Below are 68,459 nucleotides of genomic sequence, written 5' to 3'. Positions count from 1 at the left end.
GTGGTTTTATGGATTTGCCAGCCGTGATTCCATTTCTATGAGCCGTGATTCTATTTCACCGAGCCGTGAATTCCATATCTCGGCCATGAAAAGCCATTTACGAGGTGCGAATGCGAATTTATTTACAAAGTTTATGCACGTGTTACCCCAAATCTCTAATTTTACCCTTAAACAGTCAAACGGCAACAATAAAATTTGTCTCTACGTCTACTGTAAGTTCAGCATGTGTTAATATACAGTCTGACCGCTTTGACATGACCGCAACCATAGTGGCAAAGCAGAGAGTTTTTTAGACTCTTCCTCAAGTTCATTTTTGAGTCCTATAAGTAGACCAGTAAAGTATCTTGGATACCAGAATTATCATACATAAGAAATCTGTTAAAATCTTGAGTAAATGAGGAAATTAAAAATGAACTGATTCTAAAAAGTCACTGGTTTGCCACTATGACCGCAACTATGCGCGATCTTCAACAAACGTTTTGTTTATTTGTTTACATTACGATGTTTATGTTTTTTCTGCAAGATATTTTTGGCGGAAACGGTAAAGCAATGCGGATTGCGGAAGTTGAAAATTTTATGAAATGACATGTTTGCGAAGTGCAAACCGCGATTTTTTAATCAAACAAAACTTTATGACATTCGAGCCGCGAGATTTCATACCTACTGAAATTATATGTTATTAGAGCCGCGATATTTCAGACAAAAATAGGACTTTTCCAGACTAGCATGCTGAGACCTGAGTGGACTTGAAACTTTGAAAGTTAAAGCCACAGGTCTGCCTCAAGGCTGATCATCTGATGCCTGATGGGCGATGGCAGATGGTTGACCACTGGGCCTCAGCCGCCTCACTGCCGCCTGAGAGCTTGTTGGCCAGTTGCAAGTGGAGACTGTGGAGTGCTTTGCCTCTTGGTTTTGGGCAGCTTGCATAAGACTGATCAGCTCTCATATGGCTCAAAACAGGTTTTTGGGAATCTGAAGAAAACATATATGGCCTAGAATAGTACGTATGCTGTGGACTGTGGTTGCGAACGACTGATCCCCGAAACTGTGGCGGAACACAGCGCGCAGAAGCAGATGAAGCACGCGAAGTTGATTATTTGCTGAGTTCGGCAGCGTTCCTTTTGATCGGTGTCTAAATTCGACGCTGTGGTAAATTAACCATTGCACTTTGTCACACCGAAGCACAATTGTTTTCAAAGTGGTATCGGTGAATTACAGAGTTTGTTCCAAGATAGAAAGAAGACAACTTATTAACTTAACGACAATCCTTACTTGGTTACTTGGTTAAGATGAGGCGCGTCACCGACTGAAGTATTGGCGCCCCCATTCAGCATCTTCGTGGATTACTAAATGTTGTCAAGCATGTTGGTGTCTTGGAGGTACTTGATAATTATATCAGCAGGAAATTCAGGGGCTATGAGCGAGGGCAGGCTGAAGGAGACTCCGAGGCGGATGCAAGCAGCTTTCAGTTGGTTGCGATGAGGAGACAGTGCAGGGCNGATTCACCCTGTAGTTCAGGAGCAAAGATTTTTCCATATGAAAAGTGGGACGACCAGGCTATTGTTGTGTCTACTGGGATAGGAGTGCCAGCAGGGGTGAATTCAGATAATTTCATCAAGGTTTTTACCTGTTCCAGCGTTTTGGTGGTGATGAGCAGGGATCCATTGCGAAGATGTTCTATTTTTTCTACTGGTCCGCAGATCTTGTCTGTGGCTGCAGCAATGCGAAAAGGGTTTATTTTGGATAGGTTTGTGTGTTCTTCCTTTGCTGTTATCAGTATTTGCCTGATGTCCTTTCCTGCATTTTGAAGCTGTTCAGGGCAGTTTAAGTTTGCTCTAGCAGATCTTGGTGCGTTAGCTTGTTGCATAGGTATAGGAGTGGAGCTGGAGCTATCCAGTATTGGCATGGATGTCTGTGACATCTGGGCAGGAAGGTTATTGCTTGATTGTAGTTGATCCATTTCGTTCTCGCTGTCTGATAGGACTCCACTTATTATTGAATCTGCATCATATTCTTCCTCTGCTTGTGCTTGGGGGGCAGAGTCAGGGTTTAGGACTGCATTGGTAGGTCTGTTTGAGGTTTCAGTTGAAGATTCTAAGTCTTCCAGAGCACTCTTCTTGGTTTTTGAAGAGGCAGCTGGGAAGTTCATTCTTCTTTTCAGCGATTGACTAAGCTTATTCTTACTTGCAGTTGGTGAGAGAGGTTCGAGCGTTTTTCCCCCCTTCTTGAGCTTTTCTTTTGAGCTTTGATCCTTGGGCTTCATGTTCGTTGCCGTTGGGAGGTGGTCCCCTTACTCCCCTAGGAGACGGCCCTCCTTTTGTGAGGAATCCACCCTCGGTGTCTTGTTGGGTGATATTGTCCTTGAGATGTTGATCGGAGTTGGTATTTTTGTTGATGTTACTTTATATAAATTGTCAGAACTCAGTAACACTTATAGCACTGGTTTTAGAACCGGCAGGTTTTGTCACTGCGGAGCTCACACGTCCGCTCACCACAAACTCACAATCGAAACTCTTCAAATGATCCAAACGACAATCCGACCACGTAAACTATAAATGTACGTCAATTCGACTTGGCGAACCATTAATCTAACCATAGTCGCGGAAGTGCAAATAAGACGGAAATAAACAAGTTTAATTTCGGATCAATGTTACCTCAGCAGTTCGATTAAATGACAAAGAAATTTTTAGAGAGTGTATAAAATAAATTTAGGAGACGAAAGCTATATTAGTCAAAAATTGTTGATCAAAAATGGAAATTTTTACTAGGGAATAATGAGGGAATAGTCAGGAATAGTAATAAATATTATTGATTCGTTATTTCAGGTTACGTTCGGTTATTCGTGAGTTCAATGATATTTTTTGGGCTAACTTTACTGAACTTAGCTATAGCCTTAGTTAAAAGTGTTAATATTAGAATATTTACATGCATTGAGTTTATTTGTGTAAGGCAGTAGTCGTTACGTACAGAGGTGGGCAGCAGCGCGCTACATGTAACGGTCACTACTAGCGGCCGCTACGTTTTCAGTAGCGGTAGCGGTAGCGGCGCTAGATTTAAGCAATTGTAGCGGTAGCGCCCGCTACATATTTAAGTAGCGATACGAGGCTTTGCCGCTACAGCGCTACCGCTACATTTATAGATAAAGCCTTTAGATTTTACTTAATAGTATTAAATATTATTAAAAAACCAGCATGATCCATACATAATATAAATTACAGAATAAAACTTTACGAAAAATTTCTGCATAATGTTGTCAACCTCAGCCTGTTACTAGTGTCAACATGTTAGTTGTTACTTGTTAATTTGTTACCAGTTCCCACTTACAGGTATTTTTTCATGTTTCAGTTTGCTTACAGTTATTTTTACACAGTTATTTTTATGTTTCACCTTTCCTACATGGATGTCTACTTTAATCTACCAATCTCAAAATAATCCACATATATATACAAGTGGTTACAGTGGTTACAGTTCAGAGTACCAAGATTGACGCACTAGAGAGGCGCGGGTTCGATCCCAGCTATGTACGCCAGTTTCTGGTCAGAATCGGCAAGGAGGCCGGGCGGTTAAGCACAGCAGAATTGTAGCTGAGAGTTCGAGACCTCAAAATGCTGTGAATGTTCTGCGATGTTAAGAATCAGCGACAGGCCTACGGCCTAATAAACGCTGAAACCGCTATTTTTTTAATAAAAGACTGATTTTTTATATGTAGATGTGGATAATTTTTGAGATTGGTAGATTAAACTAGATATCCATGTAGAGAAGGTGAAACATAAAAATAGCTAACTTTTATTTACTGTATCTAACCCGTACTAGTTCGGTTAGGTTAATTGCGATAAAGTTGCATTGATATGTTTTGAAAATGATTTATTATCATTAAATGTTTATGAGTAAATCCCAATAGCAGAACAATAAATATTTAGAGATTTCCATTAATTTTGCCATTGTAGCGGCGCTACACTTTACTGTAGCGGTAGCGGTAGCGCTCGCTACAATCTAGTGGGTGTATCGGTGGCTGTAGCGCCCGCTACATTTAGAGCATGTAGCGGTAGCGGTAGCGGCCGCTACATTTCAAAGTAGCGCTGCCCAGCTCTGTGTGTAAGGCAGTAGTCCTTGCGTAATTCTGGATCAACACTTTTCCAAACTCAAGCGCGAACTCATCAGAGGACTCAAAACGCAACCTAACAGCTCAAAATGCCATCAATTCTGAACGGATTTATATAAAATTTGGAAAACACCTAACTAACATTAATATGCCGCAGGATGAATTAATACAAATTTTGACGTAGATTAATTTTTGAGCTGTTTGGTTGCGTTTGGCGTTTGAGTCCGCTTATAAAGAATCTCCTTAGGGAATCATTAGGTAAATGAAGACACGGTTTCGTGACGTCACTTATTTACGGTTTAAACGGGTTTATGGATTTAATGCAAAAAATAGTATGGTTAAAAAATTAACAGTGCTATCAAATACGCGATTGAGTTCAGAGAACTGCTGATCCAGTTCAAGTGAATAGAATTTAATATACAGTTGAGCGCAGGCTCAGCGCCTGCAAACGTCCAAGCAGTGAGAAGAGTCAACGCTCCTGCGTTCTTTGCTGTGTCTCACAAATTCAAGTGCCTACTCGATAGTAAAGCAAGTAAAAATGCTACCGTAGTAATTTGGGGTTAATTAAAATACGAACAGAGTTATGGAAGCATTTAAATGTTGGATGTTGCTCCTTTTCTAATACAGTGTTGCCACACAAAACTTGAACCCTATTCGAGCCATACCACGCCTGGTCCACTGGTGAGCAGGATGCGAACAAACAAACTGACACCAAGCTGAGGCTCGAAACCTACATCGAATTGAACATTTAAAAAGCGTTGTTTCGGTGTCTGTGGTAATTTTCAGTAAATCTCAATTTATAGATATGGAAACAAATCAGAATAAAAAATTTTAATAATTCGTAGAAGACGGTAAATGAATCATTTTAAAAGTTGCTTTTAGCTCATTTTCTCATTTATGGAAAAGAAGGCACTAATGTGCTCGTCATGTCCGTCCGTCTGTCTGTCCGTGACTTCACGTTTTCTTCGACGAGAAATGCGCTTCCTGTCACTCACTACAGTGAGTACTGAAATTGAGTTATTTTTTTAACCATTTTCCACTCAATTTCAACGGTTAATCACGGAAAATTATTTACCTCTGACAGTTCATCACGGAATTGAAATAGATACGCTTCAACTCTAAGGAGATGTCACAAGGGAATATTTAAGAAGCTTCTTTCCCAAACATTTACACGTACCCCACTATATGATGAATTAGTTCACGATTCCCTCCGCGCATCATATCAATAGAAGACCTGAAACATTTCCACGTACCCCACTATATGATGAATTAGTTCACGAATCCCTCCGCGCATCATACCAATAGAAGACCTGACACATTTCCACGTACCCCACTATATGATGAATTAGTTCACGAATCCCTCCGCGCATCATATTAAAAAAAATCTGAACTCATACCAATTCCCTCCTCCGTAATCTCCAGGATCCACGGAGGAGACGAAGGATAATCTCGTTGCGCGGACGTCGCTTCCAGGGCAGAAATACGCACCGAGATTGCCGATACGTCATTTCCCTTCCTTAATGAGCAGAGTTAACGGGATACATGCAAATACTGTAAACAAGCTTGCATCACTTCCTGTTCATGCCAGAGAAAGGAGATCAACGAGCTCTATTATGCATGCAATTGACGGGGATGCCTCCCTTTTAAAAGTGATATTTAAATGGGAGGTATAAAAATTGAATAGGTAGGTCTAAATAAAAAATAAATAAATAAAAACTTAAATGAAAAGAAAGGTCTAAAATTTGAAAAGGTAGGTTTGAAATATAAGTGCGTTGTATGAGTCAAGCGACACTAATTTTGTGCTGACTGAAATACATGTGTTGAATCTGATCCTAAAGTTCGAGGTTGAATTTCCGAGCTGCAGTAAACTAATTTAGCTGGCTTCATTATAGATGCAATATAAATACGTAAGTGTAACATTCATTCAGTTTGATGCAAAAATTACAGATAACAAAGAAATAAAAGCATACTCGCTTGATTTCACGACCCGAATGTTCGAGATTTTGGCGAGAGATCCACAGAAAAAGTTGTCAATTAATAATTGTTCCGTCTTATTGCAATTTTCCATTTACAGACTACTCTTCTATTACACATCAATTAAAGTAGGGTAACATGGGGCAGCAAGCGGTCATGGGCCCATAGCGGGTTTCTCGCTAAGTATGGCAGATATTGGTCCGTGTTCTCTACCGCCGGTCGACAGTTTCACTGGGATGAAGTGTACGGATTTACGTTTTGCTAAATGTTTGCGTTATTAAGTTATTTGTGAATAACTGTTTTGGCCCAGATAAAAATTTTTTTGCTGCTAAATAAAAATGTTTTCGATTACTGTAGATGAAGCTTTTGAAATTACTGTGAATTATATTTTGAAAATAATATTTGTAGGGATAATTTTGAGATCAAAATTAGACTATTAGCTTTTAAAATAAAATGTTGACACGATATAAATTGAAATGATACCTAGTGGGGGCAACGGGCCCATGCGTGTCACGGGGCAAAGCGCGAAGCGCCCATGGTGAAGTCTTGTGTTATACATCATTAGATTTGTCTCAATGACCTTTTCATACTACGACTAGCTTTTTGAATTACAAATTACACTTCATAATGCGTTATTTTTTTATTTGCCGCCTCAAGGCAGCAGGTTTTGTTTCTAGTTATGCGTTTTATGACCCCTTATCGAGTTATTGACTCCTGCCTTGCCAAAAGTTGATTTCAGTCAACACCAATGACCTAAAAGTTGATGAGTTTTTATGTTTTATCCGTAGTTTTACGACCCCTTATCGAGTTATTGACTCTTGCCTTGCCAAAAGTTGATTTCAGTCAACACCAATGAGCTAAAAGTTGATGAGTTTTTATGGTGTTGGCTAAAATCACAATTAGGTACGAATTCTCTGCACATAATATCTGGATTATGGACGAAACTGGAACAAATTTTTTTTTTCTGATCAACTAAATATATTTTTTCTAGTCAAGGATACATTTTTTCATGTCAAGGATTTTTTCATGTCAACAACTCTCTTTTTCAAGTCAAGGATATATATTGTTATGCCAATGAAATATTTTTCTTCACGTCAGTGATAGATTTTTTTAAGCCAAGAGTATATTTTTTTCAAGCTATGGATATGATTTTTTGAGTTGTTAATAAATGAATGAATGTCATATTTTTAATTACATTTTTCTTATTTTTAACTGTAAAGTGTTGTTTTATCATTTTTAAACGAAAAATATGCAATTGTGGTAAAGGGACGCCCATGGCCTTGCCCCAAGCCCATGGGCCCATTGCCCCAGGGCCGGGGCAATGGGCCCATTTTGACTCTTATTACAAATAGTGTTTCATTAAAAATTGAATAACTCTATAGGCGTCTAATTCGCATCATATATTCCTCATTAGTTGTACCTTTAATTAAAACAAAGAACCACCTCGTATCAGTTAAAACTTCATCGAAAATTTAGTTTAAAAAAAGTGGGGGGCGCGCTGCTCCACGTGTCCCTAATCAGAAGGATTTGTGTAGGCGATTTTTCTTTTTACCCTTTATTCCGCGTCCTTTACTGTAAAAAGGAAATTTCATTTGTACTATGGTATCGTGAACGGATTAGCATAATTAATGCTACGCAAAGTAGCCAGCTTAGCGGAAGATCGAACAAGTCCGGACGATCGAGCTCAGTGTCTCCAAGTTGCAGTATGGAAATTTCTCGCCAAGTCTGGCTCAGTTCTGTGTGAGCCGCCGGCTCTCGAACTTAGCTCCAGAAACTCGCATACAATCGTCTCTTTTTGCTCAATTCCAGAACCAAGCGGCGGTTCTGTATGAGCCGCCGGCTCCCGAACTTAGCTCCAGAAACTCGCATACAATCGTCTCTTTTTGCTCCATTCTAAAACCAAGCGGCGGTACGAGACACTTACGCTCCTCGTGGAATATCTTATGAAGATTGTTTTGCCATTTTTACCTCCGCCTGATAAACGCTAAGAGAGAAAATTTTACCGCCAGGCATTCAAGACGGTGAATTTATGGAGTCCCGCAAATTTTATGGAACCGCGAAAGATATCTTCTCTTAATTGAAAATACGACCGTTTTATAAATTTTATTTTCACCAAGAAGGCTCCCAAAAAAATACGTTCACATTTTCTTTATAGTTTCATCATTAGTAACCATGTATACGAATTAAGACTACACTTTCGACGGAAAATAATGTACGGGCAGTTTTATTATCTCCATTAGTATTTTATTGTTGCTTGATTTTTGTCCAAAATTCTTTTTTATTAACACGCAACAATAATTCAGAAAGAATATATCCGCTCCTATAAATTATGCTTCAAACTCGCTGTAAATTTTATTAATAAGTGTAATTCAGTGCATGTACATTGCAGAAGTTTCGGTCGCAGGTCACGTTGTGCCGTGTTGCTAGGACGGTCGGCAGCCCCCGGGTTCCATATCGCAGCAATGTTGGCGCTGAGCGCATAACGTTTGTGACTCAAAGCGCTTATCTATAATCGGTAGGGCGGCAAACTTGCGTGATAAAGGAAAGGCCAACTGCAAGGCTGCTTGTTAATATTCAGGATTGTCGGGCAATATATATCAGGCCAGGTGTGAATAGGATTAACAGTAGTAGATACGAAATCAAATGACACGAATGCACATTTAAGTGGAAATCGTTCCTTAAGTGCGAAATAAGGCTTGTAGGTGTTGCATATTTAATTCATTAAATTAAAAAGAGATGTTTCTGAAATTGCAAAATTTAATTTTGAAATATAATTTATTTCTTTAATTTGAAATTTAATTCTCTTATTCTATTCCCGAGAGTGAGTAAAATAAGTAAAGAATTCCTGTAAGTAAAGTTTCTCCGTTATTTTTAAGTCACGTGAGCCGCCCTCTTCCATGAAATAAAGTGTTATAATTATGAGTGACTAGAGCATTATTATTAAGTCACTCCTACATGAAATTCTTCCAAGCAAAAATAAGACAAGGCAATCGACGTCGTGCGTCTTAAACTTGCAAACAAGTTCCGTTGGCCCGCCATCTTCGCAATCTGTTAGTCTGCTTCTAGAAGAAAAATCAATAACACAAAACAAAAATCCCACAAAAAAGGCATATGCAAATGTAGCAGTAATGAATATCAGTGGTATTCATCGGGTTTAGTTCACGGGTTGATTTACATGGAAACAAAGAAGCCAGCTCATTAATACTACACCATCTTCAGTGGCGCTGAAATAAACATATAAGCCCTAAAATTTAGATTCATAATTCAAGATAAATCTGATAAGGGATTTTACCAAGTTTTCCTCAGTGAGGCATGAAATGAGCTGACGCTACAAACGGTTTAATAAACGAGTCGCTGCTACAAGCGGTTTTATACGAGTTCATTGTGTTGAATGAGGAGATGCTGTAAACGGTTTATACGATCCATAAATTTTACAAGAGAAGTACATGATTAATTTACGAACAAAAAGCGAATTTGGTCGTTATTCGTGAACTGTTGATAATGATAGTAAATCAGATAATTGGCATTAAGGAAAATAATATTACAATAACAAGCTGAAAGTATACGATATGAATAATATATTTCCTAGTAAACATGCAAATGGTTTAAACCTGAAATTTAAAATATAAATATAAAATAAATAACTATAGATTACATTGCCTGTAGCAAATCATCGGGAAAAATTCATCGTGTGAGACAACGGTGCACGCCACCGAACCATCTCAGGTGGCCACGGCAGATCCTTCAACGTCCCCAAAATTAGTCTTTTATGAGAATTTTAGACCATTGTGAACGGCAGCCAGGTGCTAAACGTACTAAAGGTATTATCCGTACTAAAAGTACTATAAGTACTAAAAGTAATAACAGTACTATAAGTAATAGAAGTACTATAAGTACTAAAAGTACAATAAGTCAAAAAGTACTATATGTACTAAAAGTACAATAAGTACCAGAAGTACTAAAGACTTAAAAGGTGTGCTGCTGACGCTGCCAGATCTGCATGCAGGCTCACTGCTGCTTGCCTAAACAATTGACTCCAACTGAGCTCACACATCGTGGCCGGTCGCATGCACCCAACATCGTGGCCGGTCTCATGCACCCAACATCGTGGCCGGTCTCATGCACCCAACATCGTGGCCGGTCTCATGCACCCAACGTCGTGGCCGGTCTCATGCACCCAACATCGTGGCCGGTCTCATACACCCAACATCGGCCTTGTGTATTTTTTTGAACATGAAGATAAAAGTAACTTAAACTGCATGCAACACTACATGATTGGACTGCAACAAAAGCTAATTTAGACTCAATCAAATGCGTTTATAAACGGACTTAAATTAGCAGATAAAATTTATCTTGTACAGACAGACAATTTATAGAAGTAACAGACAGCCTATAAGTTCAAATGAATAGTAAAAATTTTACCTACGTACGGTCTTTGAGGTTAACAAACGGACTATACGCTTAACAGAAAAAGTATAAGCTTAAGAAGGAGACTATGCATTTAACAGACACACTTTGCTCATTAACAGACATCGTTCCTATAGTGTTTAAGAGAAAGACTATATATAAGTTTAACAGAGACCACAAGCACATTAAGACTCTATTAAGAGTCCACATTCAGTCCATTAAGAGTCCACATTTGTTCACTGAGACAGACCATGAGTTATTTGAAGAAGTTCTGCACTCTGTCCAGACACAATCCTCAGTTCTCTATCTTCAGACGTTAATACTTTATTCACTACATTTTATGAACGAGAATAGTGTTCTTCTTTGGAATCTTATGCTCGATTTTATTGTTATATTTTTCGTTATTAAAATAATTTTGTATCCTTTAATAGTCTCATAATGAAATCCTTTTTTCCTCCAACCTTATTTAATCTATCGATAATCCCTTGGTGTAAATTTATCTCTAATTAGATTTTTAATTCGATTTACGACAGTCTTCATTCTCACCTGAATTGATCTACTATTCTTGTTTTTGAAAAGCGACCGTCAAAATTCAAATACTAAGAATACGATTTTTCCTGACGTAGTTTCTCTTCAGTCGTTGTCTTTAATTATGGCCTTCAATTATGCAAACCTAAGCTCGGATTCTACATGTTTCCTTAAGCAAATCTAGCATTTACATGCAATTAAGTGCAGAAGATCGGGCCTTGTTTAGGATTGCAAAGCAACGTGTTGTGCTCCTCCAGACCAGACCAGCATTCCTGTTCAACTATGTGAAGCAGAGCAAGCGATCCTGCCGAGCTTAATTGGGCTTAACATTCCTTGCAGACAAGTATCACAATCGCAGACTTCTTCTCATTATCCGGGCTTAAATGTTTCCCGCAGACAAGTATCACAATCACAGACTTCTTCTCATTATCCGGGCTTAAATGTTTCCTTGCCGACAAGTATCACAATCACAGCCTTCTTCTCATTATTCGGGCTTAAATGTTTCCCGCAGACAAGTATCACAATCACAGACTTCTTCTCATTATTCGGGCTTAAATGTTTCCCGCAGACAACTATCACAATCACAGCCTTCTTCTCATTATTCGGGCTTAAATGTTTCCCGCAGACAACTATCACAATCACAGACTTCTTCTCATTATTCGGGCTTAAATGTTTCCCGCAGACAAGTCTCACAATCTCGGCCTTGTTTTACAACACTTACATCACTGTCAAATGCAGGAATGCTGCAAAATGTTGATTATTTATGTTGATGTTGAGCTTTTTGGCAACGAGACACCATAATCGTAATTTTTTAGGCCACATTGGCGATCACATTTAGGTCCATAATATATAGAGATAACAAAGCTCACGATCGTAATCCTGAATATTGTGATCTCAACGATTATTCTTGGTCACGGTCTCAATCCAGCTGAGTTTGCTGTGATCATGATTATTATGAGTGAAAAGTCATCATTAACATTGTCAGTTTTGCTTATCTATTTCACTTAATATGAGCCAACAGTTAATTTATCAATAAATATCTTCTTTTTCCCATGATAATTTTTCATGAAATTGTTCTTTTTTACGAGAATTTAAAACAGCAAGGTTGGAAAAACTTTCCAGATTGCCCTACTCTCTACTTGTAGAGATTATATTATAACCTTCGCTGATATTTCGTAGCCTATCAATAACTCAATATGCCTAAATCTCCTTCAGTTTAACTAGGCTCTCTACTCTTTACTTGACAACATTTTGCTGACAGAGGCACTTCTGCGGCTTAGAAATATTGATCGAGCTGTTTTGAGGAACATTCAAGATTTTCCTGGAATTTAAATGTAAAGAAAATAGCCAAAAAGTTCACCATTTCTTATAAGCGAAAACGTTTCGCGAAAACGTCCAGCTCCATCGTCAGTTCAAAACCTAGAACACAGGTACAAACAATTAGTAGCCTAAAAATCATATTCAGAAATGGTGAACTTTTTGGCTATTTTCTTTACTTTTAAATTCCTGGTAAATTTGCGACTTAAGCAGCCAAGTGATTTTAATATTTAAGATTTTAAACACGAGTATCTTGGCAGGACGCCGATAAAAATGAAAGCCTCGAGCTAGCAAGCAACCTTCTTTATGACAATGGCTCCATTTCCGTCAAGGTCGCTTCGTTTGCTTCAATTTCCTGCATAATTTCCACAAAGTTTCTGTTTGTTGTTTTGCTGGTCGCTAGTTTGTTCCGTGGGCATTCCTTAGGTGGCAATTTGGAAACAATAGTTTTGCTTTGTGGTAATTTTTTTTCGTATGTATGGCAAGCAACTGAAGCCTGAGTTTTTCGCTTCACTACATGTAAATTTGTATGCATTCTGTAACATTTTTCTTCATTGCAACTGACTAATTTTATTGAGAAATTTTCATGAAGATCAAGGTAATTGGTGTACTATCTTTTTGTACCATCGATTTCGTTTATTAATGCTGATTGTTGTCAAGTATCAAGAATTTTTTCTTTCAATTACAAATAAAGTGACAATTTTACAAAAAGTTTCAATAATAGCATATTCACTTGCTACATAGTCTGCTCAAACAGGATATATTAAATTTTGATATATTTAAATTATTTGATAACGCATTTATGAGACTCCTAGATTAAGTTTATAACTTTTGTTTTAGCTGTGTATTAGCGTCACAAAACATCGGTTTTCTTAATATAGTATGGAAAATATAGTATGTAGTATAGTATGGAAAACTTTAGTTACAATTGATATCATGTTTTTTTCATATAGATTTTGTCAAAGAAATATATAGTTTGTAAGGATTTTGAACTCCTGAAATATAGGAAGCAGTCGGTCGCTATCATGGATCAGCCAAGTCGATCAAGAATTTACGAACAAAGAAAAGAAGAGTAGAACCAAATAAATTTTCTTTTGAAAAGTTTCAACTAGCTTCATCGGCAAGAAAACTAGTAGAATCAATAGAAGTCCTAAATGTAAACGAAGGCGAGAGAAACTGAAATTGACAAAATTAATGTAAGGTTGAAGTAACGTCACTACCAACATGATTCAAAGGATAAGACTATAATTTAGGCGAATATTATCCACGATTAAAAAATGCACAGATTTAAAAATCCTCAAATCAACAGCACTGGAGTTGAAGGCTAAAATATTAATATCACTTTCATATAAGAGCACGTCACACTGTTGGGTGCGAGAGCGTTGTAGAGTCTCAAGACGATAACTCGCTCAGCCGATGATTTTATGTAAAAGATAATAATTGAATAAATAATGCAAGATGGTCATAATATGGAAGAAGAGGGTTGATTTTTAATAAAGTTTACATTATTTAAAATTTATGAATTAACTTTGTGATATTGAAAAATTTATTAAGTTGTCAATGAAAGCCTTTAAAAGAAAAGGAAGTGTCCGTACCACAAAGATATGGTTTCAGAGATTATTAGTGTAGCAAAATCCTTGGGGGTTTAAATGATAATTTTATCAAGATTTATCAATACAATTTGCTCATTTTTTAAGGGGACCGGCTACCCTAAAATTTTCAATTTTGTCGTTTTCCGGTTTTTATACTCATCTTAAAGCTGGAATTCTCTTCTTTCCAATGGTATCACTGCCATCTCTCTACGTGAATATTTACGTTCATGACGGCTCTTTAAACGGAGGCGGGTGGGAGAGTTCTTTAACTAATTACATATAAATTAATTTATGTTGTAGGACGATATTTGTAGGAGGAGATCGATTTTCTGTAGTACCCCTTTTTAGCCGTTTTCTATAAATTTCACGTTTTCTATCAATTTTTCGAAAAATTCATACGAACAAAATGTTATTTTTTTTACATTTTACGTATGTATGTGAAGTTTCATGATGATCGGATGATAACTGTAGAAGTTTTCTGGGGGGGTAGCCGGTCCCCTTAACGACGATGTAACCTTAGTCTGGCTTTTCGCTTTAATATATTAGTCAACATGTTTACATCATTTATAACGGATTATTATTATTGTTTTTATAATTGTATTTTTCATATTCATATCATGGTTACTAATGATTATTATTAACATTGTTATTGGGCATGATAATTCCTGCAATATTTGAATCCTGCTCTTTCAAATCCCGTTGATAATAATAAAGCTTACGTATCATAATTAAATTTGGTTCAATTCAACCCCATATTTTACATAGGAGTTTTACTCATGATTCAAAATATGCGAAAAAACAATTCTGTGTTTTTTAATTGAAATAAAAATTTACAGTTGCAAAATTGAATATAAAATTTTCATCTAATTCGTTCTTACACTCTCACTTCATAAAAAATTACATTGATATTTAGGTAACGCATATAAAATTTTATTGAAATATATCAATCGTCTTAATTAATATATAATACTAAACAAATATTTTGCTTAAACATTCCTGAATTTTACTTTGGCCAGTTAAGCCTTAATTTAATTAGCCATCATTTTAATCAGCCTTTCTTTTAATTATTTTATTATATAATTATATATCAATTATCATTAGTATTTATTAATTTTTTAATTTAACATTCAAACTGATCAAATTTCTACTCGCTTTCTCTCTTTACTTCCCTAATTACTATTCCTTCCTTTACAGAGAAATGTAGGCAGCAGAAGCAAGCTAATTTTAAGATGATTTAATAAAAGCGAGCCGAGACGGAATTTTCTCCCCGAGACCTGCGTAGCGAGGAGCGCCATTAAGCACAACGAGATTAAGAGGGAGAGGCTCAAGAGGTAGAGCGAGGTCAGGGAGAGGCTCAAGAGGTAGAGCGTGGTCAGGGAGAGGCTCGAGAGGCAGGGTGAGGTCAGGGAGAGGCTCAAGAGGCAGAGCGAGGTCAGGGAGAGGCTCAAGAGGTAGAGCGTGGTCAGGGAGAGGCTCAAGAGGTAGAGCGAGGTCAGGGAGAGGCTCAAGAGGTAGAGCGAGGTCAAGTGCTGGCTCGTGCTGCAATTTAATAACTAACATGCCAGGTAATAAGCACCATCATTAGCTTAAGGATCAGGGTCAGCAAGCATGGAATAGCGCACGAGGGAGATTTAAAATAAGCACCATCATTAAATAAGCACCATCATTAGCTTAAGGATCAGGGTCAGCGTGCACAGAATAGCACACGATGGAGATTTAATTGGCAGGTATTTTCGGATTAGGCCACCAGCTGTCAAATTTGGGCAGATATTGCTGAGCCCGTAACATCATTATTCAGTTAGAAACAAAGATGTCCGGCTGCGTTTACCAGCAGTGAGAGAGATCTGCATTACGTGATTTGCGAAGATTTTTTGCTTATGATGAAAACTCATCAACACTAAACACATTAACGGATGTAGACTGTAGTCTACATTAAATTCTAATATATTTTTAAGGCACTTCTAACTGCATTTCAAGTTCTGTTGCTACATTTTCAAGTTTGGTTGCGTAGAGTGCATCAACAGCTACATAGTGGTACTAAAATCTGCTTCTCTTTGTCAGTAGTATGACAGATATGAGCGAGAAAAGACGCGTCAAAAAACGTTCCTGAGTCTGGTGGGTGTTACGCTGTTTCTTCATCATTTGTTATCCCGATTATAAATATTCCAAAACAATAATTTTACTGCAAATCATACTCATTGTATAGGAAATGTTGCACAGTAAGATATTATATAGTTAACAATATTATATAGCATGAAATTTTTGAAATAAAAGATTTGAAATAATATGTAGCTTATATGCTACATCCGGCAGTAATTAACGAGATGGTAGGCAACTGAGTAGAAGAGCGTCTTGACCGCACTTCCATATATCTATTTATTACGTTTTGTTTATTATTATAAAATATGTTTTTATAATTATGTGATATCAATGAGATATTTGCAGTCCAAAGAAGTTTTTATTTATATTTGTTTGCAGATCCATCATGTCTCATGCGCAACCGGGCTCAAGCAGATCTAACACAGAACACTTGACCGAATATGAAAAGATACAGAAGCGCTCAGAAAGTCTTCATGCAGTGTAGGAAGTTTCTGACAATATATGAAGCTGTAAACATGGTACTCTGTCCTGATGGTGATAGATCTGATGAAGATGATGAAGAATTTGAATCTGCTGTACATAATGATATTGAAGAAGATACTATCCAGGTTATTCGCACCATGCCAAATATCAAAATGCATGATGGTGTATCTGAAGATGATGTTTCGCTTTCAATTAGGGCAAAGAAACTGAGAGCAGCTAAGAATGTAATGAATGATTTTGAATGGAGAAAACAAGATTTCTCTCTACCTAATGATATTGATTGGAAAGACGGTCTTATTGTTCATGAAGAATGGCAAACATTTAGTGCAACTTCATTTTTCAATTTGATGATTGTTGATGCTCTTATAGACTTCACTTTCCAACAAAGTAAACTGTATGCACTACAGCAGGATGAAAAAATATAACTCAGTACTCACTGCAGTGAGTGACAGAGAGCGCATTTTCTCGTCGACGAAAACTTGAGGTCACCGACGGACAGACAGACGGACGGACAGACGGACAGACAGACAGACGGACATGGCGAGCACAATAGTGCATTTTTTCCATAAATGAGAAAATGCGCTAAAAAGAGGGACGAGGAAGCTTCGACTACCGTGTCGGAATAAATCGTGATGTAGTGGCAATGAAGTGGTTTGATTATAAGTCTGTTCACCTTCTATCAACTTTTGCTGGCTTCACTCCAGCAGACACCGTCATTAGATGGGACAAAAAACAAAACAAGCACATTGAAATAAAAAGACCATTTGTTATATAAGAAAATAACAAATTTATGGGTGGCGTCGATCTATTTGACATGCTGATCTAACTTTACCGCATAGATTTCAAATCTAATAAATGGTACATGAGAATTTCTTTATTTTTTTAGACATGAATGTGGCCAATTTTTGGATTTGTATAAAATGAATTGCCAAGTACTGAAATCAAAAGTGAAGTATCTATCTGACTACAAGGAAGATCTAGCCATTGGTTTGATGAATTAATGTTCAATGCCAAAAAAGATGACCAAGCAGAGTAAATGGAGTCGCTACCACAAAAAGAAGGAAACTCTCGCCTCCATTAGACGCTGTATATTTCAACAATATTGGGCATTTGCCATTATTGCTGAAACTAAACAAAGATGCAAGTATTGTGTGGAAGGTTTCATTAAAGTAAGGTGCAACATATTTAATGTAGGTTTATGCCTTACCAGAATAAAAACATGCTATGTGCAATAACATACTAAGCAGTCATCCAAAATTGTCCAGATCTGCCGGATGTAGACAATAGGCAACACTTCGTAACTTTTTCAAATAAAGAAATACTTCATAACTATTCTACTCTCTGTATTATTTAACACCTAAATAATTCATTTTAGCATTAAAATATTTTATTTTGAATCACAAGATAATTCAGGCATGAAAGGGTTAACACCTGAACATTTAACACAAGATTAAGAGAATTTATCACACTCAATTTTCTTATTAAATTTCAAGTTAGCTTATAATCGTAATTTCATAAAAAATATATTGATCAGAATGTTCAAATTAGGAAATAACAATAAATATTTTGCCATTTGAACAAAATTCATCACTTATTCTGAATAATCATATTTTTGTCACTGAAATCTTCTAGGCCGCCGCCAAATGTTCAGGTTAAAGTTCAGAGTATCAAGATTGGAGCAGAGAGGCGCGGGTTCGATCCCAGCTCAGTGCGCCAGTTTCTGGTCAGAATGGGCGAGGAGGCCGGGCGGTTAAGCACAGCAGAATTGTAGCAGTGAATTGCGAGTTCGAGACCGCAAAATGCTGTGAATGTTCTGCGATGTTAAGAATCGGCGACAGGCCTACGGCCTAATTAACGCTGAAACCGCTATATATAAATACTTACGTCGTCGTAAGCTCATGCACTCAGTCGTCGTTGAATCAGGCCTTGTCAATCGCAAACCCAAAACATGAACTTAAGATCGCCATAAAAACTAGCGATCATCCGAAGCTTGGGGCCATACTTTCAATAAAAGTTATGAGATCGTAAGTTCATTAGCCAATCATTGTTGGCCTTTCAAGCAAAATCCACCAATCATAGACAAGAAAATAGAGCGTAAGTACTTACGTTCACTTAGCGAGTTTTGAAAGTATGACCCCGCGGGTGCGTTTGTGTTTTATTGGACATCACGTTCGCAGCATTCACACGTCGGTTGTTCTAAAGATCCTCTGCATGGAAAATGTGACAGCTTATTGCAACATATTCTTCAAAACAGCTTTCTTTCAGTAGCTCTGTTGAAATGTCTTTGAAGCAAATATAATTCACCCTGTTTACAACAGCCTTGTGAAAGCAGCTGTATGGCTGCCTTGTTACACTAGCAAAGCCGCTGCTCTGCTGCAGCAGGTCGGCAGCTGTTGTTCTGATTTACTATAGGAGCGTTCTCTTGTTTTTTTGCCAGCGTGAGTTTCTTCATAGAACTGCTGTAATTAAATAAAGTGTTGAGAGCCCGTGAAAGGAAGTTTTTGTAATGGCGGCGGAGGCAGTAATCAACCCCTCTACAAACTCAAGTGCCATTGCAGGAGTCCAGAACTGAACCTCCCTTAATTTGTCTGATTTTATTTATATTGGAAAAGCTTGCATTAGATGTTGGTTTGTCTTGTAACAACGATTCTATACAGTGCTAGGAATGAATTCATTGTCATTGGATTTTATAACGTTTCATTCCTGTAAATAATTTATGCTGGTTAGTTAATTCGAATCGAAAATCTATTAGCATTACATGTATATATTATTTAGATAAATTACTTAACTTGAAATACACTGTCTCCCGTTAAATGTTCGTCAGTTTGAAATATTCCTGATCTAAAACGACAGAAAAGAGAAAATTTGTTTGAATTTTTTATTATCGCACTTAGCTTGACAATGAATCGAGAATATCGAGCATCACAATGAAAGAATTATCGAAGCAACATTTTTCTAATTAACAAAATTGTAAGATCCACGTTATTATCTGCAAATAATTGCAGCTACCGCGAAATATGCTGAAGTTTCCCTTGATGCATAAAATATCTCAATGAGAAATCAAAACGATTTCAAGACAAAATGAAACTTTTTTAAAAAAACCTACTTCATTACTTTAAAAATTATTCATCGTTGAGTAAAATGCTAAAAAATTTCATAAATCAGTTGGTGCTTACAAAAATCTTTTATTTTATATAATTTAAGCTTGATATTATTATATTATTATTATATTATTATTTATAATATAAGCTCAAATTATAAGCTCGAGTCGGATGAGCGCGAGTTCTCGGCACCGAGCTCATATTGTGCGTGAGTTCTCGGCGCCGAGCTCATATTGTGCGCGAGTTCTCGGCGCCGAGCTCATATTGTGCGCAAGTTCTCTCTTGCCTGAGGCCAGTGGATGGAGAGAGGCGTTTTTTTCCACTGGTTTTGTACTGGCAGTAAATAAGTTCTTGTAGCTTGCACCATCACCATGCCGGCCAATGAACCCCTCCCTCGGCGTTGAAAAGGAGGAAGAAGTCGAGGGCAGTTTTTGTATCGAGCATAAGCCATGATGTACAATAATGAAAATACAAGAATATAATTTTTTTTAAATTAGCGGACACTATTCATGACGATAAGTTTCTTCAACAGGGCAAAACTTTTCTCCCGGCAGAGTTGGATTTCATGGAGAATTCAATGCAATTCAAAGGCAGACTTTTTTTCCGTGATTTTTTTTTTATTCTTGCGATGGTATTATGACGGGAATTAAAATCTTTGTATAATGAGCAAATTCCATGCGAAATGGAACCTCATTGATTGCAATTTTATGAATGCCGTGTCTGAGGGCTAGAACGAGCGGTTTTAGTCATTTAGATTTAAGTGATGCATATTATGGACAATTTTTACGCGGCCGATGCTTGCCTTTAAGTGACCACCAATAATTCCATGAGCAATTTTTGTGTGTGTCGTCAGAGCGGCGTGTCTGTTTGTCTCAGTCACGCGCACGCTACAAAAAAGATCCGTCTAAATTTGCGTCGCTTGCCTCCGAAAACATTTAAATATTTAATGCATTTACTAGAAATTTAAAAGCGAAGAAAACTCATCAAAAATTAAGTATATCTCTATTGAAAATAGCATATCGTTTTCAATAGAATTATGCTGAATTTTTGTGGAGTTTTCTGTACTTTTATGTTTCAGGCAATCTAGTGTCATTATTCATGCATTTATATATGTTAACAGGTTTTTCTTTATATGCTTGCGACTTTGAAAAGCCTTTCCACGAGATGATATTTCTTTTTATTTAAAATCGATTGTTTCTAATGACAGATTTTCACCGCCAGGTCTTTCATGATGCCTTTTAGAATTTAATTTTACTGCAATTTCTTATTTCAATTCATATAGTTCCGATGTGGACGCTTTGATGATGTCAAAAAAACTGATTCAACGTATAACTTGTTATCAACATCAAGATTTTATTCGAACCTTGGAATTTCAAATTTCAGTTCTTCATGCTTGTTCACATTTATAGGAGCAAGATTTATATTATTTTGCATTACATCAAGGTTTATATCGTTTATTTATATCAAGAATTATATCATACACCATGTATCAATATTAATATAATTTTCATTATATCTAGATTTATATCATACACTTTATATCAAGATTTATATCATTTACTTTATTTCAAGATTTAAATCATTTATTTATATGAATATTTATATCATTTACTTTATATCAAAATTTGTTCGTTTACACTGGGACGTAAAGAAAAAAAAACCAGTCTGTGAAGCTCGTGTATTTGAAGAATAGTATAAATATATGAAGGTTGCTATGAAGGAAGGAGCACTTCTGACTCTATGTGTTACAATAAATTTCTTAGTAATTAGTACATCATAAGCCTCAAGACAGCTCCATCATTCATTACTTAGGCTGGAAATTCGCATTTTAATTTCTTACGATTTGTAAATTTGTATTCACGAATTTAAAAATTAAATTTTTAAATGCCAATTTTTCACATAAATCGGCCTCTTTATATGGCACAAGAACAAACTTGTAAGATGTGAACGTCGTCATTATCTTATAATGTAGATGCACATAGCAAGATATATTTAATATTCTAGGTTGACATGATCAGAAGCAAAATTTTCATCCTTATCATCATAACACACTATCATCACTGCACAAGTCAATAATAATCAATAATATTTTAGAAGAAAAGAAAACGTCTGGTACATTCATCTTATCTTCATTGAAAACGTTTCGGCGACAAGCTCCATTTTCAGTTCAAAAATCAGATAATACAGAGTTTGATTTCTGATACCTATTGTGAAGTTTTTATTTTTTCTTGCTGACTGTACTTGTGTTCTTTAATTTTTGAATTGATGATGGAGCGCGTTTCCAAACGTTTTCAAGGAATAAATTATGAATATATTAGAGTTTTCTCTGCTGTTTAATTCTCATTGAACTTGAGATTCAAGCAGACCAATAATAGTTTTAAGAATTAAATAATATTTTAGTGCATATCAATTCGAATGCAGAAAACACACGGACGCTAAAAATAAGAATCATTAACAAAAATTAGAATCAATTAGCTGAATAAATATTGGCGAACATTGTTGTACAAAATAAATTGCATAACATCAACGAACTCTAGTTAGTCCTCATGTGAGCTTTCCTAACAATTTTGAATAAGTTAATAATAGAGCATTTTAAGTATTTATATTAATAAATGTAGCTTATGCCTTTAATGCTTTTCAATAGTAGTGTTTAAACACTACGTACAATTACGACCCTAAGCGAATATGAAGGTCGTAAGACGAATAATCCTAGGACCATTAGATTTTTATTAACTAAAATCTCAACCCTCAGATGAGGCTTGAACAACTAAACATTAAGACTGGGAGAAGCTGATTGTTCTGTCCCCGCTCCTGTACATTAGAGTGCGCCCCACACATACGATTTGGATTTACATACTAGTGCCCCTATACGTGTTGCTAGTGTTGCCACTGGGCACCATACATACTCTGATTTTTCATCACATTGAATTTAGATGCAACATTTTACTAAAAACAATAAAGCCTTTAAACCATAATGAAAAGAATATTAATTAAATATTTTTTTAATTTTCCAAAACTATTCACAGACTTTCATTACTTCAATGGGATCATACAATTAAGAAAAAGTATTTTGGAATTTTTACGCTAGGTATTTAATGCATAGCATTGATTGCACTCGAATAGCTCTTGAATACATTTAAAACTAGTTGGCAGCTACTGGAACTTAATTCGCTATGAAGCATCGGTGCCTTTATCCTGTCAGTGGTCCTGAGTTTAAGGCGTCAGTAATATTGAATTCATTTGTTCCAATATTCATACGTTATAACATTTACTACTCGAGGTTACTACAGAGTTGTTGCACGTGCATTCTACCTGAGCTAAAATAATTATATATATCCCATATATTGGACCTATAAGTGAAGTACTCTTTAAAATATAAGGGTACTAACATGCTAAGCAAGATATATATTATAAAGCTACCAAGCTAATATTTATTGGTTCAAGTTAACGAACTGCGGTAATTGAACGGAAACTGAAATAAAAAATAACGGCATGAAGTTTTTTGCTCCATCCATGGTTACCAAGCGCTAAAAATATTTTCGTTAGTCCTTCATGTTCGTAATTTGGCGTCAAAATCTAAAAAAAATAAATCAACTTACAAGCATTCAATTTTGATTATGAAATGAAAGATTCAACTTGAAAGAATTGAATAAAGATACCTTAGACAATAGTTTTTATTCAACAGGACTTGAAACTCAGCGCAATTTCTCATATTATTTAAAATTTCAACTGAACGTTGCAAAAACAGTATTCTGTCGCGGCCATGAAAGCAAAAGATGATCTAATACTGGACATTTTCATACAATTGAATATTCATGAGATAAGTTTCATGAATTCTGGCGCAAAAAGAAACGTAAAATCAAAATTCGAAATCAAAATCAAAATGGCAGCTTGCATTCGGTGTGTAAAGTTAATTGTAAAATCTGCTCATTGAAAAACTCCTCAGTAAGATACATAATTTTCTGCCTTAAAAATAATTTTAAATTACAACACTTTAAGTGCGAAGAACTAAGTGTGTCCGACACAATTACTAATATAATACGATAAATAACTTATATTTTTAATTCCACTAACACAATTCCTGTATTACTACTTACATTCTACTCCATGATATTAAATACTAGGCGTCGCTTCGAGATCGAAAATCATAATCCAACGTAAACAATTCAAATAAGAGTTTAGACGGTATTGCCGATTAAGCTGTTGTTATAATTATTGGTACCCAAATAACAGCTTGGTGAACGTGAGGCGTTAATATAGTATATATTATATGGCATATGGTATATAGTATATAGTATATAGTATATAGTATATATAGTATATATAGTATTAAGCTGAGAGAGATTTTCTATACGATCTCGTGTGTGTGTCGTCTGTGGCAGAATAATCCGAAGAGAAAGACTAATTTTCTCGCTCAATATAATCGGACAAATGTCAATGATTTTTTTTCATTGCCGACGGCGACATTTATTAAAAAAAATATTTGCGAGATGATCAAATTACCCCAGTCAGAATCTTGATTTCATTGATAATTTTTGTCCTCTGAAACAAATGTCGAAAATTGCCTTGGGTTCAAGGTCAATAAAATTAAATATAAAATATTTATAGGTGCCCGCTATTATATAAGCGCAAGTAAAACTCTTCAGAGAAAAAAAAAAGTTTGGGAGACATTTTTCTGTGAATTTTTGAAAATATTTCCTCCTCTACGTACTGGCAGAGTTGAACTTTCTTGGGTCAATTTAACTATAACTAAGTAGGTATCTAGGGAGGAAAGCAGTTTATGAAGTTTATGATTATGAACATTTGACTTGCTAGTAAATAGATAGGAAAATACATATAATAGAAAATAATATATAATTAGATATAAGACGGTACAGAATTCATAAGATAAATGTTCCCCGACCGGCTAAATTATTGTGAAGTTTACAAAGAAAAATTTCTGAATCCTTATTACAACATAGAAACTCTTTTATGGAGGTTTCTTAATTATGATTCTTTTTTAGTTCGGTATGGTACTGCTGACCGAAAAAAATGAAAAACGAAAAGTTTTTACCGAAAAGTAATCGGCATCTCGTTTCGGTGAAAAGAAACGAGATGATAATTATCGACCTTTCTAAATTTCAAATTTCTCAGCAATGATCACCTTCGATTCACTCCAGAATTACCAAGTTTTTGTACTCTTGAAGAATTTCCAGCCTTGAATCTGCACTGGCATATACTGCTACTAGGTCCATTTGATCATATATCATAAGCAAGAATACTGAATTTCTCGAGGTAAAGTTTGTTAATATATACTGAATTTTCTACCCGGGCTTGCTAAGGATTTCTAAAGGAACTACAAAGCACCATACAACAAATGTACGTGAAGCTAGTGTCGCGGTCGTGCAAGGCTTTAACTTTACTTTCCGCCTTAAAACCATCGTGCACTTTAACAAATATTCTAATTAATTATATAAAAAAACGAAATAAATAAAAAATTACATTGCAGCGGTTCATATAATCAACCAATGCAGCGCATTCAAGTAGGGAATATGATAACATTTAATTTAAATTCCGTTCATAATTTTACAATAAGTAAAGTGTTCTCGCAGCTATGTTGTTCGTTACTTTTTCAGTCTGTAATTTATTTTATATTTACCGGATTTAATTTTGTTTAACTTCTCCTTTAATATTTCAATCGAACATTTAACGAGGGCTGCACCACATCTTACGTAGTAAATCCCGCGACTGAATATTTTACAGATGTTCAAGGAATTGCCGTAACTGTTAATCATCGCAGACAGATAACTGCTGTATAATCATTATCTGAAGTCGAAGAAAAATATATAGTAAATATATTTATTCAAGATATATAGTTTATATAACAAATGTAAGAATATAAATGAACCCAGAATTTGTTTTTTGCTTGCTTTTCAATTGGGTGCTTTATCCTGCTGTATGTATCCTTCTCGATCTCAAGATCCTGATATTTCCTGATATTTTTACAAATGTTCCGGATTTTTTTTCTCACAGTCTTTTGGAGAAAAGAAAATGGATTGAAAAATGCCTCCTCATCTCAGTTTTCGAAGTAAAACTGCATTTATGAAGTCCATAACATGAGAGACTCTCAGAGAAAAATGAACAGCACCTTGTCAGAAAAATTCATTTAACGGCCTAAGGCCATCACAAGTACACAACAGTCCTTGGTTGATGTTTTGTGCCCCAATGCTTGTTAGTTGTGCCCCAAAATTAGTTTGACAATTTCCCATCACTGAATTAAGCACATTTATTTACAATATGTATTTTTATTGCAAAAATTTTCTCATAAACGAAATAATTTCAGCCTAATACTCGATTATACGAGTTTCTCCATATTTTTAGATTACTTACAATTCAAAAAATTAACATTGAATTAAATCAGAATATTACTTTATCGAATTAAACCCATAAAGTAATTCGAAGAATTGACTACGGCAGATCACGGCGCGCTTGCCTTGTTCATACAATCATTCAATTGCGTGCGCTGCGGCTTGCAATGAAGACGAAGTCTGCACACGATGGTTGCAACTTTCATCCATTTGTAGAGTTGGCAAACAACTTGAATTATGGCATTGGAAACTAGAGGTTTGCCAGTTAAACCTGCGCAACCAGTTAACCTCAAGTGCCAATTTTTAAATCGACTTAAATTATATAATTTTGTTGAAGGTGAATGAAGGTGAAGTCTGCAAACGATGCTTGCAACTTTCATCCATTAAGTTGGCAAACAACTTGAATTATGGCATTGGAAACTAAAGAATTGCCTGTTAAACATGCACAACCAGTTAACCTCAAGTCCCAATTTTTAAATCGACTTAAATTATTTAATTTTATTCAAAGGAGGATATTGGAAACCTGCTCTAGCAGACAGTGTTGTTTAACAATGAATTATTCCGTGTTGGTTCACGACTTCAAAGGCTTCCAATACGATTTAATCGCACAGTGAATCTATCGTATAAAATCTGGATTAAGCGCTTTAATTGGTGTTTATCCCAGTTATTACTTCTCTAAAACGACACATAATCCATTTAATCCATACAACATTCATTTCAGCCAGTAATCCTCCCCATATCACCCATTTCAGCCATTAATCCTCCACACATCACCCATTTCAGCCAGTAATCCTCCACACATCACCCATTTCAGCCAGTAATCCTCCACACATCACCCATTTCAGCCAGTAATTCTCCACACATCACCCATCCCAGCCAGTAATCCTCCAAATATCAACCATTTCAGCCATTAATCCTCCACACATCACCCATTTCAGCCATTAATCCTCCACACATCACCCATTTCAGCCAGTAATCCTCCACACATCACCCACTTCATCCATTAATCCTCCACACATCACCCATTTCAGCCATTAATCCTCCACACATCACCCATTTCATCCATTAATCCTCCACACAATATAGTTGGTCTCGTGGATGTTGGTCTTCAACTCCTGCAACACACGCAACAATTTTCGGCCAGAAAGGCTATTGGCGTTGGGCCCTCAGGGGTGTCGGTCCTCGAGGTTATGGGATTTTTATCACTTTGTCGAGGACTTGAGAAACGCCAGCAGCAAACACCCGGAAGTGAAGTCTGGCCACAAGACCGTAAACTGGCGTCAGCACCGGAACGTTTGCTGGGACTAGTCCACAGTAAAACAGTACCAGAACTGAAATAATGCATATGTTCTCTGAGACAGGGCTTTTGATGTCCTGCTGCTGAGATGCCATTAAGGTATGTACTATAACGACATACAAAAAACGTATACTGAGGAGGCTGTGCGATAAAGATATCTTAAGCCCAAGGCTAATGGATCAAACTGAGATATCTTACAAATTGCATCCAATCATGAGTACATGCAACACTAAAGAAATTCTTCCAAAGATTCCAAAACTTAGGCGTGAAGTCAGCTAGTGATCTGACATACGACGTTGAGACGATAAAGGATAACAGCAAATAAACCGAATAATCTGTAGTTCATCATTTCAGCGTCGGACATTGTGCGCCACCAAAACAGTTAGGAGAAGAAGACCGAAATTCAGGAACGACGATGCAGCAGAATTGCAGCCATCGGCATCGTCACAGCTTCGCAGGCAACCACGTACGTACCTGCGAGGGGAAAAAAAACGAGAGGCAGTCGCGTGTCGTAGCAGGTATATTATGTAAATGGTATGTATTATGTATATATCCATATTATGAATATGGTATATTTACTATATTATATTATCTGAATCATCTAAACTTCAAAACCATACCAATGGAAAAGATATACCACTGTTTTGTTGTGCTCTGTCGTCAATCATAGAAATTTATGCGATTTGCCTCTCAGTTTGGCAGCTTGAAAATGTCGTTAACATATCTGCATGTAAAACACCTCAGCGTTCATATGGCAGTGGTGTTGAAATATTATAAGTCCGTGAAAAATGTTCAGAGCATTATAACTTTTGAGTTTTATGTGTAGCACTTTGAATATATCAAAATGTTCAAAAAAGAGAAGCACATTCAATAATCCTTTGCTAGAGCTACAAGCAGAGATAATGGATCAATTAACTATAAACTAAGACATGAATTTATGAAAATCTATACAACTTTCAAGCTTAACTTCTAAAACATTCATCATGCTTGACATGCTGCTAAACATTGTAAGCGATTTTATGACAACGGAACGCTTGGAAGGTTTAGCTCCAAACGCTTAAATTGGTCGCATCCTAATAAGGGCCGCATCCTAATAAGGACAGCATCCCAATAAGGATGGTATCCTAAGGACAGCATCCCAATAAGGATGGTATCCTAAGGACAGCATCCCAATAAGGATGGTATCCTAAGGACATCATCCCAATAAGGGGCGGCATGCTAATATGGACGGCATCAATAGGGTCGGCGCAGTGTGCCGGGTGTCAGCGACATCTCATCAGCTTCTTCATCAGGAGTAACGACGCTGATGAGCTGCCAAGCCTTATTACCGGCACGGCGACCTCCGCTGCACCCTGCGCCCGAATTTAATATAATAACTAATTAATAATTACTAGATAACATAATTTAATAAAATATAAGTTAATAATTTAATCTAATAAGACGGCATCGCGCGTTCTCTGCGATGGTGGCGAGCCTCTAACGACCTGGACGTGCTTGCAGTCTATGAAGCTATGTCCGAGCACAACTGAGTTAAATGTTTTGAACCTTCTGGTGAACATTATATGGAACTTTGTACTCCGCAATTCATAACAAGGAGAAGCAAGAACGACACCAAGCGCTATTAACAGTTGATAATAACTCTATCTCACTTGATTATGTTGGAAATAATGGCAAAATTGTAAACTGCTCGATAAATATCGAAACTCGTAAATAAATGCTCGATAAATATCGAAAAATATCATTGCTGACATCGAAAATATTGTAGACCAGGATCGAGAGTACTGAAATGATGTGAATGCTAAACAAATCTTCCACTATATTAAGGAAAACCATGCATGTTTAATAGAGTTTTCAGTGACGTTGGCATCAATATACCAATTTACAATCAAACCCCATTTAAAGTGAGCAAACTTATAACTTCCGGTCGATTAATACATTAACTTCAAGGAAAAGATTAAAAGGTATTATAGGATGAGAAATTGAAACTTTAATTAATTAGACTTAAAGTACATAAAAATTTAATCAATTGAACTGTGGAATTGCTGTAATCGGACTTAGTTGCGTAAGTATACATATAATGCATGCATAGCAATTTAAGTGAAACGAAACATTAATCCGGAGTCTAATTTATTTGAAATGTTTCATCCATTCTGATAAAAGGTATTTTTATCCTTGATATTACGGTCTGTAACAGTATAGAAATTACTCAAAATTTACAGCGTTATATTTTCTATCTGATATCCCCATCATGAAACAATTTAACTGTTCAAATCTGATCGTGATATATATAATGCCGAACTTGTCACTGGTTCGCCGACGGTTAACATGTCAAGTGGACGATTAAATTGCGAGTAACTTTGCATCCTCTTAAGCCGAAAAAGCTAAAATTTACAATCAAAGAAATAACTAAGACTTTGTCTAAATACCGATGCAAGTTTTATATTTTTCCGAGGCATCCTGATCTATTCCAGCCCGGTAAGAATGGACGTATCAGAGGTACGTGTATAAATTGAGTCAGTCTTTGGACCTTTTGACCAATACATTTTCCTGGAAGCTTTGAGCGTCGTGATAACTTTGCATTTGGGGACGAAAAAAAAGATGTAAATGTAAATTGTTCGCTAATTTTGATAGGCCGTCTTATTAGAAGTTAAGGAGATGTTAGAGCATTGTAAGCGCTACCGCCTTTTCATGGACAAGGACATAATATCTGGAAATCCGGTCTTACGCTTAAAATGTATTCTTAACGTTCAAACGGAATTCATCTCGAAATTTTACCGAAATATGCAACTTTGCGACGGTTTCAAAGCAAAGTTGCTGCACTTAACCTTTTTGTGCACTGAAGTTGAGACGAAAAACTACTGTCACTCTATAAGTATTTCACTGAGAATTTTTGTGTCCGTATTTCTATTACTTTTACTAACGAAATTCTGATTACCCCAACTGTTTTTGAAACATTTTTTAGTTGAACAGCAAGATTTTAGCTACGAAGACTTGTCAAAAGTTAAAAATATGCTTGAAATTTTCTTGCTTTCATTATAAATCCCCGGTTACTTTACCAGCAAATTGACTAAAATTGCGCTAATCAAATTTTTTGCTCGGTTGCAAAAAATGTAATTTGTAAATTTAAATAGCACCGAGAGAAGATGAAGTAATTTTAACTTTGTTCTCTTCAAATAAATTGCTATTTGTTTATTACTCTGATGGCAGGAAACCAAATGAATGCATGAGCGCTAAATTATTCAGCTAAATTCGTTACATTTTCTGCCACATTCTCCGCCGCCATAATTTCTACCGAATTCTCTGCTGCCATAATTAAGCCACATTTTCTGTCGCTATGGTTTTTGCCACACTCTTTGCTGCCATAATTTCGGCCATTTTCTTTGCTACCATAATTTCTGCCACTTTCTTTGCTGCCATAATTTCTGCCACTTTCTTTGCTGTCATAATTTCGGTCACTTTCTTTGCTGTAAAAATTTCTGCCACTTTCTTTGCTGCCATAATTTCTGCCACTTTCTTTGCTGCCATAATTTCTGCCACTTTCTTTGCTGTCATAATTCTGCCACTTTCTTTGTTGCCAGAATTTCTGCCACTTTCTTTGCTGCCATAATTTCGGTCACTTTCTTTGCTGTAAAAATTTATGCCACTTTCTTTGCTGCCATAATTTCTGCCACTTTCTTTATTGCCATAATTTCTGCCACTTTCTTTGTTGCCATAATTTCTGCCACTTTCTTTGTGGCCATAATTTCTGCTACTTTCTTTGCTGCTATAAACAAGTATCATCATTTTCGATTATTCAACACAATAATCAGCGACTGATAATTTGCTTACAGTCATGGTTGCAACCAGTCCAGACGTCACTGGTTTGCTATAAGGTCCGTCGCCAATGAACATTTTGTTTTTGTAACCTTCGTTAAAAATGTCTGCAGATAGGAATCATACACGAGTCATTATTTAATAACAATAGTCAAAGCCAAATAAAAGCTAGAGGAAGGAACTCGAGGCATGCATCTTGAAGAATTTCTCTCACCGTCATACGTATTGTCTCACAAACCAACTTAAACTGACCTCAACCTTCTAAACAATTATATTGAGTGGGAGTACACCAAGTGTAAGAATTACCTGAACTGTTGCGTCGAGAGCTCCTTAACAAAATCTCCAAGGAGCGGTGGAGAATGCCTTCCTGGTATCTCTAGGTCGATCGAGAAGGCAGCATTGGCGTCAAGAGTGGCATAATTGTGCCCAAAGAGACCATAAGATTTCTAAATCCGATTCCGCTTTGTTTTTTCTCATTCAATGTTACTCCCAACTTAACTCTGAACTTTTTTGCAAGATGCCGAAGAAAAATCAGTTGCCATATGAATCCGTCCGCCATTTCCATGATATTTACATTAGCTGGGGAAGATCTTTTCCCAGTTATAGGTTCTTTAAAGAATTTTAAATCTTTAAACCAAATTTATGTGTCGCTCTACTTTCTCTTAACATTCAAGCTTACAATTTACAAAACTTTTTGCCCTCTCTCACTGCGTGCAAACTTTTCCTCGCATTAGGTTAACTTAGAACGAAATTCTCAAGCATTTTATTTGTTATACGTTTATGAATTTTATCTTACTTTCCTTCGAGCTTGAAGCTGCCGCAGTGCGACATGCGGATGATCTCGGTGTCGGTGGTCAGTGTTCCGCTGTCCAGGGCGCAGTCCCGCACCACGACGCTCACGCCAGTGTCTGCTGCAGGCGCCCGGTACTTTAATCTTTTCCAACACACTGAACCCTTTGATGCATGCATTCTTCATATGTTATTCCTACCAGAAGGTATGTCAATCTTTCCCGAAATGGTTCCCCCTTTGATGAATGTATCTTTAATATGTTATTCCTACCTAAAGGGTTCAGCTTCCCAAAAACTTTTCACTAATGGTCTCTTAATATGTTATTCCTACCTAAAGGGTTTATCTTCTCAAAACATTTCACTAATGGTCTCTTAATATGTTATTCCTAACTTAAAGGTTAATTTTTGTGACACATTATGTCCATTTATTATTCTGTCTTTAGTATAGTATTTCTACCCAATGGGTAAACTAGGCGAGCGAATGGAGTGTGTAACCTGACAAGGCCTATATATCGGTGTTGCACGAGTCCGTAGCATTATCAATACGGCACTAAATAACTCCTACACAAAGAAAACTGGATCTATTGAAACAAAGCGTTGGGCCTTAAACTTCACAAGAACCCTGCCGACAGATGAAACTAGAGTAACTCAAACAAAATCAAATGAGGTGTAATCTCATGTAATGTGTAATCTCTCTCATGAGATGGATCTCAAAAATATCAAGACTGAATCAATATCATGAAAGTAATGAAATCAAGCTGCATTATTGAATGTTTGAACTTATATTATGAGACAAGATAACAACTAAAACGAAAAACATTTTAAAATAGCCAAAACGGACATATATATATGCTAGGCTTGTGGAACATTTTTGTTTTCTCCTTCGAAAAGAGAACTTTATTAAAAAATCTAATTTGAAAATTGTGCTTGCATCATCATGAAAGTTTGTTTTTACTATAATAGACATAATATATGAAGCTTTTTTTAAGTTAATTTTAGGCATAAGATTAAATGAATAAATTTAGCTAATGAATTCTCAATATTTTTTTAAATATCGTTTATCGAAATGAAGAATAATGATTGCCTTTTCTTGATGGTAGGAGACACATTTTAACATAAAACCTTAATTTGTAACAGTTGTTTGGCGAATAAGGGTAAAATAAATATATATAACCGAAGCTTCTTTGAAAGTAATTTAACAAACATTAATTCCCAAAACAGAAATGAAATTAACGCTAAACTATGTGTGTTATCCTTTTCTCATGAAAGGCCTACATGTCAACTTTTTATAATAAATCAAAGTCAAGTAATTTACAACAGGGCTCAACTTCTCCAAAGTCATTTTAACTCTAACGACTAATTGATAAATGCCAAATTTGTAAAGTTGTAATCCATGGAATTAATTTACGACAGATTTGGAACTCCAACATCTTTCTTTTCAAAGCCACATCATGCTGTCACGCCACATCCTGCTGTCACATCTCGCCCCGAAAACCGATTCCTCCGTTGGCGACACACCTCATCATTGCAGAGCACGCAACTGAGTCCCGCATATCTCGCGTAGCTCCCGCCTAGTATTTTTTAACGCTGATACAATATGTCTCGCACAGGCTGGCTTAATAACAAGATCGTATTCTCCTAAAGCCAGAGTCGCACCACATTGCTACAGACACCGCATTCTTTCATAAAGCACCGCAACTATCCATCACCGCGCATTTTTGATGCTGTGCCGCTGCTTCCAACCGCCATCATGAGATGCGTGGCTAGCATACTCGGACTCGGGCATGTTTGCTCACGAATAACTGCCGTATATTATTCGTATGTTTTTGTTAACGACTTTTATCGTTCATATAACAGTTTACTTTGTCAAGTCAAGATATGTAGGGGGGAAAATATTTGAAGTGATGTTTAAATGCAATGAACTATTCGGGTCTAGGTAGGAAGAAAAAATATTAAGTCACCAGTTGATTGATGCCGAATGCTACGAATGATTGCGAGAGAATCACTTCATAATTAATGTCATATAATTATAAACATACTTTAATTACTTGATAATGAATGTTGTATAGTCCAAATATCGCACTGTATATTAACATCCCGAATGCTACGTTCGCTTGTTCGGTGCAAAACAGTTACCGCCCTAAACAGATAAAAAACTATTGAAAATTCTAACCTGATAACATTATTCGAAATATTGTAGTAATGCAGCCAAAATTTGCGATTTCTTACTCATGAATTTTAAAACAATTGAATGTCGAATAATATTCTTATTTGAAAATAATGCACAGTTATGCTGCTCGCTATGGAACAAATGGCATCCCTGCACAGAATGGCACGGGACAGAACTTCAGACGGGATAATTTCGGGCAGTTAGAGGCGGTCGTAAATTTAAGGCAAGCGCAACAAAACCAAACTTGGGCCAGCCATCAAACGCCAGTGCCCGCACCAAAGCTTACGAGTCCGCAATGTTTCGCCATAAAGATGTTCGTTGCTAGCAAAAACTTTTAGGACCATTCAACGTTGAAAAAAAAATAATTCGTTTATATTTTTGTTTCTCCAACTTTCCTCAGCAGACGAGGATTTTAATTTTTCCGATGATCATAGAGTAGCTAGAGAAGTTTTGCGACATCATCATTTGCTTTGGTTCAAAAAATTATAAACTCTAACATGATTTCTAAACGATGAGTACCTTTCATACAAACCAAATGTCATAATTTTTTTGTACAATCGTGAGAACACTCGATTACACGTATGACGTATTAATGTTATTCAAATTAAGGTTGTATATTGTTTGTACGCCTCTCTCACCATGTAACATCAGTGAATAATGGTTCGGCCGAACCGTTCCAGGATCATTATGTTTTCATAAAAGTGTCCATAAACAACGACCTCGATCTGGATCTCAGTCCGTGTAAAGACTTCATATTTGACGTGTAATTATCGCTGCAGGAAGTAAAATGAATTTACCAGAAATTTGGTCAAGAAAGGAAGTATTATATTGCCTGTCTGCATAAGATAGAATATGGAAGGTACAGTAGATGTGTAATGGAAACATTGAATGCGCGTTCAAAATTATGCATGCATACTAAAGCAAAATCCATATAGACTGGAATACATGTAGTAGAACAACAACACACACAACAGTATTAAGGCGATCAAGAATTAGTCACAATAGAAGCGTGGAGAGTATAAATTTCATGCAATTCTAAAACATTCAGGCTAGTTGCGTGCTAATTACTGGAGTGAGCACAGTTAAATATTTATTGCTAAAGAGGGTGCGTTTCTCTAACGTGCATTTCTACACATAACAAAATTTTGTCAGCGTCTCTATAATTATGAAGGTATTCAACGATTAATTACTTTAATATTATCGTTCAGTAATCAATACACATATTGCATAGCATCATACATCACTCCCGGTCACGGAGGCACAGAGGTAAAGTAAAGCTATATCACCATCTGAGAAGTAACTCTTGGAATCTGCCTTACCTTGACAGTCGCTTGAGAATAGGAAAGTCGCTCGACTTTCTAACACGTTATATATGACAACGTTGAAATAGCCTTAATATTTTTAATTTTAGAAAAGGCATGCAAAATTTACTCTACCATAGAGTTGATGATATCGTAAAATCCGCCTTACCACTGGTTGAGATAAAACGCTCCGCAGTGCGACATGCGGACAAGCTCCGTATCGGTTGTGATGGTTCCGGAATCGAGTGCACAACTGCGGACCACCAAGGTTGTCCGGTTACCGTGTTCGTCTTCTGTACACGGTACACACGGCCTCACTGATTGCAAGATCAGTGATCCTCCAGTGCAAGATCCTACTTATTATTGTAAAACGGCAAATTTACAGTTATTCAAGGTTAGATACAAAAAATCAAAGGTAAACATGTGTGAGTTTACATGAGTGAGAAAAATGTGCAAGAAATTACAACACAATACAATGTGTGTCGAAGAGAACAGGTTATGGCTAAAACTTGCGGCATATCACAATATGTACTGATCAAGACATGTTCAGACCCGAACTTTTTGGGTTGGAGAGCATAGTATATTACAAGAAATGGTCTGTAAAACATCATGGTTGTTATAGTCTTTGGCTGCCAAGTTGTGTCAGCATGAAGAAAAGCTAATTCACTCTGTACATGTCAAGATTGTAAAAAAATACGTCATACTATATTGAACGGAATTTATTAAATAGGTTTTTATGAGAATATTTATATATCATCAAATATATTTGTTGTATATTTTGGCAATAAGTTATCTGATCATTCCTGTGCTTCAGGATGTGGTGCACGATTTCTTCTCAGTGACACCGACGGTCGACTTTCAGGATCACCTTGGGCAAAATCCGGAAACTTTTTTTCAATTTTGGTAATTTCAACAGATATAATTGCTTTACGATTCCCGTTAGCAGCAAGAGGGCGAGACATACGAAAATTTTTATTTTGGCTACCTGATTCGTAATTTGGTAGTTTCCGTAACTTTTATATGTAGAAGACTACTCGAAAGTAGCTACAATTTATAAAATATCAGCAGTAAGGTTTCATCGCCTCAGTTTCGTGTTTCAGAAGAAGTTTACCAAAACTTGTTATTTGACTAGACCCAAAAATTTGGGCGTCTCGCGAGAAATTATTTCTCCTAAGTAATGTTCATGGTACATATTTGCAGCGTCTGAACAATTTTCTTGAACTTACACATTATAATCAGCAAAGATTTGGAATTCATGTTATATAATTAATAAGTGATGAACCACGTGATTAATATACAGTGCAACGCTGCATGCGGAGTTAGAAGTGACTTCTTAACGAAGCGTTAAGGTAAGTGATATGATAACGTACATAAATAGAACGTATACTGGTGTTCAGAGGTGTTGCGGAAATGATCCAAGATTAGGATGTGCCATTAACAAGCAATTACACCCGAAAACACAATTTTCATCATTAATCGTTTTTTGTCACTTTACAAGGAAGAAAATATGATAGGAAGCACAAGAGCTAACAGACAGATTACACAAGAGACAGAAGTTCCGCAAAACTGTTTTTTTGAGTGTGTTATTTTTTGCACCAATGGTCTCTAAAATTTCCTAGGTCTTTCTAGCGCATTTTCTCTTTTATGGAAAAAAGACGCTATTGTGCTCGTCATGTCCGTCCGTCCGTCCGTTCGTCCGTCTGTCCGTCCGTTCGTCCGTCTGTCTGTCCGTCCGTGACTTCACTTTTTCGTCGACGAGAAAATGCGCTCTCTGTCACTCACTTCAGTGAGTACTGATCTAATTTTTTTTAGGTAAGGCTAAGGTTCAGTCTGGCAACTGTCTCCTATATTGAGCGTTCCATGTCAACGGTCCAAGTGATGCATCAAAGTCAGCTAACTGAGGGATTTCCATTCCACATTTTTATGGTGTTCAATTGCTTACATGTGCAGCGTGAACGTGAAGAATTTGTTGTGAATCAGCATTAGTTAAAATTTTATAACGTACTTTGGTGCTACGGATATCCAAATTAGTCACATAATTCATCCAAATTCATCCCCTGGCACACGACCGAATATTTGTTGACTTAATTGTCAGTGATGTGCACTTATTCGTAATTGTGCATGATTACCATTATGGTAATAATATGCTAACCATTTTTACCATTATGAATAGTTTAATCAACTTACGTTGGAAATTACTAGAAGCTTCACTGTAGAATTACAGGACTTTTGTTTCCTACATTTATTTATTTTGATTTAGGTTAAGTCGTTTTGTGTCCTTTTTTCCAACCATCGGCAATGTTTTTACAGAGAAAGCAAAAAGCCTTTCTTTCGATGGACGAGTGCGTCCAAATTAAGGAATCGAATGTCATTTTCAGGCATCAGCCGCGAGTGTAACTGACTTTTCAATTCAAGAACTGACAAGCTGCAAGAGTGATCAGGTTTCGAATGAAAGAATTGCGGATACACGAACTGAAAACTTTCCTCTATGCGCGAAAAAATGTGCGAAGAATCATTCTATATGTTAACCTGACATGGGAGAACGCAACAACGAAAAAATTGAACTATTATTGGTTAATCATTAGTTAAACATGGGTTTAATTTGGGTATTTTTGAGTAACTAACTTAAAACGTGGATGAGTGAGAAGTAGGAAATTAATCAAATGATGATTCATATGTGATTTATTATCACATCAAACCCAACCTAGGTATGTGTAAGTACAATTAAGGTTGCCTGTTTTTCTGTAAAACAAATTTTTCAAACTCCCAAGGTTGGATAACAAACAAAATTCACGTACGAAATAAGGATTTGTGAGCTGTAAATCAGATATGATGGAGCCATTTCAATGAAAGGGATTTTTACGAACCGGTTAAATGGCTTTTAAGAACAAAGAAATTTAACGGACCGCATCTCGTGAAAATAATTCGAAGAAAATCGACGAATATTGGCTGCTAATTTCAAATGTGCTTGACAAATTCTCATCGTACGTTGTTGAAATTCGTCTTCTCTTAAAGTCATTTTAGCTCATTTTATGAAATTTTTAATGAGAAAACTGTCAATAAAAACTACTGCTTTTAAAATTAACTGCTTTAATAGAAGGCCAAAATCCAATTAAAGGGGCAGCTCTGTCGCAGCTAATCAGAGACGTAGAAATTACAGCTAATTAGCCGAAGGCTACGTCACTCAAGCCACGTCTCCAGGACTACGTCACTCAAGCCACGTCTCCAGGACTACGTCACTCAAGCCACGTCTCCAGGACTACATCACTCAAGCCACGTCTCCAGGACTACATCACTCGAGCCACGTCTCCAGGACTACATCACTCAAGCCACGTCTCCAGGACTACGTCACTCAAGCCACGTCTCCAGGTCTACGTCACTCAAGCCAGAGACGCCGGTTCCTTTCAGTCGTTGCATGAGTTTCTCGTAATTTCAAGAGGTCTAATGAGGTCCATCGATCAGTACCTGGTTTACTACCTCCTACGAAAACCTTGTAAAGGAGACTAATGAGCGCTTCCGAATCTCGTAAGTAAATCTGCCGTAGAGTTATTCGTTGCAACTAAAAATTAAACTATTCAGAAAAAGTTGTTTCATCACTTCTTCGATAGCGCTATGGATATTTTTCGTTGAACTGGAATAGTTTGATGTATTTGGTCACGTCAGTTATGACTCGCTGTAATGTTTAATCTTAGTTCTTCCTACAACATTTCAAATCCACACTTCGATTCGCATTTAATGGATTCTGGAGGGAACTATTGTGACCTCAGTGACCTCACAAGTGGGTATACTAAGCGTATGTGTGCGTGCATTTGTATACAGGAAACTATGTAAACGAGCGCTTTTTCCCACATTGCTGAGCAACGCAGATTGTGAAACAAGTTATGAAATATGTACGCGGAATTTCCAACCAATGCCCACCAAGTTTCGGTCTCGGTCAGTGCAACTCGTTTAAATTGCTCAGTTTCTTATTTTTAGTTCCGAGTTGGATTATAAATTATAAATAAAGAGAACCTGCAAAAGCGGACCGTTAGAGAAAGTGATCCCTGAATTGCATTGAAGAGAAAGTAAGTCGCTCGTACTGGGGGGAGGGGAGTCGAAGACAAACTGCTGCATTGAAAATTCAGGACAGCTCCCGCGACTCGTTGCTGCTGTCGAGAATATCAGGCGAGTCGACCACACGAGTCCTAACTTCGGGAGTGGGGCGACAGATGAACTCTGTTCCCTTCCTAAACTTTATTTGTTAGGGGAAACTAATTCAAGGCTAAAGTCTGTTGTACACTCGATACAGTATAAATGTATTTAGACGAGTCGCATGATAAATTTGATGTTATTACACTGCGCAAGTGCATAATGTGAATATGATCTATCATATAGATACATCGCTCTACAATAATTATTGTTCGATTCATATGTCAGGACGTTTTCTATTGTCCGATGAAGAACGCTAAAACGCACCCACGAATGATATTTGTCGAAGGTAGAATACTATATGCGAATAATACGTTTTTAAGCGATTATTAGGATTGATCAGGTCTAACACGAATTCGAAGAGTAGTTATCGTCTAACTTAAGATGTCTATCCCCGTAGTCTTACTGTCACTGTTTGAAAATATAGCTTGAGATGCTTTGGAGCTCCGAAATAAATTGTCGTGCGCTAAATTTGCATGAACATACATGAGACGTCTTGAGTAACGAAGGTCTCCCTACGGTGCTTGTAATGTCTGCCGGTATAAGAATGAACTAAGAACTCTGATGAACGTTACTCGTGGAATTTTTAAATGAGTTTACAGTTGAAATTTGAGTCTGAATACCCAGAAAGTGTGTATGCATTTCACATCCTAACGTTTTATATGTTCACGAAATAAAAGTATTATTTATATACTTATTTCCATGTACATGATTTTTATAAAAGTAAAAATTCTGCCGAACACTAACCGCATGGCATGTTCATCATAATCTGGACAAAAACTATTTTCGACTAATCATTAATCATAATCATGGAGGTTTAACGGTCTAAACAGGGTCGGCTCACCGTATTTATTTATTCCACACATCAAACCACCCAAGGGTAGGCTCACCGTATTTTCCCCTTCTCCCCTCCCCCCATCGGCTCACCGTATTTACCCTCACATCAAACCCACCCCAGTGTTGGCTCACCGTATTTACCCCCACGTCAAACCCACCCCAGTGTTGGCTCATCGTATTTACCCCCACATCAACCCCACCCCAGTGTAGGCTCACCGTATTTACCCCACACATCAAACCTACCCCAGTGTTGGCTCACCGTATTTACCCCCACATCAACCCCACCCCAGTGTAGGCTCACCGTATTTACCCCCACATCAACCCCACCCCAGTGTAGGCTCACCGTATTTACCCCACACATCAAACCCGCCCCAGTGTTGGCTCACCGTATTTACCCCCCCCCTTCCCACACTAAACCAGCCCGTGTAGGCTCACCGTATTTACCCCCACATCAAACCCGCCCGTGTAGGCTCACCGTATTTACCCCCACATCAAACCCGCCCGTGTAGGCTCACCGTATTTACCCACAAATCAAACCCACTCGTGTAGGCTCACCGTATTTACCCCCGCATCGAACCCACCCCAGTGTAGACTCACCGTATTTACCCCACATCAAACCCACCCGTGTAGGCTCACCGTATTTACCCTACATCAAACCCACCCCAGTGTTGGCTCACCGTATTTACCCCCACACATCAAATCCACCCCAGTGTTGGCTCACCGTATTTACCCCCACATCAAACCCACACCCGTGTAGGCTCACCGTATTTACCCCCACATCAAACCCACCCGTGTAGGCTCACCGTATTTACCCTCACACATCAACCCCACCCCACTGTAGGCTCACCGTATTTCCCCCCCACGTCAAACCCACCTTAGTGTTGGCTCACCGTATTTACCCCCTTCCCCCCTCCCTCCATCGGCTCACCGTATTTATCCCCTCCCCCTATCAAACCCACCCTAGTGTAGGCTCACCGTATTTACCCCCCACATCAAACCCACCCCAGTGTTGGCTCACCGTATTTACCCCCTACCCTCCATCGGCTCACCGTATTTACCCACACATCAAACCCGCCCGTGTAGACTCACCGTATTCCCCGGCGAGTTTGATGCAGGCTGTAGCAGGAAAGAGCCCTTCTCTGTTCTTGCGGCCGGCCATGCAGGGGCTCTCGAGGATGCTGGTGGAGTAGTTGTTGTGGAAAGGGTCTTCACAGGCTCGGTTCTCGCCGTTCACAGACACGCATTTGAAGCAGTCAATTGACGCGAGGGCTGCAACAAAACACTAAGTAAGCACCGTGAGTGGATGAATTGACATGAATAATGTGCAGTAATTTATATCAGACTGTATGATTTGGAAACGTATCGTCATGTCTTCATTTTTAGAGCAATCAAACAATTTGAAGGTGAATTACATTTCATGTATGTGCTGTGATACATACTTATGTTTACTACGATACTTGTGTTTTGTTCATAAGTTGGGATTAAAATCCTAGTTTAACTATGAATACAAGAGGTGTTATAACGTAAATGAACAATAAAATATTAACAACATTTCATTTATTCCCAATTTGGTTAATAGCAAAATTCTTTTGGGATACAAAATTTGAGAATAATATTATTTTTTAGTTGCACATTTTCCTCTGCTAACTTTTATTAAGTTACGTAAAATATGAAACGATTCTTTCTTAATTCCTCAGAAATGATAAAATGAAGTCAACGACTACTGCTCTGGCTCTTAAGCATTGCCTCTGGCTCCCGCAGATAAAAGATTGCTGGCAATCTCCAGCCGCATCACGTTAAGTGTTTTCTTCCTTCCCCTTGTTATATATTGAATAGAAAGGATAAAGCCGCTGCTGTGTACGACAAATGAGATCGGCAAAGCTTCAGTGGGGATCATTTTTATTAGGAGATGAGAGACCATAGCGCATCATGGCTGACATTTTTGCATCAAGACCGAGCCTCATGTGATGGAGGCTAAAGTCTGAGCTCGATCAGAAGTTCCGCATTCATTCCATGTTGAAAATCATGTTCTTTTCTGGTGGCTCATGAATAAACGCCTTTCAAATTTTTTATATCCACTTCTGAGTTTCAATGTCATGCATTCTCTTTATGTATTCATTCCATGTTGAAAATCATGTTCTTTTCTGGTGGCTCATGAATAAACGCTTTTCAAATTTTTAATAACCACTTCTGAGTTTCAATGTCATGTATTTTCTGTGTGTTCGCTGAACTACAAACATATCTTGATCCCTGCTACGATTGCATTCATTGCTTAGAAGAAGAGGTTAGCTGCAGCGGACAGTTCGTTCGTTATTTAAATTGAATCAGTCACTGAAGAATCCACAGCAAAAATTGCTCGGTTGCGTCGTGGAACACGGGTGACTATAGCTCTAAATCTTACATATTCATGAAAAAAAATGAAAACATGTTATATACTTGATTTTTAAAATTTAAATCCTACATCTTCCTGAAAAAATTAGAAAACATGGTATGTACTTGATTTTTTAAATTTAAATCCTACATATTCCTAAAAAAAATTCGAAAACATGATATGTACTTGATTTTTAGAACTGCGATGTTGAAACGGAAATTAATTCATACTCAATCCTCGATTATTAAATATAAATAACTTTTAAAATTAAATATTCGGTTCATAAAAATTTAAAATTTTACTGGAGCAAATGCACTATATATATAAAAGGGTTAGTCGTTATATAACCCGACCAGGGGAGATGAGCTCTACTGATTTCATTGTTTTTTTACTTGACTTATTCCGGAATCTGTTAGACATTTTTTTAGCTTATTTTTCAAATATTTGCTGTTATTGATTGGATTTTCCTGTCGCCGGTCTAAAGACAGGTGCTCCAGTATAATTACATTAAATTTTTGAAAAAAAGAGACATTGAACGGTTTCATTGAAAATGAGACGGAAACCGTAGGTTTAGTACTGATACTAATTTTCATTTCGTGCACCTCCAACATCCTTTCATAAGTGGTGACATTAGTACTTACATGCAAGTTTGATTTCATATTCGAGTCTTTGATATAATGTCATTGTGAGAAATCTTAGTATTTTCGGCTAACAGTATAATTTTCTGATCGAAAATTTTTAGATATACTTCTGTAACGTTTTCTTTCATTGCTTAGCGGGAGAATTAAAACCGAACTTCATTCCCAGACATTTTGCCTGCTTTAGGCATTCTATGACGACTTAGTTTCTATCTTCACCTCAATGCTTGTCAATACGGACGTCATGTTCGTTCAAAATTCAGCTGTTCATCATATATGCTCCCATTGTTTTCCAATTAGTATTTAGATATTTATTCCAAAATTAAAGTCTGTAGTTGGTCTGTTGAATTGCAAGATGTCCTTGTAGCTCATTTGCTTAAAAACTATCTTCACTCACCCCATTAATTACATTCTAGTAATATTGATTAAAAATTATATTAGAGAGTGATACTCATATGAGAAATTTAATATTCTTCGAGTCCATTTTGCATTTCCAGAAATTAATATAATTAAATTGTAATCTTTTATTAATTGATCAAATTGTATTATAATTCATTAATTACTATAATATTATTATTATTGTACTATTATTATTATTATATTTATTATAATTAATTATAATGTATAATTAATCGAATTGTATCTGTATTATTATCAAAACTGGACTATATAAGCATTATAACTCCCAATATTAGATTTACGTCGTAATTTTAACATGTTCGCCCCAGGATTGGAGGTGGCTGGCACTGATTCATATCATTGTTAGATATTCATTTCGAGGCTCCGGCGTGCCGTCAACACGATCCTCTGTGGCTTCCTGGGAATAGAGATGGAAGCTTTGAAGTTTAAATTTGATCTTTTGCAGTGGCGACAAGAATTGACCAGGAAATGCAGAGCTTTTTATAAAAGTTTCACATGGGTGACGGTAGCAGAGCCTTTGAAGGGTGTTCCCATGGGCGTTCCTTGCAGGGTTTTTAAAAGGTGTCCCTATGTGTGTCCTCAGCAGAGCCTTTGAAGGGTGTCCCTATGTGTGTCCCTGGAAGGGTTTGAAAGGGTGTTCCCCTGGGTGTCCCTGAAAGGGTTTAAAAAGGTGTCCCCATGAGTGTCCCTAACAATGTTTTAAATGATTGTCCCAATTGGTGTGGTGTCCCTGGCAGTGTTTTGCAAGGGTGGCCCAATTGCTGTCCCAACCAGAGCTTTTGAATGCCACCTCCATATGGGTGTCCTGGCTGAGTTTTTGATGGGGTCCCCATGGGTATCATTGGCCGAGCATTTGAAAGGTTAAAGTAGTGCAGGCTCTGAAGCTAGCTGGCGAGACTGAGACTACATGGGTCAGCAAGGAATTGAAACAAGATGCAAGCTGGGCAAAAGTCTTCAGTGGAATAATCGGCATACAAGATTAAGTTATAACGTAGAATTCGGTCTTCATTTTAAGAATGTCGGATTATTGAACAAAGTGATTTGAGTACGGTCGCTTAACAATTTTCTACAAAGGTGTCCTCACGGGTGTCTATGGTGGAACTTTTGAAGGTCCCACGGGTGTCCCTGTCAGAGCTTTTGGCGGAACTTTCGAAGGTCCCTTGAATAGCCATAGAGGATAATGTAAAGGATATCACGAGAAAATATGTTCAGGTATTTCAATGCAACTCTTTTCTACTTGAACTGTTTGTACATGTTCTCAATGCCGTTCGGACGCTGACGAATCTCACTGCATCAAATAAAAATACAGAGCAAGAAATATGAGAGAATGTTACAGACACGGATGAAGAGCGACCATTTTGATCTCGAGCGAAGGATCGGACGTTATGTTCATTATGTATTTGATATAAATAATTTATGCGTTATTTCTATTATCATTAGATTATTTTAAATAAACATTATTTTGAGAACATAATTCGAAGAATAAAATTAGGTAGAGAGCTGTCCGCTATCGACAATTTAAACCAGGGACATCAAATTTGAGTTGATTTCTTCCAACGACCAATCATTTTCCCATTCAGTCTCATGCACTTCAATTCACAAGGTAAGTTCTTTGATGATTAACTAAATAGATATTCCGATAAAATTAAAACATGTTGTAAAGCATACTATATTTCGTCCGTATTATATATTATATTTAGTCCGTATTTTGTCAGGCTGACAATTGAAAATACAGTTCAGCTGTTTATCAAGAGGTACTGTTGCGTAGTAATGTCTCATGACCCATAAAATTACTGCAAATAATGTTACTCTCAAAAATCGCGGTCAAAAATTTTGAGAGGCAAAAAGAGATTTAATGAAATGAAAATTTCAAATTTCAAATTTCGGAGAAACATTAAAATTTTATAGATATATTCACACAGTGCAGTTTTTCTGTGATGAAGTGGAACTAAAAAAATCCATGGCGAAGACTCATCAAAGAACATCGCATACCTCGATACATTTTTCAACTAATTTTCGGTGAACATTTATTTAAACTGTAGATACTAAAAACTGTACGTTTCTATACGCTAAATTTTTGTGCATTAAAATTCCTCTTATGTTGAGTGGGCAGAAGTTCTCCCTATATGCCCGCTTAATTGACTACCAGAGAATTCCTTTTATCAGTAATTTTCTAGATTGTTTTTTCAACGAGTCGAACGAAATCTTTTGTATTTTAATCACCTTAGTATTTTGGTTACATTTTCATTTAATTGTATTAATTCATCATTCTTTGAAGAAACTCTACGCGGCTGAAGCCTCAGGCATCACAATACGTCTTCAGAGTGGCGCCTAACACAATATTAGGAGCATGAGAATGACGTGTTTTTGTGGTTGCTATGACAACATTCTATTTACTGATACTTCTTCTGACAATCAATTTCTACTCCGTTTGCTTATATTCGCTAATGTCTAAACTTTAAACCGTGCGACCACTTCATTTTATCACGTACTAAAAGACTTACAGTAATTGAGAAACGGTATTTTCAATATCAAATAAGCGTTTTATTTATAGGTTATAACGTGGTATGTAAGTGAGAACCGCTTTAAAATCAGAATAAATCGTTCAGAATAAATCGTTCTCTTAGTCAAATATTTAAAAGAATTCTCAATAAAATCATATAATTAAATTTTACTCTAAACTCTCTACTATTCTTAATGAATTGTACATGAAAATGGCCTGATCATACGCAATGAATGCGTTCACGCTGGATAAGCATTGTTAACATCGAGCAGCACTTGCCACGCGTACACCAGCACTTGCCACGCGTATACCAGCACTTGTCACGCGTATACCAGCACTTGCCACGCGTATACCAGCACTTGCCACGCGTATACCAGCACTTGCCACGCGTATACCAGCACTTGCCTCGTATATACCAGCACTTGCCACGCGTATACCGTCACTGGCCTCGTATATATCAATCTACGAGACAAATTTGATGCAAATGAATGTTTTTTTTTTAATCAAAACTTCTTTCGTGATAGTTTATCTCGCTGTCTAGTAATCGGTATAAGATTTAATCAATGAGCTTGAAAATCGACGACCGTTTTACTCAAACTTGTTTTAATGAAGGGCTCTACTCGAAACACATAGATACATAGATAGAAAAATATATTATTATTACACGATGGTAGAATTTTCTTGCTTATATGCGTACAACTCATGAGTCAAATAATTGCGTACAACTATATATATAAAGAGTCGAATAATTCTTTAGATGACGTTGTTAGATCAAAAAGCAGATTTAGCAAATAATTATAATATATTAACGACGTTTCGAATGTAGCAACATTCACTTTTAAGTTAAGAGAAACATCGAATAGTGAAATTTTGTTGGAGATAAGTACGTACAACAAAATTTCAATTTCTGGGGTTCAATTCAACCAGCATCATTACGCAGAGGTGCACAACATTAACCGACCAACGATTGCTGGAACCCTCTTAATTTTTAATTGGACCCCATCTATCTATTTCCAAACTACCGGATTTGTCTAAAAAAAATTGAGATTGTATTCGAATGGACTTTCTGGCTCGAAATTTTTTTGTTGTATCCTATTTACTTTTATTATCTACTTATGTCCTACAAAATTTCACTATTTTCACTATCCACTATGAAAATGAAGGTTGCTACATTCGAAACGTCGTTAACATATTATTATTATTGGCTAAATCTGCCTTTTGGTCTAGGACCGTCATCTAAAGAATTGTTCGACTCCTTGAAAAGAAAACTTAAAAGCAAAGAAAACTCCACAAAAATTCATAGTATCTTTGAAGAAAACGTTTCGGAGTCCAGCTCCATCGTCAGTTCGAAAATTCTAGAACACAGATAAATCAGTAATTATTACAGTCAAGATTACAACAAAAAACCTAAGGTGTAAAACCTACCTATTTACAATTTCAAGCGGGTAAGAGCTAAAAGCTAAATTCAAACTAGGCCTCTGTTTAAAAATATACAAAAATTCTAATATGCGCAAATCAGAAACACCGGAACTGGAAGTTAAAACTTTGAAGTCACTGTCAGAAACTGGAACCTCTCACTGCTCGGCGTGAGCCCGCACAGCCGAATGAGGTGGGCGCGACAGTAAGTTACCAGTTCTACACAACTCCTGCCCCTATGCTCTGCGACCCTAGAATAAAGATTGCGAGACGTCATCCCGACGTACGCAGATGCACATCGTGCACAACTATATTTATAAACTAGGGACGATCGCATATGCATGGGGAGAGTATCTTTGTACCTAAAAAAACCGATTTTAAAATGGTTGACCAATATGACACGAAGATTAACATATGTGAAATACTTCGCAAAGAAAAGTTTTAGCTCTCTTGACATAGTTTCGGATGCAGGGCTGGAATATGGAAAGGAGCAATAAACAACATCCTTACCGTCGCCATCCCTAAACAGAGGCCTAGTTTGAATTTAGCGTTTAGCTCTTACCCGCTTGAAATTGTAAATAGGTAGGTTTTACACCTTAGGTTTTTTGTTGTAATCTTGACTGTACTAATTACTGATTTATCTGTGTTCTAGAATTTTCGAACTGGCGATGGAGCTGGACTCCGAAACGTTTTCTTTAAAGATACTATGAATTTTTGTGGACTTTTCTTTGCTTTTAAGTTTTTAGTGAATTTGCGATTCAAGCAAACCAGTGACATTATTGCTTGTAAAGAAAATATATATAGATAAAAATAAACCACGGGCATAAACTCACCTGGCGTGAACAGGATGACCATGAAGGTGGTGACGATGATGGCTGCGCACGTCATGCTGGTGGCAGTGCGCGTCATGCTGCTGAGGCGCGTCATGCTGATGGTATGCGTCACGCCACGTCTGTAGAAGACCCTGCTGTTGACGTCAGAGACGTGCTGCTCGTCAGCATCGTCTGCTTCTCGCTGATTCGTCGATTAGTTAGTTGTCAGCCTGACGAACATAATGATTATGCACTTTAATTTTGATTAGGTAATTTAAGACGCTGAATTATTGATAAGATGTATGTTAAGTAGATGTTGTAAACATTTGACTTTTTCGTTGATTTTGGCATTTATGGGGATGAAGGCTGGAAAAGTAATTATAAGTGAAAGTAATATAGGGCTAACTTACATAAATGAAAATTTAAATTTTATATTTTTTATATTTTTAGGCGACCTAAAAAAACGGTCTGCATGCGTGGTGGACGAAACTTTTCTCGGTATGCGCATATGGTAGTGACATCCCTCTGTTAGTGTACCAATCATCGCTGCCCTGGAAGTCTGCGTTCCATTATAGCTAACTTTTTCTATGCCACTTCTCTTGCGCGCTCGTGGTTTTTTGATGATGGCTGACCTTCGTGAGCAACGCGCTGCCATCAAATTTTGCTTTTTATAGTGAAAAACTGGCAAGGAACTGCTTGAGACATCCTACAAGGATGATGCTGTGGGGAGAACGCAAGTTTTTTAGCGAATTTCCCGCTTCCCGAAAAGGGAAACGTCAATTTATGACCAACCTCTCTCAGGTCATCCTTCCACTAACCGCACGAAAGAAGAATATTTTTAAAATTAGGCACAATGTCCCTGAAGATCGACGTAGAAGCAATGACGAATTTGCGGGACTGTCCCAAATGACTTGAAGCATTCCAAAAAATTCTAACAAAATAATTTTTATAAATAAATATTCAAAAATCCGATCGTTATCATTAGGGTACCCCATTGTATTGCTGAAGGAAACCGGCATGGGCTGTGTATAAAATGTGTATAATTATTTGATGATCGACGATATATGAAAATTTGCTCACGTTAAATTATACATCCACTTCAAACTCAGAAAAACGAATGAATCAAATTGTCCGTATATGGACACACTTTCCACATCTGGCACTGAGCTGCTGGTTTCTAATAGAAAATTGGGTTTAAGATGACCCTCACAAAAAATAGGTGCATCACTATTTGAACAAAGTCTCTGTCATTTCTGTTAACGTATCTATCCCGGTCATTAGTGTTAATAAAATAGAATGAACACAAATACATTCTGGCCTGTAAATGAAGTGCAATACATTCTGGCCTGTGTTCTGGCCAATACAAATACATTCTGGTCTGTAAATGAAGTGCAATACATTCTGGCCTGTAAATGAAGTGCAATAGGGGAACATAGACACAAAACGCCCCTAGCGCTCATAATTGACTTTCAACGAACAATTATGCACTAATGAATTGCAGCGAAAATGAAATATACTGCAGGTTTCATTGAAGTTTATAAGGAAAAATGTGGCAAGCAAAGAGCCTCACCAAACTCCCGTATTCAATGCCCGCAAATGGAAAAGGAATGCCGAGTTTTGTTCCATATTTTCATCCCTATGGAGGAATCAAGTTCCCTCCTGCGCAGCTAACGTTAAATAAATTACTGTGTGTATAAATTTCAATTCTAATCGAAAGATGAAATGAAATATGGGATATCGAGTTGCGATAGAGGTGAATAATTCATTCATATTAAAACATCCAAAATCTAATTAATTACTGGTAATAAAGGTAGCCATAATCGGCTTGATATGCTGGCGAAGATGACATGAACAATGGGAGAAATGGAAAAAACAGCAACAAAAAATTAAATGGAAGAAAATTCAGTAAACATATTACCATGGGGATAATCTATGTGCAGCATCAGTCTTGGAAGAAATAAATGATATTATTTTGTAAATTGAAAAGTAATTGTTGCACTAATTTTGAGAGCAATTTTTGAGACGATTGAAGTTAAGGTATGTGAAAGCTTAAAGAAATTTAAACGAAACAAACGTAGATCGTTTAATTGCGAATTTGTAAAAAAATAATAATTGAAATAAGCTACAAACTAGAAGTTGGAAAAATTTCTACTGAATTTAAATACAAATTAATGTGGGGATTACTACAATGGACCGAACTTTCATCGCCGCTCGACTTTAAAACGCACTCACTAAATTCTGTTCGTTTTTAATTTAAAACATTTTAATGCGAGTATCCGCGTAATAAAACCATGTCATACACGCAGGAGCGTCAATGTTTATGGAAGTTGTTCAGATTCATCAGGAAGATCAACACAATTTGTGTGAGGAAGTCAACAATGGTTGTACGTTCTCCCGCTAAGCAAATACAGTGGGAGAGGGTGAATTTTAAAGCTGGTCCAGTACTATACATCTTTCATTTCACTTTTTCGTAACCATTCATTGCCAGAAAAGCTTAGTTTAGAAACATTTTCATTCACTACAGTTTCTTATCTGTTATTAAATTCTTTATTTGTTGCTCGGTGAAGAAGTGTTTACATCGAGCAGGTTAAAATAAGCCAATTCATATCAGGCGGGTCATATGAAGACATGGTCAATTATATCAGGTAGCCATTCACTTATTTAAATTCATATATCAAATCCTTTTTCTGCTAATTATTCTTCAAAATTAAGGCATTGTAGAAAATGTAATCATACATCTTGAAGCAAATTTCCCATCAATTGCAAAGTTGATATAAATTGTGGATTCCAAAGCACATTGGAAAACTCCGGTGCGTCCAACTCAGGCAAGAAAATAAACAGTGCATAGAATCACATTAAGCCCCCGCTATTCTGGGTTTCCTTTTCTCATAAAATTAATATAGTTTAAATTTGGTATTTTTATGGAAGCTTGTCATAAAGGAAAATTCAGGAAAATTAATTACTCGAAATTGAAGACAGTAACATAACTATATAGGTATATTTTCAATCATAAAATTGACCTAAATTCGGAAGTGCGGCAACGTGAACGTCAATGGCAATATTTTACATTTTCATTTATCTTTCTGGTGACATATCTTGACCGCTTTAACCTGCTTCGTTACAAAGGACTCAAATGTAACAGCATTCAGAGAACTATATTCCAATCGCAGCAATTCTTTGAACAATGAAAATGCCTCAAAAATCATGTTATAAATTTAACAATATCTATACTTTTTGTGAGTCCTCATATAAACTTCCGACATCAATTACGACACTTGTGAACCCATCTTTTGATCGAGCCTCCTCTGAAATTAACTATCACTTAAAAAAAATTCCGGGAGTTGCAAAGCTTGTTTTCAAATGAGTCTTTTGCTATTGGTTTTAAATTCAGCCATGCGCTGTTCTTCAGTTCACAGTGAGACAAGTTTAAGAAAAAAATTCTTAGTGACTTGAATTCTGATCAAAATTTTATTAGCCAATCTTGACCTGCGAAGTTTCCATTTTATAGTCATTACTTCTCCCTAGCGTTTAATTATTATTGCTAGGGATAGTGAACAAAGCCCATTGATGTTTGTTACAATTACCCTATGGGAATGAGTAAGCTGGTAAATTGGAATTAATAGCTTCTTGGAAATATGGCCGGCAACTTTGGCAGTATATTTACTTATTTTTATATCATTCAATCCTTACATTTGAGTCCCCCGGCCCAAAACCTTCAATTTAGTGCCAATCTTTTCAGTTATACCTAGTATTTAGCTTTTCTACACGTATACTTCAAGTTCATAGATGAGTAAGCGATTTTTACTTCTGGTCAATTTTACTAATTGGTTTGTGCGAATACCTGTTTGGCCATTTTATATGAGCGGTAACTTAATTATTTATACTGCAGACGTGAAAAAACTGTTCGGATCTAGGCGATCAGTTTTATGAAGACGGTTGTTAGTATCTAGACATTCGGCCGTATTAGGCAATCGGTCGCATCTAGGCAATCGGTCGTTTCTTGGCAATCGGTGACATCTAGGCAATCGGTCGTATCTAGACCATCGGTCGCATCTAGGCAATCGGTCGTATCTTGGCAATCGGACGCATCAGGCAATCGGTCGCATCTAGGCAGTCGGTCGTATCTAGGCAATCGGTCGCATCTAGGCAATCGGTCGTATCTAGACCATCGGTCGCATCTAGGCAATCGGTCGTATCTTGGCAATCGGTCGGATCTAGGCAATCGGTAGTATCTTGGCAATCGGTTGTATCTAGGCAATCGGTCGTATCTAGGCAATTGGTCGTATCTTGGCAATCGGTCGTATCTAGGCAATCGGTCTTATCTAGACAATCGGTCGCATCTAGGCAATCGGTTGTATCTTGGCAATCGGTCGGATCTAGGCAATCGGTCGTATCTTGGCAATCGGTCGTATCTAGGCAATCGGTCGAATCTAGGCAATCGGTCGCATCTAGGCAGTCGGTCGCATCTAGGCAATCGGACGCATCAGGCAATCGGTCGAATCTAGGCAATCGGTCGCATCTAGGCAATCGGACGTATCTAGGTAATCGGTCGTATCTATGCAGTCGGTCGCATCTAGGCAATCGGTCGTATCTAGGCAATCGGTCGCATCTAGGCAATCGGTCGCATCTAGGCAATCGGTCGCATCTAGGCAGTCTGTCGCATCTAGGCAATCGGTTGCATCTAGGCAATCGGTCGCATCTAGGCAATCGGTCGCATCTAGATGCACCAGGTCACGCGTTACTGGGACGATCGGCTAAGTGTCAGTGGTTCTTGATGGTCGATATCGTCTCGAGCAAGCAAATCAAAAAATATTTCTGGCATCGATTTGATGACAATTTTTTTCACGAAGATCAAAATGTTTCCCAAATAAACTGTTGAAGCTTTGATACTTTATTTATTTTGTCTGTAGCTATAGTTTGAGTGTTAGTGTGAATTTTTTGTACGTCTGCCTTCTGGAAGCTGTAGTTAGTATAGATTTAATCGCGAGCTGAAGTAAAGCTGTTGCAAGTAATTTATTAAAACCTTAACAAATTTTGCCATTCTCATTAAACCATATCATAATTCTTAAATTTTGGGTATTTTTTGTTTTCTGCTCGTATGATCGCTTTTAATATAATGCACCATAATATATAAATTTTTGTATGCTACTGTTGTTAAATAGTGACTCTGATCTTCATTCCCGTACCCAATAGAAAATAATTCAGAGTAGTAACAAAGACTATTTTCATTTTTTTTATCGACCGTTGACTGTCAGAGTTAATTTTTTCTTCTTAAGAGAGTAAGGCATAAATTAGAATTAATAATTTGAAACAATTTGCTGTGTAAACCTCTAGAGCGTTTGTACTCCAACAGGAGAACAAAACGTCGGTGAGCCCTGCATGTTAAATAATATCAGGGATTAAGGTCAATAATATCAGGGATTAAGGGTAATAATATCAGGGATTAAGGTCAATAATATCAGGGATTAAGGTCAATAATATCCAGGATTAAGGTCAATAATATCAGGGATTAAGGTCAATAATATCAGGGATTAAGGTCAATAATATCAGGGATTAAGGTCAATAATATCAGGGATTAAGGTCAATAATATCAGGGATTAAGGTCATTAATATCAGGGATTAAGGTCAATAATATCAGGGATTAAGGTCAATGGCAAAATTAAGGCAAAACTCGCACATGAAGTAAGGTCGCTGGCCTCACATTGCTAGCGAGACGTTAATCTCACTGAGACATGACAGCGAAGTGACAGTGATAGAGTAATTCATTTTTTTGCGTTCGGTGTTTTTTGAAAGTGTCAGTGAAATCTTTTTTTAGCTTAATTCAATCTTTCTTAGATGATGCAGTTTCAATTTGGAAGAATTACTTTACCTCAACCAGCGTCGTCAGACACGATTTAGTAATTTTTTCAGGCTGAAGAGGTTTTTAGGTTGGCATAAAATCAGCTTAAAGGCTCGAATATTTTCGCGCCGACGAGATTTTTCCTAATAAAAAACAGAAGCATCTCTGTTATTTTTTATCTTTGTTAGTTTATTATATATTGCCCGCGCACCCACCAACACCATTGAGAACAGAATCGAATTATTTACAGCTCTACCGACTTTTAATAATCATTATTCATTTCCTTAATACGCATATGCTTATTTTTCATTTATAATTATTATTTTTTTTCTTCCAACTCCAACAATTTTATTTTCAAGATCATAACACAGAACCTTCGTAATTATCCACGAATTTAAGACTAAAGTTCCATGCGTGGTTTAGAAGTAAATGCCTAATTAAAATTGGGCCTATCGAAGAAACCATCCAATGGCCGATAGAACTGAACGTCTGAAGTTCCAATAACATTGAAGGCCTTCACAACTCTGCCCTCAATGCGAGGACGCTTGACTTGACCAACATTTTTGTGCGCTCACACGGACGCGTTGCGCATTTTTCGCAATAAAGAAGTAATGGCGAGCATCGTTAGTTGACGAGATGGAGTCTGCAGAGCGGCACTTACCGCTCTTGTGTCGTAAAATGACCGCGACTTACGACATTAGAGGCTTTAGGACATAACTACACTGTGTGATACTGACGCTGGCTGAGGGCGGCGCCCATGGAGGCATAACTACACTGCACACACTGTGATACTGACGCTGGCCGAGGGCGGCACCCATGGAGGCATAACTACACTGCACACACTGTGATACTGACGCTGGCTGAGGGCGGTGCCCATTGAAATAATGGACAATCAGACGGGCCCTTCAGGTCTATTTGAAAAATACTTTGCCTTCTTCCACACAGTATGCACGAGGTAAAAATGTTTCGAGTATCAGTAAGTAAGCTTATGAAAGCAAGCTTCAAATTATGAATAACGAAGGCGCATAACGGAAATTCCTGCCCTTGTTTGATAAATAATTGAGTTTAAAGTGCGACTCGAGGAAACTATGAAGACCTAGGGCCTGTTAACCGAATTTGCGGTAAAAGCATTGACGATGCAACGGGAATTTGAATGACCACTAATAATTCCCTTCACTCATATTATTGTTGCTGATTTTTGTAGGAGAAAGATAGGAGTACGTGTTTCTGACTTTTCAATGCGTCACTGGTAACAGAAAAATGTTTCCCACTCTCTCCGCCTCCCAACTCAGAGCTGCCATCATTTCTTTCATTTTACGCTTTTCTTTTTAAATTTCTTTAATTCTTTCAAAATTACGTGTTTCTCAGACTGTTAAAAAAATATCTACTTCCATGGCTCTACAACTGAATTTGGCATTGCGCAGAAAAGAAAAAGTAGTGAGATTGGACAAGAAAGATTCTAAAGTATCTTTTTGCAATCTATTGTAAGCTTGGTGACGTATGGAGAGGACATATATATGCCCTCTCGTCCTCTAAAGTAAGAGTTACGATCCATTCTTCCTTCACAAGAATATGACACTCATAAAAGTTTTTGTGTCTTTGAGATCCCACAAGAAGGACATAAGAGTCTAAATGAAGAACTCTGCCCGAGTTGTAGGTTTTGCTGCCGCCTTACACAAGCTTCGCTTTGAGTGAATTTCGAACAGAAAGAATGAGATAAAATACAAAAAATTAGAGGACAAATATGAAACGTAAAAAATAGAAAGCAGAACTAAGAGCGAGTCAAATAAGAAACCTAGAAAAATTATCAGCATGACAACCACACTTTTGAGTTTGAAAAGTTGCCGAAGCACATATAATTCATTAACCCCAAAATGTTCGACATTAAAGTTACATTAGCTAGAAGAATAAAGAATATAAAGGCAACATTTATTCATTGCCGAAATCTATGCAGCACCGTAGCTGAAACTTACCTCATCCATATGAATAATATTATGCCACTAAATTTCAACTGCACCTAAGCGCCATGGCTAAAAATTGATCGAAACACTTGCTGGAACCTATACAAGCTGTGTCCTCCAATGTGGACTTGGCAACCTATTGCCTCTCATGTTTTAACTCGCAGATGCCAACAGCAGACCTTGACCGCTGTTTACGACAGCAGTCTTCGAACTCACGATCACTTCTATCCTTCATAAATGTGGCCGTCCTGTCCTTCAGTTGAATGATTCCAATGATTCTTTGCGTTCGACGATTCTTTCATCGGAAATCGAACAGGCAATAACTGAACATTGTAAAACATCATCCTGATCACTCTATATAGAGCTCGTGGTAACGCTTGTGATGGATCTTGAATAACGCTCAGCGTATTCATTTTTAGCGCATTTTCTCATTTATGAAATAAATGCACTATTGTGCTCGTCATGTCCGTCCGTCTGTCCGTCCGTCCGTTCGTGACTTTACGTTTTCGTCGACGAGAAAATGCGCTCTCTGTCACTCACTGCAGTGAGTACTGAGTTATATTTTTTCGTCGTGAGTGTAACCGAGTACTGAATTAAGATGAGGCAAGTTAAGCAAACAAGGTGCCGGCGGCAGCTCATATGTATTCTGTTTGAAGCTTAGTAGTGTTCCTTACGGGGCCTTTCACTGCTGCCAGCGCACCGCCCAAATATCTTAATAAAACTCGCGTCTAAGCCTCCTCGCCCGGAGCTCCTTCAGCACCGCTCTAATCCCGTCTTTGTTTACGGCAGCCTGGGCATCCACCGGAAAATCTTGGACAGACTAAGCGATGCTTAGTTTACTGAGTCGCTGCTTAGGCGCGCTGTAGCTATACGAGCCTCACGTTAAACGAGCAAACATTTTTAAAATAATTTGTCGCTTGTATTCACGTCCATTTTTTATATTTTCCCAATAAAAAACAATCTATTAGAAGTAAAAATTAAAGACGTGACTTTTACGTCGGTCGACAAAAATGTAACTTATGGTCGAGCGAAAAATAGATCCAAGGCTGGAAAATTTTCCTTATTTTATGGCCGTTTGAGACAGCATTCCTGATGCATCATGCAGTTGCTTGGTTGGCCTAATTGATTGAATTCATCCTAAGCTAAATCATTTGTCATTGCGTTAATTTTTAAATTCCAATATTATATTTTTTCCTGCTGCTGAATTATTATACCAGCTGAATTGCGATCTAGCGGGAATGTTTGAATTATGAATGGAATTTAAGAAACTGATACTCTTTCCTAAAATTAGATGTTACTAGACGGTTTATCTCAAACTTGTTGACTGCCACTATTTGTTTCTCATTGTTACATTTGGCTTTTTATTAGTTTTCATTCACCGAAATTGCATCATGCGGGTCGTCTGTAGGACGAATTCAGCGAACTATTAGCCGCAATATTCGACTTTATCAATGCTTAAAGTCTTCGAAAAACATCGTTTCAGTTAAAAAACTAATTGCAAAAATTTTATAAAAATGGCTATCAATTTTGCTATAAAATCTCTGTGGGATTCAGTCGAGAACCAAGTTCTTGGCACCAGAATGCGTCGATAGTTTGCGAAAAGATCATAAAACAGCTGATCTTCGAATAGCCGTTTCGGCTGGCAACGAAGCGTGCTGGGGCCGTACTATAAAAAATAGGTACGAGTTCCTAACACCGTCAGCCAATCACTGCCAGTTTTCCAAGCTATACCCACCAATCACAGACGATAAATCGTCAGCTACGTGTACTTGAGCGAGTTTTGATAGTATGGCTCTTAGCAGCGGGCAGCAGCGGACGCCATCACGCTCCATTAGCGCCAAGATGAGCTGCAAGCTCCAGCAAACTTTGGAGCGATGCGAGGCTGTAATCCGAGGCGCTAGTCGGAGATCAAGGAAGTCATTCGAAACCCTATGGCACTTCTTGAGAAGACGCCTGAAATACCCGGAAGTTTGCGATTCAATGGCGACGTTCGGCTTAGAAAATATCGATTATCAAACTAGTTGGAATCGAGAACAGAACTATATAGAGGCTCAATACATTCCTTCTCTTTTGGATACAACGTTTTATTTTTTCATAGTAGTTACATTATTAAGCAAATATCAAGTTTTCATGATAATATTCCTTCAAAGAATATCAATTTCATTAACTTGGTAACTACAATTCGTTTAAAAATCATGTTACACGTACTGCATTTAGATTTTTGCTTTAAAATCACATCAATAATAATTGTCAGCGTCTATCGTGCCATTGGAAAAGTACGATCATCAGAAGAGTTTTTTAGAATCTTGCAAGTTACTCTGAACGTAAGTCATATCGTAGATATTAATTATAGTATTTATTCTGTTCGAATTAGTTTTATGTAGCTTAGCCGCTTGCCCTACTGGTCTCCGTCACCACAATCTATTAAGACAGCAATAACTTTACCTTCTCAAGTACACCAACCTTCAATGTAAATATTTGTACGCTTGAAAATAATCAGGGCAACTCTTGTTCTGTGTTCCAATGGTATAATTGAGCCCGTCGCCGACTTCAAATAGAAGTAAAAATTTTCTCTATCTATTCTACTTGGTTGCTTTGGCTTTCTAATTTGCTGCGCTAGTAAAATTTTCTGTGCTTGTGATATTGGAACCTCGCTCGAGAATCTCCTTTGTATTTAAAGCATCTAGCTTAAATCAACACACAGACTTTCACTAACTTTCACCAGAACAAAAACTAAAAAAGGTTTTACGGACCCGGAAAAAATCGTTATATTAGGGTAAGAAATTTGCAATTTTCATTGGGAGCAATTTATGCTTTCAATAAAAAATAAAAATTTTAAACGATTGAAATCTATGCTTTCTAGTGATATCAATAAGCCACCTAGCATTGCCAATAAACAATAAGTGTTTCACTCTGCCGAGCTCAAAAAGATTACAATTTATGCTCTCTTTTATAGTATGCACTGATGATTTTGCAATTAAAATGTTGGAAACAAACGTGCAAATAATTACCAGACAAAATCTATATATCCTGCAGCCTTCACTGCAACGCAAGCTCCCGAGTGATTATTGTAGCCATTTCTCACCCTTCCGGAACAATCATTTCTTGACTCAAAATTGATTGCTGTGTAACAAACCGTCTTGTTTCGCAGCTCGCAATCAGCTCAGTTGCTGTAAACATCTTAAGGTCGCTCCTTGAAGCCTTGATTGTTCCAGCGATGCAACTCACACTTACGATCTTAAGTCACGTAACTGCTGATAAAACTCTTAGCCTTTGTCCGATTTTCTTATCTAATTGTCCTTGTCACAAAAGAATCTTTGAAAATATATAATTAACTACCAGATGAAATAAATTGGGAGAAATATGATACCTGGAATAAATTGCATAAAATAAATAACTATAAGTCTTTTGATATGACAACGTTGCATCACTTGCTCATCGTGGAGGTTGGAAACAAAGTAAAACAAAAGTTGTCTGCACCACCGTACGTTATGAGCTTTTCACAAGAGCATCCAACCGGACGGTGCTACCTACAATCGCGTGTGTTAGAACTGGCGCTTTTGTGACACGTAAAAAGTTTACATTTAATAGACAGCGACGGAAGAGCGAAAATTACTCTGAATTTTTTTCCTCCATTTTATTGTTTGATTGCTATACATGACGCAATTACGAACTTGGTCAGAAAAAAAATGGAAAGACATGCATAATGCATATAGTTGTTTAGAAATGCCAGTCAATTTTTATTTTATTTTATTGGGGGGCGTTAAATGCTCAATATGGTTTATAGAACATTCTGATCATATTGACGCCACGGAACTTTCTCTAGTTAAGAGATAACATTTCAATGCTAACATCACAGAATATTATAGGACAAATAGGAAACAGGAATGAATTAAACGATTTTTAATTATTTTTAAACTGACCCTAACTAACACTGAGTTGTCAACATCGAAAACAGGAACATATACAGTATTCACGTAATGTGAAGAAATGTATAGGCAAAGTTGTATCAATTGATAAATGTTGAAAAATAAGTTTACTATTCAATTGTCCAGAATGTACTTTTTACAAAGCCATTTTAATTAAAAACTCTGTTGCTTCATTTTTTGTGTTTACGAAAAGTATTAAATTTCTAGTATTAACATTGGTTGTAAAAACTATGATAGAATTCAAATAAAGATTACAGGTATGGACAGAATCATGGAAATCTTTACTTATTTTCTTTTAATTAGGAAAATTATTGTTGATATTACTTGTCTCGCAGTTTATTATTTTTACTTAACAAGACGTTGTGACGATTTTTACGTTATCACTAACGGTAGATTTTTCGTGCACCATTAGGATACATGTTATGTTGAACCTCCACCCCGCCCGTGTATCGATCTGTGCTCAGGATGTTATGTTTGTTATGTTGAACCCCGCCCATGTGTGTGATGTGCTCGGCGTGTTACGATGAACCCCGCTGTGTTGATGTGCTTGGTGTGTTACGTTGAACGTCGCACATGTGTTGATGTGCTCGGTGAGTTAAGTTGAACCCCGCCTGTGTTGATGTTCTCGATGTATTGAGTTGAACCCCGCCTGTGTTGATGTGCTCGAGTGTTATGTTGAACCCGATCCATGTGTTGATGTGCTCGGTGTGTTAAGTTGAACCCGGCTCATGTGTTGATGTGCTCAGTGTGTTGTGTTGAACCCCGCCTCTCATGATGTGCTCGGTATGTTATGTTTAACCCCGCCTATCTTTATGTGCTCGGTATGTTATGTTGAACCCTGCCTATCTTTATGTGCTCGGTATGTTATGTTGAACCCTGCCTCTCTTGAAATGTCCGGTATGTTATGTTGAACCCCACCCGTATGTTGATTAGACAGATACTTCTTCCTGAGCCTCCCGTCTGTCGCATTAGAGTCCAAGTTATGTTGAATCCGCCAGTATGTTGATATTTATGCCTGTTGATCATAGGTTGTGGAGGCCTAAGGCCAGCATTAGCACAGGCCGCGGCCAGGCACTCTTCATGCCATTTGTGGCATCGCAGGGAGACGTACGGCTGCCTAATGCAGCTGCACTCCAACGGTTCCCCATGCATTAGATTAACATACTAAATTAATGCTAACCACGCCCATACACTATCGTTCCAGGAGCTCACTATAATGTTCAATGGTAAGATAATCAAAATAATCTTAGAGGTCCAGTCGGGAATTTTCTTCCATTTATTCATCACTTTTATTTTTAATTTAAATAAAAATCTTAATACACTTAAATAAGTACATACACTGCTTAAGCTGTTAAGAGGATTGTTGTTAAGAGAATTATTCGAAAAATTAAATAACCGGTTATTCCCTCCATTCTTTAGAGGATTTTTAAATAGTCAGGATTAAGTGAAATTAATTAATGAAATTTCAAAAGATTTGTCACTTAAACTCGAAAAAAATACCTAGGACCACTATCAAATCAGTGCAGCAGGAAGAATTCATTTGAACTCCTTCGTGCAATATGATATTCATTTTATTATTTTTATCGTTTATACTGATAATATATAGTTGTCTACACTGATGCCAATTGTCCACCATACATGATGCCAGTTGTCGACCATACATGATGCCAGAAATCAACTATACTGATGCCAGAAATCGACTATACTGATGCCAGAAATCGACTATCCTGATGCCAGAAATCGACTATCATGATGCCAGAAATCGAATCGACTATATTGATGCCAGAAATCGACTATATTGATGCCAGAAATCTACTATCCTTATGCCAAAAATCGACTATACTGATGAAAGACATCGACTATACTGTTTCCAGAAATCGAATTTACTGATGCCAGAAATCGACTATCCTGATGCCGAAATCGACTATATTGATGCCAGAAATTGACTATCCTAATGCCAGAAAGCTACTATACTGATGCCAGACATCGACCATACTGATGCCAGAAATCTACTATACTGATTCCAGAAATCGAATTTACTGATGCCGGAAATCGACTATACTATAATGCCAGAAATCGACTATACTGATGCCAGAAATCGACTATCCTGATGCCAGAAATCGACTATCCTGGTGCCAGAAATCGACTATACTGATGTCCAGAGGTGGACAGTAGCGCGCTACATGTAGCGGTAGTGGTAGCGGCGCTACATTTAAGGCAATGTAGCGGTAGCGGTAGCGCCCGCTACATATTTAAGTAGCGATACGAGGTTTTGCCGCTACAGCGCTACCGCTACATTTATAGATAAAGCCTTTAGATTTTATTTAATAGTATTAAATATTATTTAAAAACGAGCATGATACATACCTAATACAAATTACAGAATAAAACTGTACGAAAGATTTCGGTGTAATGTTGTCAACCTCAGCCTGTTACTATTGTCAACATGTTAGTTGTTACTTGTTAAGTTGTTACCAGTTTCCACTTAATGGTATTTTTTCATGTTTCAGTTTGCTTACAGTTATTTTTACACAGTTATTTTTATGTTTCACCTTCCCTACATGGATGTCTACTTTAATCTACCAATCTCAAAAATAATCCACATATATATACAAATAAAAGACTGATTTTTTAAATGTATATGTGGATAATTTTTTAGATTGGTAGATTAAAGTAGACATCCATGTAGGGAAGGTAAAACATGAAAATAACTGTAACTTTTATTTACTAACCCGTACTAGTTCGGTTAGGTTAATTGCAATAAAGTTGCATTGACATGTTTTGAAAATGTTTCATTATCATTAAATGTTTATGAGTAAATCCCAATAGCAGAATAATAAATATTTAGAGATTTCCAATAATTTTGGCCATTGTAGCGGCTAATGTAGCGGCGCTACATTTTACTGTAGCGGTAGCGGTAGCGCTCGCTACAATCTAGTGGGTGTAGCGGTAGCGGTAGCGCCCGCTACATTTAGAGCATGTAGCGGTAGCGGTAGCGCCGCTACATTTCAAAGTAGCGCTGCCCAGCTCTGCTGATGCCAGACATCGACTATACTGATGCCAGAAATCTACTATACTGATGCCAGAAATCTACTATACTGATGCCAGAAATCTACTATACTGATGCCAGAAATCTACTATACCGATGCCAGTTGTCGACCATACGTGATGCCCAAAATCGGCGATACTGATGCCATTTATTTAAGAACTGCACCCCCAAACGTAGCCATAACTCTCAAAGCCTGAGGTTTAGGGGAGGACGTCTCAAGGCTCATTGATCTATACAGCGTCTTGGCATCGACACAAGTCCGTGTGTTCTGCAGCTTCTCATTGCAAGTCAAATGCATGGAATGCCATTTGAAAACCATTGCATAATTATCGGTAGCGGACGGTTTCTCGCGAACGGCGAAAAATTCCTCAAGTTTGGATTGCGTAGCTTTCATTGATTTATTTCGATAACATAATTTGAAATTAGATGGGTGAATAATTGAAAGTTATCTTGAGTGGAGAACTCGAGTAGGTATTTTCAACAGTAAAACCAAGGAACGGCGTTCAAATACGGGTTCAGTAATAGTTTCTGTTAATCGGTATCAACATAAGAAGAAATGAAAAATTAATTTCATTTACTAGATTAATATATTCTTTAACAGATTTTGCTCTGCGTTTTTTCTTTTATATTTTCTAAACCAAGTTTGGCTGCTGATAAGTTTAATCATCGTTTGAGCTTTATAAGTTTATGATACCGACATCATTTTTTTAGTCCTATTGTTGTTCTCCGCCAATGTTGCTGATAGCGAGCCGAAGAGCTCGGGAAGTTCCAGCTTCATGTCATTGTGGCACGAGGAGAACTATGTATGGCTTGAACGAAGATGAACAATGGCGCAACGCTGAAAATTTTTCCCAATAAAAGGTTTAGAAAAATTCCCTCCGAATTCTAGAGCTAACTCACTAATTTTTGGGGCTTAAAACATGAAAGACAAGAAGTCACTAAATCGTAATTGTCCAAATATGCCGCCTTAAGTTAATATCGTTGGTACGACTTTGTTGTCAAGCGATGACTCACACTATTTCAATAGATGATTGAAACTACCATAATAAATGACTTGACAAAGACCTCCCAAAGATTTAATAGCACTGATAAACACAATAACGAGGATAAACTTGCCTTATAATATAACATTTCTAATTTGAACTAGTCGTGGTTTTGACTATAGAGACGTCTATACTAGACGTCTTTTTTAACGCTTTTCCTTGGTAACACATAAATGATAATCCTTCCTATCCAACCGCTTAACTTGAAAACCTGCCTGAAAAATGTGTAAAACAGTGTGAATCTCAATAAGCAAAGATTGAACTTTAACAAAATATGAAATTTGTGAGAATTCAACTTAAATAATGAATTCCCAATACGTTCAAATTATTTATTAGTATTAGTCCTAATTAGAAATATAATCAGTCCTAATACGTTCAAATTATATTTCAGTATTACTATGGCTTTGATAATCCAGATGCTCATCCTTAGAGGCAATGCTTAACTAGTCAGGGAAAGACTTGAAGTTAATTATTAATATGCAGTAGCGGCTGGCGCTCCATACCAAGCCTTCTTCCGAGGCAGGGATTCTGGCGTGTAAACACCGACGCTTCAATTAAATCGCCAGACAAGAATTGAGCTCCAGTGAGCCTTCGCAGACGCTTCCCTACATCGTAATTATTCATGCATTTCACGAGCATCATAATTATTCATACATAATTACTCATACATTTACCTTTGTGTATTGTTACGCATGTATCTTACACACATTTTCATTCATGTGTCTCGCACACACTTTCCTTCTTGTGTTACTATGTATGTATCTCGCTCCATTTTTATGCATGTGTTATGTTGGGACGAGCACAAGCTATGTTTTGACATTTACCCTGTAAAGGTTACCGTATAAATACAATACGCGAGACACTCATAAACTTTAGTTAAGGGCACACATATGGGAAGTATTGAACTACGGGGTTGAGCATAAGCATCGATCAAAGCCTGGCCCATTCCATAGCTCCCGCAATTTTATTCTGAATACAAATTGAATTTTAGTTTATCTTCTATTGCCGACATAACAGTCCTTAAAACAATGGAGGTCCAATCTGTTGACGAATATTAGAAAGAAAATTTATCACATTTTTACTGACAGCTGATGATTCAAATTTCTGCAAAACTTTGCCTATCCTCCTGGAGGAATTTTTTATAAATTTTAACTGTCCCTCAAATGAGCTACTAATTTACCGTGTGTCGTAAGTCCCACAAGTTTTCCAGTGATCGACTTTTGTATATTACAGAGATCAAATGTAATGGATTACGTCGTCGCCGCATATGGATACATTTCGGAAAATGTAAAATTGCAATCGAGTAATTTTCATTTGCAAATTCGCATTGCTTCAGGCTTTGTACGTGGAATACACATTTCGTCATTGTTTTATTACGCTCAATGCATTATTGAATTAAACAATAATGAAAATTGTACGTAAATATTATGGTGTTACGCGCCAATCAGTAATATCAAAGCCCAAGTACTTTTAAAATCTTTCTCTACACAAAAGTTGTTGAAATGTTTTGATCGTTTTGATTGTTTTCTACCTGGTACTCGGAAAGGTACATAGAGTAAATAAATTAGACGACGGTTGTACGGCTCCACTCACTTCACAAAAATTGAGTCTACTATTTTTGGAATTAATTCGGAATCAGGTTATTAAATTTCAACAGTTTAGAATGTAAAGTGTTTTTTTTCTGGCTCGAAGTGGAAAGTGCAACGTTGATAATGAGATACAACAATTAACGGTTGAAGAATATAAAATTTTTTTTCACAAATTTACCACCAAGCAATACTATAATAATTTAGTTTGTAAAGTCCAATATTCGACGGCAAAGTTTCTCAAGTTTGAGGTTGGGTGTAGGGAAGAAAGTCAATAATTTAGACTGCGGGTTAGCGCGGCCTGGGCAGACAACCGCGAGTAAACACGCCATCAGCGACGCTCTAAACACGCACGGCTGCAGGGCGCCTTCTGTAAGCAAACTAATCTTTGTATTTATTATGAATTCCAAATTATTTTTTAGAAAAAACTTTTTAAAACTTTACACGTTTTTTTTAGATCCACGGTTTGCTACTGGGCGCCTTCTGTAAGCAAAATTAATCTTCGTATTTATTTTGAATTCCTAATTATTTTTTAGAATAAACGTATAGAAACTTTACACGTTTTTTTACATCCACTGTTTTCATATAATAAAAATTCTAGAAGTATTAATTCTATGCTAAATCAGTAAATGGTGATGTTCTCATTATAGAGAGATAATTCACCCAATCATTTAATGGTATTTCATTCGTATATACTGTACTCCAGCACCGGCCATTACCCTGGCTGGTCTGAAGAAAATAGGAAGCTGAATACTGAGAAATGGAAAAAAATTACATATTTTTACTGCTGCAATGTTGTGCTGGTACATCACACTAACATTCTGATTTTAGCTTCAACCTAGGAATTCTAATAATACATTTTTATTTTCACCTCAGAATGTACAGAAGTTCAAGCATTGAATTTGAGCTCTGTTCCTGATTTGACTGATGATCATCAGTTCTGCCATCATTAGCATGCATCAGAATAAAATTAGGTATCCTACATTATCCGCCCTAGCTACAGTGTACCCTATACGTATAATCACACCCCTGCCAATCAGTTACCCTAGATAATCTTATGCGCACTGAAGACTAATTCGATTAAGACCTAAACAAACCAATCACCCGGCAGTTATTGCAAGCGTAATTAGCTGAGCAAACAAGCTCATCGGTGCGAACATGAGCAACGTGACCTGCGATGCTGCAATCCTAAACATGATGGCCTTCATGCGCCGGAACCGCAATCACGAAACCGACCACCGCGTAAATACGCATTGTAAGAATCAAACTCAGGGGCCATACTTTCAAAACTCGCTAAGTGAACGTAAGTACTTACGCTCTATTTTCTTGTCTATGATTGGTGGATTTTGCTTGAAAGGCCGTCAATGATTGGCTGATGAACTTACGATCTCTTAACTTTTTTTGAATGTATGGGCCCTGGTCGAATGGTCAAGGTGATGGCTGAGAATTCATATTCAAACGTCACGCTTTCGTTTCTTGTCTCGTAAGCGATATTCATCAGTTAACAATTTTAATTGTTCGGTGCTATAAGTAGGAGTAAACGTATCTTATTTTGGGCTCATTATTCTCTGCACAACAATAATTACAAGGCTGACTTTGTCAATTCAGTTCAGAAAGCTTCCTTCTCCGCCCATTTTTTCTCGCGCTGTTGTTTAATGGCGCTAGTAGAATGAAGCCGCAATCCTCGAAAATTATCTCCTGCATTTGAAAATTTCTATAATTTTTCATTTGAATTTATTTCGGTCTACTGCCGAGAGCCCGGGATTTAAATATTACAGTTTTGTGCTAAAATGAGTGTTAGATATCTGCAACTATGTTTCAAAATAGCTTACGGGTTTGAAAAACGTAAATAATTCTAAATTGTGTGTTGTAAATTATAAACGTTAAGTTTATATTCCCAATAATCACAATGATTTAATTAATTAAGTTTCTCTTAATTGAGGGCCAACTTTCGTTTCAACCGACGACAGCAAAACTGCGGCTGAAATCACTGTAGTTAGAGAACTGATACCGTACATTAACACAGCTTTAATGAATCTTTAATGGTTAAGTCAAGGCGTTGAACTTCAAATGTTTTTATTGTGAGTCTACTCCTTTTGTACGAGTTAGTTCCCGAACCTACTCTTACTCGGCATTTAGTGTAGGCCAATTTGATTCTATATTGATAGTATTTTTTCAAACATTTCGCTTGCTCAAAGTTAATCTAGACGAGTTACTACTGAAATCATCTGCTTTCGTCGAGCCATTTGGTAGGAAGGTGTCATCAAACGGCGTGTCATCAAAGGTGTCATCAAAAGACGGCGAACAACAAACGACAAAAGCGTTTGAGCAAACCGCCTCTAATCACCATTATATGTCCCAGTCAATCCCTATTGAAAAATTCTAGCGGTCACGACGAACAGTTTCTAGTATTTTTAATAGAAAATAGACAAGGGAAGAGCTAATAATTTACATTCCGCAATTACGCGTTCCGGGTGAACGCTAATGAAAAAATTAGGATTTTCATCCCAACTTGTTGAGGGTCCTTCTAATTGAGAATATTTTCT

At 37.1% G+C, this 68,459-nt stretch overlaps 1 protein-coding gene across 1 annotated transcript; it reads right to left on the bottom strand.

Annotated features, from left to right (window-relative positions):
* Nucleotides 1-27,383: 27,383 nt before the first annotated feature.
* On the bottom strand, nucleotides 27,384-48,555 carry LOC108675243. Its single transcript, XM_018163237.2, has 4 exons — nucleotides 48,528-48,555; nucleotides 41,436-41,615; nucleotides 31,858-31,972; nucleotides 27,384-27,722 (listed from the first exon to the last, which is right to left on the bottom strand). The coding sequence occupies exons 1-4, from the start codon at nucleotides 48,547-48,549 to the stop codon at nucleotides 27,599-27,601; spliced, it is 441 nt and encodes a 146-aa protein (XP_018018726.2). The 5' UTR covers nucleotides 48,550-48,555; the 3' UTR covers nucleotides 27,384-27,598.
* Nucleotides 48,556-68,459: the final 19,904 nt, after the last annotated feature.

The sequence above is a fragment of the Hyalella azteca genome, unplaced genomic scaffold (genome assembly GCF_000764305.2).
Source record: "Hyalella azteca isolate HAZT.00-mixed unplaced genomic scaffold, Hazt_2.0.2 contig2100, whole genome shotgun sequence".
NCBI lineage: Eukaryota > Metazoa > Arthropoda > Malacostraca > Amphipoda > Hyalellidae > Hyalella > Hyalella azteca.
This window is presented reverse-complemented; position numbering and strand designations above follow the sequence as displayed.

Bases quoted from the DNA above. Each gene is read 5' to 3' on its own strand.
- LOC108675243 (XM_018163237.2), bottom strand. From the start codon at position 48,549: ATGGTCATCCTGTTCACGCCAG. The intron at 31,973-41,435 runs GTGAGTCTACAC...GGGCGCCTGCAG, and splicing joins CAAACTCGCCGGGGAATACG to CAGACACTGGCGTGAGCGTC. The intron at 27,723-31,857 runs GTAAGATAAAAT...TTCCCCTCGCAG, and splicing joins AGCTTCAAGCTCGAAGGAAA to GTACGTACGTGGTTGCCTGC.